Here is a 69,603-nt window from a genome sequence, read left to right as displayed (position 1 = left end):
GAGGTGGCGGGTGAGAAGGAGGAGGATTTTTCTCTGAATACCCCTAATACCTTCTGTTCCATGTGCCCATAGTATCTACGCAAAGAGCAAATTTAAATTCTTATAATAATAAGCAAATGGAATTAAATCCAGCTTGACCTGCCCCCAAGATTGGCAGGAAATCCTTAGGGGGGGCATTTTCTGTTCCTTCCCCTTCCTGTCGATGCCACAGAACCCCAAGGTTACCTGGTCCCTGCAAAATAGAGGTGGCACTGGCCTCAGCTGCGGTGGTTGGCACTACACAGCTATTGTGACTGAATTGTGTTCCCCCAAAATTCATGGGGGAATGAATTGAAGTCCTAACCCTCAGGACCTCGGAATGTGATTGCATTTGGAGATAGGCCTTTAAAGAGGTAATTAAAGTGAAAAGGAGGTCTTTAGGGGACTTCCCTGGTGGTCCAGTGGGTAAGACCCCACGCTCCCAGTGCAAAGGGCCCAGGTTCAATCCCTGGTCAGGGAACTAGATCTCTCATGCATGCTGCAACTAAGAGTCTGTATGCCACAGCTAAAGATCCACATGCCGCAATGAAGATCCCGCATGCCGCAACTAAGACCCAGGGCAGCCAAAATAAATAAATAAATAGATAGATGATAGATAAATAAACAGATAAATAAAAATAAATCTTAAAATAAAAAGAAAAGGAGGTCTTTAGGGTGGGCCCTAATCCAGTGTGACTGGTGTCCTTATAAGAAGAGGAGATTTGGACACAGACACGCACAGGCGCAGAGGAAAGGCCAGGTGAGGACACAGTGAGAAGGCAGCTGTCTACAAGACAAGAGGAGAGGTCTCAGAAGAAACCAGCTCTGCTGGCGTCTTGATCATGGACTTCTAGCCTCCAGAACTGTGAGAACATACATTTCTGCTGTTTAAGCCTCCCAGTCTGGGGTGCTTTGTTATGGCAGCCCAAGCAGACTCACTTGTGCAGGACAGTGGGTCCCTCCACAAACACCTTCAATCCCTGCCACTAGGTGTGGCCATAGAAGGACCAGCTCAGGCCTAGACATCCCCAAGCCCGGCCATCCCCATCCAAGCCCCTAACCCTCGGTTGCACCAGGCTTAAGGCCCAAGGCCTGAAGGGACCCACAGCCCCTCTGCGCCTCTAGTCCTGGAGCCGGGCCCACACCCCCACTGGACAATCTTGCTCAGCGCCTAGAGCTTCAGACAACAAGGTCTTCAGGGCAACCACCCCATGTGACAACCTCTCTGTCAGCCCTGGAGAGCAAAAGGGCTTATACTGCCTTCAAAACACAAAGGCCTGGCTAGCACCCTTCCTTCCTTCCCTCTCGGTGCATCTGCAGGGGTAGACACCATGTAAGGACGCTTCTCAGCCTTCTTGCCTGCCCTGCCGTCATCCTCCTCCCTCCCTCCCCCTCCCTTCCTTCCTGCCCTCCCACAGCCTCAGGACTCCTGCCACTGCAATGGACAGAACCTCACTTTAAACCAACTGAAGAGAATTGGTTGACTCATGAGACTGAAAAGTTTGGGGATAGAGCTGAAGAGTTAGGGTGGGCTTCAGGTCTGGCTGATTCAAGGGTCTCAACTGACATCATTAGAGCTCCATTTCTCTTTCCATCCTGTAAATAGACTGTCCTCATACAGCAAGCATGAGGCCCACAAGCAAGCAAAAGAGTGCCACAAAAATCCCCCGGGAGAATTCCACTGAGACAAAGACATATGTCCATTCCTGAGCTGTGGCTAAGGGGACGCAGGACATCCTGATTGGTCAGGTTTGAGTCACAGGCCCCTGAATGAGGAGTGGAGGATGGGAGCATTTTTCCCCATCTACAAAATAGAAATGTATTTCCACAGGAAAGAGATGGTCTGTTATTAGATAAAAGGAGAGGGAGTGTGCGAAGGTCAACTATGGTCTTTCATTCTCTCCTCCTTTCCACACACCTTAGAGTCTGCATGTCACTTCTGGCTGACGTTCCTCCCCAACTTCGCCTTTCAAAGCTGTTTTCATGTTCTCACACACAAAAAAATGGTCTTTATCTGGGTAGCTTGGAGGGATGTGGAAGAGGTATGGGGTGGGTACAGCTGTAGGGATCGTTTCATACTTCATAAGTGTATTAGGCAGCTACTACTGCAATAATGCTGCGTAACAAAGCACCCCAAAGCTCGTTACGATAACAATAGTTTATTTTTCTCTTGAATGGGTCTCTGGGCAGATCTGCTTCAGGCTGTAGGATGTGTGGGCTCAGCTCCTGGCTGTGGGTGGTATCCAGGTCTGCTCCACATGTCTCTCCTCCTTCTTGGACCAGCATTTTCCTGAGGAATGGTGTGCGAGAGGCCAGGAGTACAAGAGGCCAGACCACACCATGCATGCACATTTAATATCTCTGTCCCTGCCATGTTTTATTCCATTGGCCAAAGCGAGTCATATGACTGAGCCCCAAAATCAGCAAGACAGAGAAGTAAAGCCTTCCCTGGAAGAGAATAGTTGCTGAACAATCTTGCTCAGTCAGATGGTGGGATCCCACTGGAAGTTTCCCTCAGCGCTGAGCAGAGACAGGGAGACCAGTGGTCAGAGATCTCAGGCAGAACCTGGGCAAAAGCTCTCCGTGCAGTCCTGGAAACACTCAGAGATAAACACAGGACAGAATTCAGACCCAGAGGCAGGCCAAACTCTGCCCAGCTCTGCCGTCCACCAGCTGTGCAAGCTTCAGCACCTTCCTTAACCTCTCTGAGCCTATTTTCTCATGCAAAAGAATGGGGGATTCCTACCTCACTGGGGGTGCTTTTCAAACTAAATGAGAGAGGAATTTGAGGTGTGCAGCTCTGTGCATAGGGTTTTGTATCTAGTCCCTCACTGAACCTTCCTCTGAACCTCAGTTTCCCCATCTGTGAATTGGGAGTAACAATAAATACCTCACTGTAGGATTTGGGGGTGGGTGGTTATCTGGAGAAACACTGTGTGCAAACGACTGAAACATTAAAGACACCAGGGCAGAGCATCCTTGCTGTTCCTTCCAGCTGCTCTGGGACTCAGAAAGTTCACTCTCCCAGGCCTTCAGAGCTGAGGGTGGCCACCGGAGTCTAGAAGATTACGAGCTGCCTGGGGAAGAACCACGGGCTGCCTGCCTGGCTGGGGCCAGTACTTTTATGCCTCTTTCTGTCTGGGGAGGCTATGAGTCTTCCAGTCCCTTCCTCTCTGATGTTCGACCCTCAGGGACTCCTGCCTCCCACCCCGATCTGAGGCCCCAGGCAGTGTGATGCAGAGAGTGGAGAGTTTGGGGGGTGCACGGACCTGGGGTGGGAACTTGCCCTTCACCTTCCTAGCTGTGTGACCCTGAGGTGTTCACTGACCTCTCTGGGGCTCCCTACCCTCTTCTGGATCCTCTGCTGAGAGGTGGGGGGAGGACCTCTCTCTACAGTAGCCCAGCGCTCCCCAAAAGATGTTGTAATTGAATCACATTTTCCACAACCCAGGGGCTGACAGTTGAAAGGAACCCCGCCAAGGGCTCCCTGAGATAAGGAACGAGGAAGCTGGCATGCAAATGGACCTGGGCGCCAGCCCTTCCGGTGTGGTTTTTAAACTCTTTAAAGCTGGGGCAGGGACTTCCCTGGTGGCGCAGTGGTTAAGAATCCGCCTGCCAATGCAGGGGACACGGGTTTGAGCCCTGGCCCGGGAAGATCCCACACGCCGCGGAGCAATTAAGCCCATGTGCCACAACTACTGAGTCTGCGCTCTAGAGCCCGCGAGCCACAAATACTGAGCCGGCACGCCTAGCGCCCGTGCTCTGAAACAAGAGAAGCCACCGCAATGAGAAGCCCTCACGCCACAACGAAGAGTAGCCCCCGCTCACCGTAACTAGAGAAAGCCCGTGCGCAGCAATGAAGACCCAAAGCAGCCAAAAATAAATAAATAAATAAATTTATGGGAAAAAAAAAAAAGCTGGGGCAGTCAAACCTGCCCTTGGGGACCAGGACCCCTTCCCAGGGCCTGGGAGAATGCTGGAGAGAGTGACTGTAAACAGCACCCACCCAGGTCCTGGGATGCTGCACCGTCATCCTCTGGGCAAGGTGCAGAGAGAGAGAGAGTGGGTTTGGGAGAAAGAATTTCTAAATGTTACTATAAATTAGGAATAAACTTCTCCCTGACCCCAACCCTCCTGCCCACTTTGAGATTTCCTAGAAAGGCAAAAAGTAAAGACCTGAGGTCCCTTTGACTACTTCCTGGTTGCTAGACTGTGCTTCTTTGCATGTGTCACCAAGCCAAGACTGGACCATATGGAACACGATTGCTTTTGGGTTACATTATCATCACCCCCATTGTACAGATGAGGAAACCGAGGCTCAGAGAAGGCAAGCGTTTGCCTGCTCCCTGGTCACAGAACAAGATAAGAGCACAACAAGAGCTCAGCCTTTGGCTGCCTGGCTCCAATTTTTCGTGCTCCAAAAGGATCGTCGGAACTTGCCTTTCATATAAGTATTGGTCAAGGGAGTCTGTTTCTCTGGTGCATCTACAGTAGGATTTGGGTCACAAAGAAACAGGAGGGTTGACACACTTTGCTTAGAGTAAGAGCTACTAGGGCCTTTCCTGGCCACCTGCCACCCATGCCACCGTTTCCCTCAGCAGAGTGCTTGGGCTGCCACCAGATAAACTTTCCTATTAAACCAGAATCCTGGTTCAAGAGGTACCACCAAGCCCCAGCCCCCCAGATCTGCTGGACTGCCCTGGCACTGTCCTCCTTCTCCCCCACTGAACCCCGGAAATGAGCTGTCATCAGGAGAGGGTGGCCACCACTCCCCCACCCCGGGAACAAGAGAAGGGTGGGCAGACTGCCCAGGCTGATAAAAGAACACAGAGCCACCGATGGGTGTCTCCTTATGCACCCAACACATGCTCATGAATTGTGCACAGTTCCTCGGGCTCGCTGTCGTGCAGGCAGGCACCGTCTCTGTCGTGACTGGCTGTGCTGCTCTGGCCAAGTTGCTCGACTTCTCTGAGTTCAGCGGGAGTCACACCACCAATGCCTTAAGATGGGAAAGCGTGCTTGTAGACAGCACACTCTTGCGCAGGCATCTACTAAGGCACCTCAGCTCCTGCTGTCCCCCCCAGGCTGAGGTCGGGCGGAGAGAAGGGAGATACTCAGGGGACCATTTTCCTTCAGTGTCATCTGTTTGTTCAACGGAGGGCTGCGACAATCCCCAGGACACCCTCGAGGTGTAAATATTTACCCATCGAGAGCTGTGGGAGGCCCCGGTCCTGGGGTGAAGTGAGGTCCTGAAGAACATCCCCCAGGGTGGAGCAGAGGGAGGGAGCAGAGGTGGAAAAGGAGGTGAAAAGAGGAGAAATCACACAGAAATATTTCTGAAGGAGAACAAGCTCCACACGTGGCAGAACTATTTAACAACCGTTCTGTGTGCACAAGAGCTGGCCACGCCAGCACCAGGGTCACGGCCCGGAGAGCGGGTGACGGTGGCTCTGGAGCAGAAACACACACATAGGGCAAACCAGGAGCTGGAAAGTCGATGAAGAGCTGGGCTTCTGCTCCTGGAGGCTTCCTTGTCACTTCACATGCAACATAGAAAGTTCAGAGCAACGGTTGTCATCATGGAAGCCCAGCCCCATGCCAGGCACCTTCCCACGTGGAGGCACGTGTGATCCCTAGTCTCACTTCTCCAGGGGGCACCTGAGGCAGCCACCGGCCTCTCCTCTAGCACGCGGTCACTGCTATGGCCCCGACGCTCCTGGGCGGGAAGGGGTAGATGAGTGAGACGAAGTGTCCGTCGCGTGGACACAGACCTGATTCAGAGTGTGACACCAGCAACGGAGAAAGTGGACAAAGGGTCGTGAGCCCGGCCAGTGTGTGAGGGGCGGAGGGGAGTGAGGTGTATAGAGGGATCGTGATCTGGGCAGGGGCTCGGCAGGCGCAAAGGGCTGGAGCACCAAGCTGAGGGTATTTGGGGAATCGGGGAGCAGGACAGAGTCGCTGGGACGTCCATAGTTAAGGGGACCATGGGGGGAGCAAGGCGGGGTCATATATGCAGCCCACCGGGTAAGGCAGGCCCTGGGTTCAACCCTGATCTGAGTCCAAGCGGGTTTCACACAAGGGTGGAGGATAGGATTGGAGCAGAGGGAAGGGCAAGGGCAGAGGCCAGGGACTGAGGCTGCCAGGGCTGTGGGACCCAATCCCTCCCAAGCCAGGCCCACCCCAGCTGCCCTGCAGGACGAAGTGCCCCAAAGCGGATCCCAGTGGGGCTCAGACAGCCCCCCGAGGAGGCCAAAGGGCCTGATGGCCTCTAAGTGGCCTTGTCTATTCACAGATCGGATGGTGGCCTCTCTCCTAGTCACCCGCTGGTCTCAGTTTCTCCCTCCTTCTCCCGAGAGAGGTGCTCATTCTTTTAACCCACTCAGCAGCTGCTGCTGACAAAGCCAGGGTCACGTTCATCTGTGCTGAGAGCCCCCATCTGCTTTGCCAGGGGACAAAGGACAGACCAGTTAACAAGCGGGGGGAGGCAGTAAGACGGTGACAAAAAGCACAACCCAACACGAAGATGACCCAAAAGCCACCCCCTGGGAGCTCCGTCCACCTGGAGGCTGCCCTGTGCGAAGCCACGTGGGGCTTATCCCCTGTCGGAGGAAACCAGAGACAGCAGAGCAATCGTCTTGGCCCTTCGAGGCAGGCCTCCCTCCCCACAAATGCACAGCGTGGCATTGGCAGAACTGCCTGGCAAGGGGGCTGAGTCTGTATGACTGGCTAAGGGTGGTAATCTCCCCACACTGAAACCCAGGCGGTCCACTTAAATATTCCGGTTGCCATGGCAACCTTCTGGGCTGGCTCTTCCCCTGTCATTCTCCATCGCAAACCGTGGTAGGAAGTTTTTGCTTCAATTGGAAACTTATGGTTGCCAAGGCAACCACCTTAGAGCACCCTGAAGATGCAGGTGGGCTGCAGGTGAGGCGGGGATCTGTCTGTTGGGGGCCCGAGATGGCTGCATGATGGGCCGAGGAGGGGTCCAGGGCCATGATGGGCGGAGGTGAACACATCTGGGGTTCTGGAAAGAGAGGACGATGGGCCTCCACAAACACACTCATTCATTCACTCCCTCGCTTGTAAGTCATTCATTCATTCACTCACCTGCACACTCCCCGCTTGCCACTTGAGCATCCATTCTGTTTTCTGGCTCTTTCTTGCCTGCGGGCTGGGCGGATGGAGGAGAAACCAAGCCTCCACACGTGTACAGCCCACATGGAAAAGCGGGAACAGAAAGTGCCTGGCTTTGGAACCCGACAGCCCTGGGTTTTTGTTTAGACCCTTGACACTCTCCTCTTATAAATGGAGTGTAAGACTTAGGACCTGCTTCTGAAGATGCTGGAAGTAACAAACACCCAAGTGCCCATAACAAGGCACGGAGACAGGTCTTCTGCCCCTGAGGAGCATGTGGGCAGCAGCCGTGACGCCCACTCCGAGAGACAGGAGCCCTTCCTTCCTCCCTTGAGGTCGGTCCCAGAAGGAAGCGAGAGAGGAGTGTGACATTCCAGGAGGGCCTCCTGGCCTTCGCTTTATCCCAGCGACCCCACCAGGCAGCCTCTTTCCCCCAGTTTTGCAGATTAGGAAACTGAGCCTCAGAGAGGTGGAATAAGGTCACCCAGAAAGCAAGCAAGTCGATGCAGAATTCAACCGTGGGCTGCGCTCCTTCCAAAATCCCTCACGTAATTCTCACAACAGTCCTAGGAGGCGGATTCCATTATCCCCACTCCGTGGATGGGAAAAGCCAACCAAAGTGAGGTCACACAGCTCCCTCCCATGCCCACTCGGCCCAAACCCCCAGACCTGGGACCGGAGTAGGCCTTTCCAGCCCAGAAGTCACTGGGCAGAGGGACGGAAGGGGAACTGACATCAACCTATTATTTCTGCACCACCCTCAACCCTCACCAGCCTGGCTTCGCTGGGACCCGGGCCTGGCCTCTGGTGCCGGTGCGAGATGGGGGAGAGGGGCTTGGGCGGGGCCCGCCGAGCTCCTGCGGCCACGCGGGGGTGCACACGGGCTGGAAGCCAGGCAGGCAGCTGGGACAGGACAGCCCCATGTCCTGCTCCTTCACTGGAACTGTCAGTGCCAGATGTCCGGGCAGCGCAGAACTGATCAGAAGCCCCTTAGAAGTGTGAAGGCTGGGGGTGGGAGAAGGGGGGAAGGAAGAAGGTGAGCCGGGAGGTGCGGGAGTTGCGTCTCCTCCCTACAGAGGAGGAAAGCATAGTTCAGACACATGAAGCTATGCATCCAAGGCTCCCAACGACCAAAGGGTATGCAGATCTGAGACTCCAACCAGGCCTCTGCCTCACCTCCGGGGTCCCTCCGGCTACAGAGGGGACGCTTCTGCTTCTGCGCTCCGCTCCTCTTGCCCCCCACACGCAGCGAGGGCAGCCCCGGGCAGCAGACCTTCAACAGCGCGTCAGGCCACCAGCTCCGCCTCCTTCCTCAAACCCTCCAGGCCTCATCCTTCCCAGGAACTTGGCCCTCGCTCGCCTTCCCGCCCGGAACGTTCCTCCCCCAGGTGGCCACTCACACTCCATGCCGGACTTTGCTTACACGTCCCCTCCTCTGAGAGGCTTCCCCTGACCATCTTACCTGACACAAGCACCCCCTTTGCTTAAAATAATCAGCTTTGGGGGCGGGGGAGGGGGTGCCAGACGAATGAGGAGAGGCCGCTGTGCTGGATGATGGGTACCTCGGGGGGTCATCGATCAATTCTCTGTAACTTTCTCTATGTTTGAAATTTCCCATAATCAAAGTTTTTAAAGGGAATTCCCTGGTGGTCCAGTGGTTAGGGCTCCATGCTTTTACTGCTGTGGCCCGGGTTCAATCCCTGGTCAGGGAACTAAGATCCCACAAGCTGTGCGATGCAGCCAAAAGAAAAAAAAAAATTTAAATAACAAATACTAGGGGAGTTCCCTGGCAGTCCAGTGGTTGGGACTTCGCCTTCCGATGCAGGGGGTGCCGGTTTGGTCCCTGGTCGGAGACCTGGGATCCCACATACCTAGCGGCCAAGGGGCCGAGGCATGAAACAGAAGCAATGTTGTAGCAAATTCAGTAAAGACTTTAAAAAAGTAAAAAAATAAAATAAAATAACAAATACTAGAAATTGACATTCCTTCCCCCCACTCTCTATCCCATCACCCTGTTTTATTTTCTTCGTCGTATCTGACTCCACCTGACATCGTGTGTCTAGCTGACCATTTGTAGGCGGCTCCATGAGAGCTGGGCTTTGTCTTGTTCACATCTGAATCCCAAGGGTCTGTGCCGGACACAGAGTTGGTGCTCTGTAAATATTTTCCCAGTCAGCGAAAGAATCAGACACGGCAATGGAAGTGCGTTCTGAAGAATAGCAGCGCCGTGGTTCGGGCTTTGGGCCTGGGCCAGTTTTAACCATAGATGTAGGATTGAGAGTGGGATGAACGCATTTCCTCATTTATTCATTCCACAAATGTTTAGGAAACCCCTTCTTGCCAAGTCCTATGCTGGCACTGGATTCACCAGGCTGGGTCTCTGGGGAGTGTGCTGGAGATAGGCCAGGTGCTATGGGAACCCTTGGAAGGGAAGCCTCACCCCGTCTCAGGCATCGGGGAGGGCCTCCTAAAGGGAGTGATTTCTAAGTTTAATCTTAGGAGGAGTAGCATTTCTCCAGGGGAAGAGAAAGGGTGTTCCAGGCAGAAGACACAGCCCAGCCAAAGGCCCAGCGATAGGACGGAGCACGGGCCCTGGGAGAACTGCCTACGTCGGGGTGACTGGGGCCGAGAGCGCCAGGGAGGCGCCCAGGGGGCCAAGGTGGGGGTGTTCAGCATGGACCAGAGTGTGGAGGCCTTGATGGGCGGGCAGAGGAACATGGCCCTGTACCAAGGGTGATGAGGATGACAGAGAGGGCGCTCCTGTCCCACCTGCCTTTTTTTTTTTAATTGGGGTATAGTTGCTTTACAATGTTGTGTTAGTTTCTGCTGTACAACGAAGTGAATCAGCCCTTCGTATACACATATCCCCTCCTTCACCTGCCACTTGTCGGTGCCAACGACGCAGCAGCTCATTCTCACTCCTGGCTTTTCGTGCTTGGTGTTCCCTCCACCTGGAATGCTCTTCCCTGTCTGCACACGGGCTCTGCTCCTCCTCCGGTCTAGGCACGAGCCTGGGCTGCTCAGAGAAGCTGACCGTGACCAGCCATCAGAAGTGGCCGCCTCAGGGATTCTGTCTCAGCTCCCTCTCTGCCTCTTGCAGAGCCTGGGACAGGTTCCCTCACTGCTCCCAATTCTTCTCCCTGCACCCACCCTGTGTGTCCTGTGGCTTTGCAGGATCTCCCCACCCCAGAGGCAGGGTATCTTTTCCCAGCACACTGATGATGGACTTGATCATGAGACTTGCTTTGGCCAGTGGAATGTGGGCAGAAGTGTCCTACTTCTGAGCCTTAAGAGGCCTTCCAGGTTGCTCTCTGCCCCCTCACCCTTCTGCCATCCCCAACGGACAAACTTGTCCCAGGAAGTCAGGGACGAGAAAGACCTGTGGAGCAGCCCTGAAGCCAAGCCCCCCTGAGCCCGGGGGAGATCCACTGAGCCCCAGCAGATCCGCAGACGTGTGAGTGAGAATAAGTGATTGTTGCTTTAAGCCACTGAGTTTGGAGATTGTTTGTTAGGTGGCATTAGCATGAGAATAAGTGACTGATACACAGGACTTAACACTTTCTCATTAGTCTACCCATTTCACCATTGTCTTATCTTACACTAGACCACTGCCCTGTCTTCAGTGCCTGGCATGGGGTCTGATGCGTGGGAGAACTTCAAATACGTGTTGAATGAGTGAATAAATGAATGTGATGTCTGGAAGGGTCTTAGGCAAAGGAGAGGCATGACTGTACAGGGGGGTCAGGAAGATGATTGATTGTTATAAGAGGAGACAGACGTGGTGGGGGAGGATTTTGCAAAGGGGCCAGGGAGGAAGCTCTTGCCACGGTCCAGAAGGGGACAAAGGTGCCGGGACCCAGGAGAGAGCAGAGAAGGGTAAGCACAAAGCTAAGCCTGACTTAGCCTGTCCTGTAGGCCAGGTTCTCCCTACCTCTCACCTCGTTAAATCCTCACAACCACCCTACCAGGCAGGTACTTTGATAATCTCCATTTTCAAAAAGAGGAAACTGAGGCACAGAGAGAGTCAGAAACCTTCCTAGGCCAGGCAGAGAGTGAACGGCCGTCCAGCCCTGGCATCCTCGTGCCACCCCTCCCCACCACCACTCCAGTCTCACGGTTCAGAGCAAACGTCAGCAGACCCGAGACACTGAGGGCTTTGTTGGGGACCGAGAAATTCACCCCCAGCACACGGGGGAGGAGGGGACGGTTCACCACCGGAGGGAAACCAGGGAGAGTGTGGTTGCTTTTTGTGGTTTAATTCAACCTGCTGGGTCATGGCCCTGGATTGCTTACTGGGCACAGATGCCAGGCTCCAGAGGCCCCCGACCCCGGCTGGGCTGGAGCGAGGCAGAGAGGCGGAGGGCTCCACAGCCCATGCAGCTGCCTTTCCCTCCCTGTTTCTGTTTCATTGCCACTCCCGAAAATAGCGCTACTGACCCACATGTAGACCACCCACACCCTTCCGCAGGATTAGAGACAAAGCAGAGAAAACACTGTAGTGACGGAATCGCAGGCACCAGTGAGAGAACAGGGGAGAAAACCCAGGAGGAGAAGGGGGGTCTCTGTGCAGGTCCCCCAAATCTCATCTGGGTTAGGAACCCCAAACTGGCAGGGAGGAAGCCTGGATAGTAACACTTCCATCTGCTCTGCTCTTTGCAGTTTACAAAGCACTTTCCTACACATCCCCGCATATAAACCCCACAGGAGGCTGCCGTCTTCCCCAGGAAAGATGAGGAGACTGAAGTCCACCGACTTCTTCCGGCGCACACGACCTTGAGGGACCAGAGCTGGCTTGGGGCCCCGGTCTAACTGCCACTCCTGAGCTTGTTCTGCGCCCTGAGTCCAGTGGGTCATTTCCAGGAGGTGGAGGTGAGGAGGGTGCTGAGACCCCAGGAGGGCTCGGCAGGGGCGCAGGGGCCTGGTGACCCACCGGGCGTGTCCGGGCAGCAGGTCAGGGGAGGGGATGGGAATCTTTAGAACAAACCTCACATTCGGAGAAGACTCTCAGAAAAGACTTGGGTGATGAGATGCTCAGAGAACAGAGGGAGAGAAGGATGAAGGCGGTGAGGGTGAGGTGACATCGTGAGGAAGAGATGCTCGGGCTGGGCTTGAAGAGAAGCCAGTCTGGAAGGTTCTATGGGCGGAGTCCAGGGACGCTTCCAGTTCCCCACTTCCTCCTCCATCAGACCGGCAGCCTTTTGTTCCACGAGGAGCTTAGGATGTGACTCTGCACGCCCTCCCATATTCCTCGGCGAGATTTTGCTCGGTGGTTTCTGGGGCAGCCTCGTCTGCAGACTTTGAGTTGCTCTTGACTCATTCATTCACTCATCCATCGACTCCCAGGCTGCCTGGCACTTCCAGGAGCTGGAGATGCAACAACGGCTGGACGAGGTCTTACGTATGGGCGGGGTGGGAGCCAGCACGAGGCGCAGGAGAGAGGGCTTCTTTGGCTCCCACACCTGGGCACCTGACTTTCTCAGTGGGGAATCCAAGAGCTAGCATGTTCCAGCCAAGAACTGGTCACAGTGGCCCACTCTCTCCTCACGACAGCCTGGCATTCCCCAAGCAAGGCTTTGTTCCTCTTGCTCCAGATGTCGCTCCCTGTTAGATCTGCCCACCAAAGGAGGACACACTGGCCCCTGTCCATCAGTGACCCCTGGTGGGTCCTTGGTTTTATTTGTTCCAGGGCTTAGTACAGAGCCGGGCATGAAGGGTCACCGTGGGGTGTTTGCTGATTGGATACAGACAAATTCGTCTGTTCAGTAAATATCTAGGTGATGCCTGCTATGTGCAAGGCTCCGGGCCAGGCGTTGAGCACACAAACCAGAAACAGCATCGCAGGCCTGCAAGAACACAGGGTCTGGGGCTGGTGACAGGCACAGGTCAAAACATCGCAATACGACGTGATGAGGAACCACATCTCTGTGGTCGCTCCAAGTTTCCGAGTATCAGGCATCGCTAAGAATGTCTGCTGAACTGAATTCAGGGGCTAAACGCCCAAAACTTTCCCAAAACACAGTCAAATGCATCTAACAGCGTATTACATTTTCCTTTATGGCCCAGAAGGACCATTAGGACTGAGACACTCTTATTGCCATTTCCCAGGTGAGACAACTGAGTCTCAGGAAGGTCACACAGCTAGGACATGGCAGAGCTGGGGGGGCAAACTCAGACCAGTGTGACCAGCATCTATATTCTTTCTATGACAGTCCAGTTCCTGTTTTCCAAACAGCCTGGGCTTTCTCCTGCCTTGTCTTCCTCTACCAGTTGGAGAAGACCCATCCGCAGCAGGAAGGAAGGAGCCCAGCACAGAGACACGCAGAGCCAAGAGGTGCAGACCAAACAGGAAAACGGTAGCTTTCCCGGGGCCCTCCTAGCTGACTCCCATTTGCATCTCATTGGCCAGAGGTAGGTCACATGGTCAACCGAGCTGCAAAGGAGTCTGGGAGGTGGGTGTGTTCACAGCCCCCAACACACCTGGTCTTCTTTCGAAAGGAAGGAGGATGAACGTGGCTGGGCAACTTTGCTGTGCCTGCCTCGCTCTGGATGATGGTGATGAAGATGATCACTATGGTGATTATCATTATTATTATGGCCATTCCCTGCCTGTCCCCAGCACACCTCCCAGGCCCAAGCCAGGAAGGCACTTTCCCCATGCCAGCCCACCATACACACACACACACACAGACCTGGCAGAAGGGACTCCCAAGCCCCCATCCCAGCCACTCAAGGCATAGGTCACAGGGGATCCCTGCCAGGCTCAGGACCACCAGAGCCCAGGGCCCCAGGATGCGTCCAGACAGGGTTCCCCTGCCCCTCCCCGAGCCCCAGCCCCAGCAGGAACAGCTGTTTTGAGAGCAGCTGGCTGGCAGGTGGCACCTCGTGATGGAGCAGTTTTCACCTGAGCCAGGCGGACCCTGGCTGATGCCCTCTGCTTTCTCTGCCTCCCCCTCAGGCCACCTGGCAGCCTTCACTCCCCAGCCTCATGCCCCCTCTCTGCGTCCTCTCCCTCCCATAAAGCTCTTCCCAAACTCCTCCTCCTCTCTCTCTCTCTCTCCCTCTTTCTCTCTCTCTCTCTCACCTGCCTCCCAGTTCTATTAAATCCAGCCAAGACCCTACCTGTGATTTCGGGTCTCCTGTAGGCAGTTCTAGCCCTGGCCCATTGGTCCCCGCCCAACCCTCACACGCATGCCATGTTCCCACATCCAGGCCTCTGTACCTACCGCTTCCCTGGCCTGGGGACACCCCTGCTTCTCCTCCCCATTGAGCTTTCCCAATCTGAGAGTTTCAGTTTGAGGGCACCTGAGCCATCCCTGATGAGCCTCTAAAGCCACAGGGGCCTCAGGAACCATCTCACCCAGCCCCTCCCCTGCTCTCTCTTTTTTTTTTAATTAATTTTTTAAACTGAAGTATAGTTGATTTACAATGTTATGTTAGTTTCAGGTATACAGCAAAGTGATTCAGTTATATATATATATTCTTTTTCCCATATAGGTTATTACAAAATATTGAGTAGAGTTCCCTGTGCTATACAGTAGGTCCTTGTTCTTTATTTTATATATAGTAGCGTGTACATGTTACTCCCAATCCCTAATTTATCCCTCCCTCCTCTGCTGCTCTCTTGCACCCCTCTTCACCTCTGCTCACATGCCCCACTGCCAGGATGTTCATCACCTGGATTCAAATCCCACCCCCTCCACTTCCTAGCAGGTGACTCACCCTCTCTGCCTTGATGTCTCAGCTGTAAACTGAGGACAGTGGTAGCACCTACTTGGTAGGGCTGTTGTGAGGACGAAATAGACACGAACACACGGAGATCTGCACAGGGTCTGTGGGGCGCTGGATAGGCAGCCAGCAATGTGTGCATCTGCTGTGATGAGCCCCAAACTGAGGGCTCAGGGGTGCAGGGCCCCTTCTTGAGCTGAGCTGGGTGTAGCTGTATGCTCACTCCTCTTGAGGCAGGAGATAGATGGGCCCCAGGCTGAACAGTTTCTCCCCTGTGGACAGGAACTCCATAATAGCAGGAACCCCATAAAAGCAGGATGATGCAGGAGGCTGGGCCCTGCCCAGATAAGAGATAAAAGACCACATATGCCTCATTCTCGAAGTCAAGGAGACACCCCCCCCCGACTACACATGCGCAGAAAGGCTCCTTGGAAGTCAAAAAGGGAGGGGGTGCCACCCCATAGTAAGTGACGTCAACCACCCATAGCCCTCTTCACTAGAATCCATCTTGGCTAAGAGATTCACGCGTGCACATACGGACTCAGAACCAGGCGAAGCAAGATGATGGGCCAAAGGAAACCCGGAAGAAATGCCCCTTAAAAGTGATTCAAACAACCACGAGGGCGTGACTCTCTCTCTGAGCCCACCCATGTGTCTATCCACACGTACTCTACTCTTTTTTTTTTTTCTCCTAATAAAACATTTTATTTGTTTCACTACTTTCCATCTTTGTGGGAATTCTCTTCTGCAAAGCCGAAGGGCCAGGGCCTTGTCACTGGCCACTGGTCGAGTGGCTAGCATTTGGTGCTCTCACCGCCGTGACCCGACCTCAATCTCTGGCCGGGAACCGAAACCCTGCTTCAAGCTGCTGCAGGCCGAGGTCACCCGACATCACTCCCACTGGCCCCAGTCCTGCCCCCGGGCCACCAGGACACATCTAATCCGTCTTCCACGAGGCGTCCTGTAAATATTTGAAGGCAGTAATCAGGCGTCCCCTGAGTTTTCCTGCCTCCAGGCAAAGCTGCTCAGTCCCTCTTCCAGACCTTTCTGCACAAGCTCCTTTCCCCAGCACACTCCCAGGCAGGGCTCACCTTGGACACAAGGTCCCTTCACCACACTCTCCCCGGGCTTTGTGCTGGGTTCTGGGGGCCCTGAGGCAAGGAAGGTGCCATCCCTGCATCCAGAGCAGCTCTTGACTTCCTCGAAGCCTCTGGAAACAGGAGTCCTGCTCCAGCCTCCTGGGACAAGATTAGTTTCCAGCGTAGCTGTTTGCATTGCTGCAATTGGAATTCTATTCTTTTCTTCCTTATAATTCTTGAATTATAGTTCTTGAGCTGGATTTTGTGGCCTGGCTTTGTGGCTCCAACTGGACTGTAAGGTCCCTGAGGGCAGAGTCCATGCCTTTTCCCGTCTTATCCCCCGTAGCACCTGGTGTGCCACAAATATTCCAGTCAGTTCATGGGTCACAGAGGCCCAGAACCTCAGAGCCTCAAGGAGCCCCAGGGATCAGCTAGTTCAATGGTCCCATTTCACAGATGGGGAAGCTGAGGTCCAGTGAGGTCCTGGTGGCTGGTGCACTGCCATTTCCATCACGACTCCCCAGGGGACCCTCTGCATGCTTCTCCAGCCCCAGAAGGGCCCGTGTATCTCACTCAGGCTCTGTCTCCAGGCCAAGTCCCTGTTTCTCACGATTTTTTTTTTCACTAACATCCTTTATCACAGGGCCTTATCAAAGACTCTTTGAATATCTAAATATTGTGATATGATATTAGGGGAAGGGCTGGGACCCCAGACTGCATCTACGGTAGGATCACACCTGCATGAAAATGATGTCTGCCTGTGAATTAGGACTGGAGGGAGATGTGGGAAATTGACAGAAAGCAACCAAGGGAACCAATGGGATTCTAGGGGACTCTCCTTTCTTTCTATTTGAACATTTCCGTGTTACTCTGAGATCAGTGCATGAGGAAGGAGAGAGCAAGCAATACCTCCGTGTGCCTACACTGCTCTGGTCACCAGGCAAAGTGCGCACAGGGTTCAATTGTATTGCTGCAACAGTCCTGCAACGTTCCTCATCCCCATTTTCAAAATGAGGAAATGTGGTTCCCAATTATTTAGGAAAAGTAAGTGCCCAGTTCATGTAGGTACTAAGTGGCAGAGAGAGAACTTGAACATAGGACTTCCAGTTCCAAGTTCAGTGTTATTCCCTTCAATGGAGAGTGGGGGTGGAGAGACAAGGAAGGTAGGAAAAAGGGAGGGAATGAGAAAAGACAAAAATTACCTAAATGTGCTACATGAACTGGTTTGTCCCAAGTACACACAGTGTTTAGTACTTGTTGGATGGATGGCTGGAGGACATCAGGCAAGTAGTAGTTCCCAGGGAACTAAGAGCAGGTCATTTCTATATACCCTTCAGCTTCTGTCTGAGAAGCAGTGATGTGGTTGCCTAGGAGACAATGGTCCATGCCAGGGTCCCTCTGCCTGGGGAATCTCAAACCTTTCCCTTCTGGGCCCTCACTCCTGAGGTGGTGAATGGGAAGATAGGAGAGTAGGAAAAGGACAGGTGGGGAATTACCACTAACTTGCTGTGTGTCCTTGGGCAAATTGCTCCCTCTCTGGACCATGCCTAGGAGATAGTATAAGGCCAGGACTTCCTGTGGGTGGGCCTGGTTGGGTGGGCAGTGGCAAAGGAACAGTAAGAACACGGGGCTGCTCAGGGAAAACGGGAAGCCGTGGGTTTGGGTTCAGTGCAAACCTTCCCACCATCACTGCCCTCCCCCCAGCCTTCCATGAAGTCTGCTGCCTCACACTGGAGAGAGGGATGTTGTAGAAACTGAGGAAAGGGCTGACTTCCACATCTGGGGTGAAGTCACACGTAGTACAGGGAGCTGAGTGACGCCACGGGAAGCTCCAGAAGCTGGATTCAGTCAGAGAAAGCAGAGCCACGGGGCCCTGAGGGAGGAGGGGCGGGAGGAGGCTGCTCTCAGAATTTCTGAGGCCGGGGGCCCAGTCAACACCTGGATCACACAGCGCTAGACATTTTCCTTCTGTCTGGGGAAGCCCAGCCAAAACATCATTTCCTTTTCACTCTCAAGGAGACAGAGGCCCCAGAGGTCACGGGCAGGCCCGCAGCAGAAGCAGGCCTAGAACCCGGGCCTCAGCCTCCAGTAGAGGCTGGAGAGGCCTAGTCGAGAGGCTGACGGGAGGGAGCAGGGAGGGCTGAGGCAGAAGCCCGGAGGAGCTCCCCTTTCCTCCACCTGCCCCTCCTGGCCCAGGCATCAGGGGACAGGCCCATGGGACACAGGCTGCAGCAGGAGGGCCCGGGAACATCGCCACCACTGTGTGGACCAAGTTCTAAAATAAGCCCCACTCGCCGAGAGTGTAGTCACCATGGCAACAGGAAAGCTGTTCCACAGAAGGAATCAATCACCGTCAGTGTCACGGGGAAGAGCCTGCTATGGCCAGGCCCGGGGGTAGGCACTTTCACACACATGCTGTCCCACTGAAGCCATCGTCATCCTCACTCTGCAGATGAGGGCACCTGGGCTGAGACAGAGGCCCCGGCCAGAGTCATCCCGCAATGGACAGGAATCGGGAGGCCCGGATCCAAACTCCCATCTCCTTCCCTGTCTCCTTGCCTCCCAGGCACCCCATTTCTTCTGAGCCTCAGTTTCCCCCTCCCCACCCAAAGCACTGTCAGGGGTAAAGATGGGGGTATTTCTGCATCCCTCCAGGGTGGCAGGGTGGGGGGAGCAGGCATGATTGCCCATAAGCAGGGACTCTGGGACTCCTGTAATAATCTCCTGCCCTCTGGGCTTACTTACAGCAATGGCCCTCGTGGGATTCACTAATAGTGCTTCCCTTTGGCAGGTAGTGTCAAACAGACTTGTTAATTAACACTTTATGAGTGCCCAAGCTTTCTCATCCCCTTCTTCTGGGAACCAGCCCTGTCCCCTGGCCACAATGGCAGGAAATGAGCCAGGTCTGACCAATCAGTCATTGACCGCATCTCTCTGACAACTGTGATTGGTCTAAGAGAGAAGGACTGGCCCAGCAGAGCCAATCAGAGAGCTCCCCTGGGACTGATATGTGGATACCAAGAAAAGGAAGCTCTTGCTTTCCCAGAAGGTGGGGGAGGTTGTTGACTTGGGACTTCCAGTGACCTTGTCCCATACACTGGAGAAGATGTGACTATTTCCCAGGCTTCAGTGACAACAGATTTTATTCTAGCTAGTCTAATCAAAAAGAGATTTTGTTTTAAAGCATATTAAGTGGCCAAGCATCCAGGAACAACTGCCCAAAACACACTGCAGAACTGGGCCACCAAGGCGGCTGCAGTCCCTGCTTCCATCAGGAAGCTGTGGGAGTCACCACTTGGCTGCCAGCTCCAGAACCATGCCTGCTCGACTTCGATCCATGCAGGGAAACAGGTGCTTTGTGCTCTCTTTCCACACAAAACTCAGTTCCAAATTCTAGTCCATGCAAGTGTTCTTTATGGCAGGATTTATGTTACAGCTGGATCACTACCTGCAGGAGAGCCTGGAAAATGTAGTTGTGGAGTTTTGCAGCTTCTGCAGCACAGAAGGCATGCTACGTGGAGGGTGTGGCCAGTGTGGCACATGTCACAGGCAAAGGCTGACTCTCACCATCATCACTGTCATCCGAGGAAATGCTGTCACCACTTCCCACACTGCCCTGAGCTGGAGTCAGGGACTTCGCCTGGGCTCTGCTGTTTCCTCACTGTGTGTCCTCCAGCAAACCATCTCTCACCGTGGGGCTCAGCCTGTTCTTCTGTCATTTGGGGATGTGGAGACTTGTCCCAAATACATCTCCAAGCAGTTATGAAGGTCAAGGTGAGAGAGTATGTGGGAAAGGCCCTGTCCACTGCACAGACCTGAGCACCTGGGGAAGTTATTACTAGTCAGTAAATGGCTTTAACCAAGAGGAAAATAAACCCAGAGAGGGCGAAATGACTTTCCCAAGGTCAGGTCAAAGTCAGGCAATAAAATGTGGAGGACTAGAACTTGAGACTGTGAACTCTCCCTTAGGTCTCAGGGGAGTGGGAGGGAGCGAGGAGGACCAGGGGGAAAGGGTGGGGTGGCTCCAAGAGGTGGTGGTGATGGGTTGTATTAAGTTGTCCATGACTGTATAGCAAATTTCCCCAAAACTTAGTAGCGTAAAACAACACACATTTATTATAGTTTCTAGGATCAGAAATCTGGACACAGCTCAACTGGGGTCTCTGGCTCAGAGTCTCCCATGAGGTTGCAGTCAGGGTGTCAGCCAGGGCTATGGTCTCATCTGAAGGCTCGTCAGGGGAGGGGTCACTTGCAAGCTCACTCCCACAGCTGTTGGTCAGCCTCAGGTGCTGGCTGGCTGTTGGCACTACCAGGCAGCTCATGACATGGCAGCTGGCTGCCAGCAAGTGAGAGAGAAAGGGAGAGAGGGAGGGGGCACTCCCGACACAAGCCACCGTCTTTAGTAACAAAATCTCAGAAGTGATATCCGTACTGTAAGTCCCCTACATACGAACAAGTTCCATTCCGACAGCACGTTCATTAAGTCCAACAAAGTTAGCCTAGGTACACAACTAATACAATCGGCTATATAGTCCTGTACTGTAATAGGTTTATAATATTTTCACACAAATAATACAGAGAAAACAAACAAAAAATAAAGAAAACATTTTTAATCTTACAGTACAGTCCCTTGAAAAGTACAGTAGTACAGTACAACAGCTGGCATACGGGGGCTGGCATCGAGTGAACAGGCAAGAAGAGTGACCGGCTGGAGGAGGGAGGGGAGGTGGGAGATGGTAGAGCTGAAGGATCGTCAGCAATGGGAGACGGAGGGCAAGCTGCAATTTCACTGACGCCTGACGTTGATGGCACAGGTTCTAGTTCCTTGCTGGATTCAATTCTATCCACCCTCTTGAAAAAACAATCCAGGGATGTCTGGGTAGTACTGTACTGTGCCAGCTACATCACTGCTGCTTTTACGCTTGCTTCCAGACATTCTGGGCTTGAAGTAAAGATACTGTACTATGTACTCTATATAGTACTGTAAAGTACACAGAAGCACAGGTTCTTGTAGAGGATGCACGCACGTGACAATGTATGCCGGACACGTGAACTAAACGTGATTGGACATGCAAACGCATGTTCGCATCTTTGAAAGATCGCAACTTGAAGGTTAGTGTGTAGGGGACTTACTCATTCCATTTTCAGACTCAAGTCTCTAGATCAGCCCACACTCAAGGGGGGAGGATGACACAAGAGTGCATGTACCAGGAGGTGGGGTCACCCAGGCCATCTGAGAGGGCGCCCACCACAGAGCTTGAGGGAGAAGCCCCACCACAGGTCCCTGCCCCCCAGGCCCAGCCTGCCTCTGAGAAGGTGGGTCAGTGGGGTAAGGGAGGCTGCTCCCAGCTCCTCTGCACCAGCCCTGGGCCCTGCGGGTGGAAAAGCTGAACTGGATCTGCATTTGCTCGTGCCCCTTCCCCTGAGGGGAGACGACGGAGGAGGGAGAACAGGACGGAGTGCAGGGTTACACACATCAGCAACGGCAGCAACATAACCCCCCTCAGATTAGGGTTTTCCAATAAAACAGGAGGCCCCGAGGCCCCAAAAGGCGGCGTGGTATCATGGGAGGAGCCCTGGACTAAGAGTCGAGAGGTCTGGGTTCTCACTCTGGGTAAGCCCCTAACTGGCTGTGTGTCTGTGAGGAAGTTACACACCCTCTCTGGGCCTCAGTCTCTCCAGCTGTAACACAGGGGTGGTGATCTGATATTGCCCAGGTGCTCTTGGGCCCCAACGGTCAGAGTTCCCCTCCGCGCAAAGGGGATCACGATCGGATGGAGGCAACCTAGGGGTTTGGCCTGGGCTTCCACCACCTGCCCCCAAGGCACCCGCCCCCGGCAGCCCTTACCTTCTTCCCCTCCATCCTCTCTCCCTCTGCCTCTCTCCTCAGTGCTGGTTCCCTGGCCTTCCTTCCTGACCCACCATCTCTGTGTTCACACAGCCCAGCCTGCTCCCAACCTCCTTCCCTCTCCTCCAGCCCCCCGCCCACCCCCACTACCCCTGAGTCAGGTGAGGCCAGACTGGGCTTGAGGAAAGGGCAGAGCAGGTGGCTTGGGCAGGGACCACACCGTGGCCGGAAGCTGTTCAGCTGCTGCCAGGGGTTGGCTCTGGAGGCTGGCCTCTTGTCTTCCTCCCCCAGGAAGGTGGGGGGAGACGCTTGCAGACTTGAAGCCGCTGCTCTGTGAGGTTCCTCCTCGCCCCTCCCCACCCCAGCCCTGCTCGCGCTGAGGAGCAAGGTGCATGTGGGGGCTGTGAATGGACCCGGCAGAGCAGCGCTCTGGCTCCCGGGCTGGGCGCTTATGTTAAGTGCTGCCGGCCACCCCCGGCCCCAGCCAGCCCCCTCGGCTCCATCTCAAAGCACGAGGCCACCCCAGTGCCCACACGCCAGGCCTACACGGAGTCCCTTCCTATTGGAAGATCCCCTAGCGCTCTGTGCTTGCTCACATACTCGGCACCCTTACACTGGCACCAACCTTCTTTTCTGGGCCTTACTCCCCCAAGGCAGGAAGGAACAAGCTTTGTTCTCTCTAGTCCCAGGAAACACAGTGGATGCTCAGTAAATTTTATTGAATGAACTAGAAAAGATTGATAATAATAATGGAAACATTTGTAGAGTATTCACCATGTGCCAACCACTCTCCTAAGAACCTTATACACATTAATGCATTTAATCCTCATCACAATCTTATATTGGAGGTACTATTAATATCTCCACAGCACAAATGCATGAATGAGTGAATGCCATATTGTTTCAATGGGAAGGCACTAACCCACGAGAGATCAGACACATCACCAGGCATAAAGCATGAGAGGGTGTGAGGCTGAGTGATAAGATAATAATCTATTCCCTGTTACATACATCTTTTTTGATTATCACAACTCTCCAGGGAGGTATAAAGGGCAAAAATAAACAAGGTCCTACTGTATAGCACAGGGAACTATATTCAATATCCTGTAATAAATGATAATGGAAAAGAATATGAAAAAGAATATGTGTGTGTGTGTATGTGTGTGTATAACTGAATCACTTTGCTGTACAGCAGAAATTAACACAACATTGTAAATCAACTATACCTCAATAAAATAATTTTTTTTAAAATACTGTCATAATCCCCATTCGCCCGATGTGTATCAGTCAGGACAGGTAAGATAAAACCATGTAACAAACAGCCTCCAAATCTCAGTGACTTAAAACAACCAAGGTTTATTTCTCACTTGTGCAACATATCCAGTAGGAGGGTGGGGACAGGGACCTCTGCCCCCTGCTGTCCTCGCTGAGGAGCTCACCTGGAATTTCCCATCACTGCTCAGGGGGAGGGGAGCAGGAAGAACTATGCACTAGTTCTGAAAGGTCTCCACCCAGAAGTGACATGTTACTTTGGCTGCGATTTCATCGGCCAGAGCATGTCACAAAGCAAACTCAAGGGGCTGGGATGTGTAATCTTCTGTGGGCCCAGAAGAAGTGGGAACTGTGGGTCTGGGTGGAAAGTATTGGGTTAACTGAGTCATTTATGGAGCGTCTGCTCTGTGCTAAGCAATGGAAAGAAACACGAAATTTGGCAGGGCTCTGTCCTCCCAGAGCACACCTTCTAATGCGGAAACAGATAAACAGAAGAAAATCACAATCCAGTGAGACCAGAGCTCTGACAGAGGAGAGGGATGTTCAGAGGGGTCCCTGACCTGGCCCCGGGGAGCAGGAGGGCTTCTGAAAGAGGAGATCACGGAGCTGAGTAAGGCCAGCCTTCCAACCCAGATCCCAGGTGGAGAGAAAGGACACGGCAAGGCCTGCCCTGGGTGGACCCACCACCCTAAGCCCCCATCTTGCAGGGAACCCCGTGGGGACAGGGGTCTAGCCTCAGTGCCCAATGCCTACCATGTGACTCTGGGCACTTCCGCTCTTCCCTCCACAGGGGGCAAATAGAAAATGGGTCCACACCAGGAACAGGTGGGCCTTTCTGAGATGAGGACCCCTGGAGGAGGAGGGGCAGAGAGAGAATGCAGGACCAATCTCCTTTGTACTGGTGGGGACACTCTTCTAAGTGCCACTGCCCCTTCTAAAGGGATGGGTGGACTTGAAGCTGGGTGTCAGGGGGGATTCCAGGAGCCAAGAAAGACCCTTTAGCTCACCTGGGCTGTGACAGAGACACCAGTGGGAGCCTGAGGGCAGGGGGCTAAAAGCAGCTGGGGCCTGGGAGACCAGGTCACCCAGAAATCCACCTAATTCTAACATCTGGGAAGAGACCCAAGAAACTGTAACAGTGGTCACCTCCAGGCAGGAGAAGTGGAAGGCTGGGGACAGCCTGCAGAGAAGGGGGACTGAGTCTTCCTTTTGTTTTTTCAACCAGGTATTACCTAAGTGGAAAAAAATTTAAACAAGTATATATTTGACTTGAATAAAAATTTCTATGGGTCTAGGCTTTACAAGCCTCTAAGATTGTAAGATCCTTCTAAGACTAGGATTGTCAGAGGCAGCTGGCGAAGACATGGGGCTGAGATGCCCCTGGGTTTGAACCCTGGCTGCACCCATTGCTGTGACTTAATCTCAAGGTGCCTCCGTTTCCTGGTCTGGAATCGGAAACAAGGATACCTTCTTCCCCTGGAACATTTTAAGATTAAATGAGATAAAGTATGTCAGGTGTCCCCCCAGGGTCTGGGACACCACGAAGCCTTTGTCTAAACAAAGCAGTGGTGAATACCCAGAGCCTAGAGGATTCTCCAGGCTGAGTCCCAGCCAGGGCGTTTCCTGATTCCCAGGGAGGGACAGGAGGTCCCTGGGAAGCCGCTGGTGACAGCAGGCGGGTAGGGAGGGAGGGAAACAGACACTGCTGCTGTGGCTGGTGCTCTGGCGCCCCCTCCTGGGCACTGTCCTCCTTACACCCCTGCGAGAACGGGAGGCTTCGCTTTTATCAAAAAATCTCCCTTTGCTTGGGGTTATTTTTTTAAAAAGGACCAATGCTAGGGACAAGGTAAGAGACCCACTGGCTGCTTTGGGGCCCCAGCCCAATATACAGCACTTGGCAAAAGTTCCGCAGCTCTTGTCAATGACTTAGTAACCACATTATTAACCACAGGCACCACCTGCTGAGCCAAAGGCGATGCCCGCACTCTCGAATGAAGTGCTCTGCCTGCCTTGTTTCACTTCATCCTCCTCACACTCGCTCAGTCTGCATGACTATTAACCTCTTTTAAAATCTGGGGAAACGGAGGCCCAGGGAGATAAACTAAACTCAGGGCACACAGCCAGGTTGTGGCAGCATTAGGATCCAGGCTCGGGCCTTTCGGCCTCCACCTCGCACTCAGGAAGGATCAGTACCTGCATCTCCCATTGATAGAGCACTGGCCCTGTGACGGGTACCGAGCTGAGTGCTTTCACACATGCCGTTCAACTCTGATTACAACTCTTCGAGGTAGGTTTTTATTTTCCCCATTGCAGGGTGACCAACTGTCCTGGTTTGCCCAGGATGGAGGGAGTTCAGGGATATAGGACTTTTGGTGCTAACACCAGAAATGCCCTACCCACGTTACAGACAAGGAAACTGAGATCCAGAGAAGGTGATATACTACAAGCAACTATATGTCAATAAAATGGACAACCTAGAAGAAATGGACAAATTCTCAGAGACGGTGATAGACAGCACCGCTATCAGGCGTGGAGCCTGAAGTCTGGCTCCAGAATGAGGCAGGTCAAGTAGCTGAGAAACACAGGCTGAGGGACCTCCCTCGTGGCACAGTGGTTAAGACTCCGCACTCCCAAAGCAGGGGGCCCAGGTTCAATCCCTGGTCGGGGAATTAGATCCCACATTCATGCCTCCACTAAGGAGCTGGCAAGCTGCAACTGAAGGAGCCCACCTGTCGCAACTAAGGAGCCCACGTGCCACAACTAAGACCCGGTGCAACCAAATAAATAAATAGATACTTGAAAAATCTTTAAAAAAAAAAAAAAGAAACACAGGCTGAGGGGACTTCCCTGGTGGTCCAGTGGTTAAGACTCCATGCTCCCACTGCAGGGGGCCTGGGTTCGATCCCTGGTCAGGGAGCTAGATCCTGCATGCCGCAGCTAAGACCCTGGCACAGCCAAATAAATAAATAAATAAATATTTTTTTTTTAAAAACCCACAGGCTGAGCTGGTTCCATAAGGAAGAACAAAGTGAGAGAGTGGGAGGGGGTGAGAAGAAACGGTGGGAGAGACAAGAAGCCCTTGAAGGCACTAATAATGTCCCCTAATAAGACCACCCTAGGCTGGTAACCTGGACCCTCCACTTACGGGCTGAGACATTCTTTTCCGTAAAACCTGAGCCTCGATTTCCCATCTGGAAATTGAGGGTAATAACCTTGCAGTGCTGCTCATTCGTACAGCCGGTATTTACTGAGTCCCCATGGCAAAGCCGGCGTGCAAGAGAACGTAAACACAGCAACGCGTAATTAATGCGTGTGAGTCCCTGGCACATAGTAAGTGCTGATTAGTCACCAGGGAGAATTCAAGACCCCCAGACCTGGAAGACCAAGCCCTGCAATGGGTGCTTGACTGCCTAGAGACAGGGAGTTTACTATCCCACAACACAGCCAATCTTTTAGCATGTGCCAATGCATGTCGGTTCCTGTATGTCTATGAACACTTTCTTTTTTTTTAAATAAATAAATAAATAAATAAATAAATTTATTTTTGGCTGCGTTGGGTCTTCATTGCTGCACGCAGGCTTTCTCTAGTTGCGGACAGCGGAGGCTACTCTTCGTTGCGGTGCGCGGGCTTCTCATTGCGGTGGCTTCTCTTGTTGTGGAGCACGGGCTCTAGGCATGTGGGCTCAGTAGTTGTGGTGCACGGGCTCCAGAGCGTGGGCTCAGTAGTTGTGGCGCACGGGCTTAGTTGCTCCGCGGCATGTGGGATCTTCCCGGACCAGGGCTCAAACCCGTGTCCCCTGCACTGGCCGGCGGATTCTTAACCACTGCGCCACCAGGGAAGTCCTGTCTATGAACGTTTAATAGGCTTTTTTTCTTTTTTTGGCCGCGGCTTGCGGGATCTTAACTCCCCAACAAGGGATCGAACCCATGCCCCCTGCAGCAGAAGCGCAGAGTCCTAACCACTGGACCGCCAGCGAATTCCCACGTTTAATAAGCTTTTACTCTGTGCCAGGAGCTTCTAAGTGTTTTGCATGTTTTAACCCATTTAATCCCCACGGTAGCCCTCAGTATCTGGGCAGGGTTTGGGCTGGAGCAGTCTGTGCCAGCAGAGAAGGAAAAAGCTTTCCGACCAATTTGAGATGTGGACTCCTCCTCACTCTCTCTGCCTCTGCCAGGGTTCTGCCTGAGTTGAGGTTCACCTTCCTGATATCACCTGACCCCCCTGATTACTGATCTGCTTCCTCAGGCAAAGATTTCACTGGCAACCTGGCCCAGCCCCGGCAGGACCTCCCTGCCCCCAGGGCTCTCTGGGAGGGGGGGTCTGGCTGTGAGCACCCTCCCCCCTGCAGCGGTGGCGGCATCACCACCCCCCGCCCACCCACCCCGCTCCCCGCACTGACCCAGGAAGGCGTTAACCTGGAGAGCAAGCTGAGCATTTGGGCCTTCCAGCAAGCAGCAGCTCCGGCCCTTCCAGCTTCCGAGGTCCATCCTAGCCCCAGGCCTCCCACCCCATCTGTGCCGCAGAACAAGGCTGAAAGTCACATAAAGTCCTCTCTGGAGCTGCAGGGGACTGTTTGAGAAGAGACCCTGGCAAAGTCTCAAGGCTCTTCCGACACTATGGACAGCAAAACATCAGACTTGTCTTTGTCTGATACATGTATCAGGCAGCTCATCTGTACATGAGAGTCCTCAGTGTGATGCCACTGCTACCACTCTTCAGCTGTGTGACCTTGGGGGACTTGCTTAACGCCTCTGTGCTCGGTGTCCTCATCTATAATAAGAGGGTAATAAACCACGAATTCACGGGGTCTCAGGGAGGATCAGATCCTAGAATGTACCAGGAGTGCCTAGCACACAGCGGTGCTCGAGAAGTGTGGGTCGCTGCATTCGTTCACTCATTCAACGAGCACTGTGCTGGGGAACTAGACTTAACCTACACACGAACTGCCAGGGAGCAGCCCAGGGTAAAGGAAAGCACCAGAAGACCCTGGTCCCCAGGTGAAGCCTGCTCCCAGTAACCCCTCCGGCCTAGACGGACCACGAGAGGCAACGGCAGGAAGGCAGACACACGCAAGCCACGGAGAGGGGCCTCGGAAGAAACCAAACTCTCCAACCCCTGGACCTTGGACTTCCGGCTCCAGAACTGTGAGAAAATCAATGTCTGTTGTTTACGGCGCCCAGTCTGTGGTATTCTGTTATGGCAGCCCTAGCAAACCGCTCCACCCCCACCCCCGCCCCCAAATCCAAAGGACAAGTTACAGGCTCGCCAGAACTGGCCTTTTGCTGAGTTTGGGTGGAAGGTGCTGGTTACCAGTCGACTGCTCCCAGCCAATTCCACTTCCCACTAAAATAGCTCTCGAGACTCAGAACATGGGGGTGGGAATCATAAATTGCCTCTTGCGAAGTTTCCAAATGATAACTTGCTTATTCAGCATTGTGCTCGAATGTTCTAAATGCTCAGTTGAGGTGGCCGATCCACTGTCCCCAGGGCCTGCCACATTCTCCAGCTTTTGGGTTTTTTTTGATTCGCAAACAGTAACATGTGCCATGAACTTGGAACCCACTTTGAAATGTTTATGCTTTTTATAAGTTTAATATTAGCACATGCGCAGAACACTTCCTGTGTACCAGGCACAGTCCAGTGTGCTTTATAAACACTAACCTATGGAATCCTCACATCTCTCCTGAGGAGACAGTATCATCCCCATTTGACAGGTGGGGAAATCAAGGCTCAGAGAAGTGTACTTAAGTGGCCCAAGGTCATGAGCTAGAAAGCAGCAGAGCTGTAATCTGAGCCCAGGTCACCTGGCTCCAGGTCCATGCTCTTAACCACTATGCCTCATTGCCTCATAGTGTTAAGTGAAAAATTGTTCTTTTTGATCTATATCCTATCAAAAGTTGTATTAGAAATCCTTTTAATGTACTCTCTGGCCAGACCATAATGATTAAAACAAACGTCAGGACTTCCCTGGCGGTCCAGTGGTTAAGACTCCGCACATCCCAATGCAGGGGGCACGGGTTCAATCCCTGGTTGGGGAACTAAGATCCCAGATGCTGCATGGCACGGCCAAAAAAAAAAAAAAGTCTACTTTGGCTCATCCAGACATGAAGGTTCCATTTACATCATTTATTGTCAAATACAAAACTGACATACATACTTTTATGTTTAAATACATATATAAAAGTTGTTATGGCATCCCAACATATAAAAACTCCTTTCATGAGCTGATAGGTGGAATGCTTGTCTCTAGCATTTTTTTAAAATCCAATATTTTTTGTGGTTTTATTTCTTAAAGAGTAGAGAATGCGTTAGGCTGCTACTCACAAGCACTTCTCCAAAATCACACATTTCAACTGGGGACTATGTTTATTTCCAATGAAAAAAAAGCCAAACTCACATAATCTTCACTGCACTTTCCTTTATAATACGGGTCTTGAGCACATCTGCACCATAAGACGTCGGATCCAGTGCGTGTGAACTAACAGGGGAAGATCACGTTGAGGAGCTCCTGCTGTGGGTATAAACTAAGCCGTATCTAAGGACAACCGCAGCGGTGTAAGTTTCCAAACCACGGGCAGAGGGCCTAAGTCACAGACCCTCACCAGCTCTCTCCTCACTCATGCTCTTTCTCCTGAATTGTGGACTGGAGACGGGGTACAGGGTGGTTCTCTTAGTGGAAACAGAAGTTCAAAGACCCACAGAAACCAGGGATGGGTGGGGGACAAGGGCGCCAGGAGAGGCGCTGAGCCATCTGGGTAGGAAAAGGTGGAGACAGAATGCAGAAGCCAGAGGCAGAGAAAACCACCGATGCCCAGCCCTTCCTGCGATCCCCTCCTCTGTACCAGGCACAGGCCTGATGGGATATCGGTCACCTCATGAGTCCTCATAGCCACCCCAGGAGGGAAAGACTACTTGTCACCTCCTTCTTACAGATTAGAAAAGGGAGGTGAGAGATTACGGGACTTGCCCAGTGGAGGAGTCTGCAGGAGAGCTTTCCTTGGGCGAGGGGAGGGAGAGATCTGACAGCAGCGAGGTCTCAGGAGAGGGAGCTGCCCAGGATGGAACCCAAGCTGGGCTAGGACCCTTCCGCTCAGATTTCACCAAGACCCCGGGCCCAGTCCCGCATTGCTCCCACTCTGGATGCACCCACACAGCCTTCCTGCTCTCCCCTCCAGTGTCTGGGGAGGCTCCGTCGGCTTCCCCAAATGCCCAAGTAGTACACCTTCACAGCCCCTCTGCCTGGAAGGCTCGGGGCTCGCCGACCTGTAGCTGTCCAAGTTCTCAGCATGAGCCCCTCTCCCGCCCCTACCAGCCACAGCCGAGCTAGTCGCACCCCATCTGGGCCCTCAGCCCTCCGCCTGCCACAGTCGGGCCACCTGCCCCAGGGTACAGTGACCATGCCCGGGAGGGCTTCCCCCGGACCGGCACCTCCGCCAGGCTGTGGTCCGGGAGGCTGCGTGGTGCGCAGGTTCAGAGCACAGCCGGGTCTGAATCCTGACCCCGCCCTCACTCACTGTGACCCATCCTCTCTGAGCCTCAGTTTCCCCATCTGTAACAGTAACAGCAGCCATGACTGCTGGGGGGACGAGTGCATCCCAGCTTACAAATGTGGGGTGATGGAGCTGGAAAATCACTGCTTTGCAGTCTCCATGGGTTTGGGCACCAACCCTCACTGGCTGAGACCTCCGGTGAGCATATTTTCCTGGGAGAAAGTTCCCTCTCCATCCCCAAGAAATGCAAACCCAACCCGGCTGCAGGGTTAAGGCTCCAACACTCCTCAAACAAAGGAACAGAAGGATGGGTCCTGCAATGAATGCAGCAAACACAAGTGTCTCTGGCTGCACAAGATGAAAGGTAAAGAGGAACCGGAAATGCTCTGATGCTCTCAGGAGGTCAGCATCCAGACAAGACAACAAAGCACAGTGTGAAAGATTCTCCTCCAATTATCAAAGCAGAAATGGGCTTTGAACACGAGTGAGTCAGAGGAAAGCTGATTTAGCCCTTCTCATCTCTCCATTTCCTGGAACAGTGCCGTCGGAAAGAGCTTTAAGCAGCTGGAAATTGTGGCACAAAAATACACTTGTGATTCAGCAATGACCACACTGGGGCATCAAGTCTTCCTGTTCAAGTTTTTAGGAAAATCAAATCGTCTTACTCTGGGTTTCTCGTGATTGTCTTCCTTTTTACATGGTAGTTATTTTTAAACACTTTAATAATTTATTAGAATAAGATGTTTAACATATATTGGTATATTCGTGCTTTGCTTGAGGTTTTCTATTTCCAAATGTATTTTAAACATCAAATATTTTATTTCACTGGTATGTTTTTAATTATGTGAATTCTACCTTTTTAAAAACAAAATATACTCATATTGGTATTTCAGTATTAGGCAAAATAATGACAAAAAAACTGGCACTGGGCTTCCCTGGTGGCTCAGTGGTTAAGAATCTGCCTGCCAATGCAGGGGACACGGGTTGGAGCCCTGGTCCGGGAAGATCCCACATGCCGTGGAGCAACTAAGCCCGTGCGCCACAACTACTGAGCCCGCGTGCCACAACTACTGACCCTGTGCTCTAGAGCCCACGTGCCACAACTACTGAAGCCCGCACGCCTAGAGCCTGTGCTCCGCAACAAGAGAAGCCACCTCAATGAGAAGCCCGCACACCGCAACGAAGAGTAGCCCCCCGCTCGCAGCAACTAGAGAAAGCCTGCACGCAGCAATGAAGACCCAACGCAGCCAAAAATAAATAAATAGATAAATAAGTGTTTGAAAAAATGGGTAGATCTGAATAGATGTTTTTCCAATAAGACATACAGATGGCCAACAGGTCCATGAAAAGATGCTCAACATCACTAATCATCAGGGAAAAGGAAATCAGAACCATAAGGAGGTTATCACCTCACACCTGTTAGAATGGCTACTAGCAAAAAGACAACAAATAAGTGTTGGTGAGGGTGTGGAGAAAAGGGAACCCTTGTGCACTGTTGGTATGAAGGTAAATTGGTACAGGCACTAGGGAAGAGTATGGAGGTTCCTCAGAGAATTAAAAATAGAACTACTGTATGATCCAGCAATCTACTTTTGGATATTTATCTGAAGAAAACACACACTAACTCAAAAACGTATCTGCACTCCCATATTCATTGCAGCACTATCTACAATAGCCAAGGTACGGAAACCTAAGTGTCCATCAGTAAATGGAAAGATAAAATGTGGTACATATACACAACAGAATATTATCCAGCCTTTAAAAAAAAAAAAAGGAAATCCTGCCATTTGTGCCATGGATGGACCTTGAGGGCACTGTATTAGGCACACTAAGCAAGACGCAGAAAGAGCAGTACTGCACGATCTCACTTATAATATGGAATCTAAAACAACAACAACAAAAACCAAGCTCAGAGATAGAGAACAGATTGATGGTTGCCAGAAGCGGGAAGAGGAGGGGGCCGGAAGGGACAACACACAAGTGAAGGGGGTTAAAAGGTACAAACTTGCAGGTATAAAATGTGCCATGTAGATGTAATGTACAGCACGGTGACTATGCTAATAATATATACTGGGTATTTGAAAGTTGCCAAGAGAATAGATCTTAAAAGTTCTCACGACAACAACAACAAAAAAGCGTGTAACTATGTATGGTGGCGGACGCTAACTAGACCAAAAAAAGAAAGAAATGGCAAAATAAATTATGGCATATCAAAAAAACCAAACAAACCTGGGAGTTCCCTGTTGGCCTAGTGGTTAGGATTCCAGGCTTTCGCTGCTGTGGCCCGGGTTCAATCTCTGGTCAGGGAACTGAGATCCTGCAAGCCACGTGGCTAGCCAAAAAACAAAAAACCAAACTCAGGCCCAGAGAAGTCAGGAGCCTCACCCAAGGCCACACAGCTTGCAGGTGGCCCGCCAGGAGAGATCCAGCCTACTGAATTCCAGCACCCCTCTCTTACCTACTTTGCTCTAAGTCTCAGTGAGAATCCACCTCCCGGAATCCAAATGCCATCAGTCTCCCCACACTGCCTGGTCCTTCCTGGACATTCACTGCCAGTAGCTCTCTTCTCCTAAACTCAACCCTGTGTCACCCCCATTTACAGATTAGGAAACTGAGGCGTGGCAAGTTTTGGTGAATCCAGCCAGTCTGATGTAAACCCACGGCTGTTGCCCACACATTAGCTGCTAGGGAACAGCTACGGACTTTCCCAAGCACCTCCACACACTGGATCTTGTTGACTTCTCACCAGTGCTGGCAAGAAGTGGGCTGGACCCTCCCCACCGAGCAGCTGCAGAACCTGAGCACAGAGGTGAATGCCCTGCCCAGGAGCCCAAGGGGCAGATGCAGGTCAGAAACCCAGGTCTGTCAGATTCCAAAGCCTGTCCTTGCCCCGCATGAGGGCAGGATGGGGGTGACAGGCCACCCAGTACAGAAGCCCACAGATATCCAAACATACCACGGCTTTATTATTTCAATAAACTCCAAAAGCACATTTCCTGGATCTGCACGCTGAGGCAGAAGCCAGAGGCAGCGAGGCAGGGCAGCTGGGGTCCCTCCGTCCAGAGCGCGTGGGAGGCTCAAGGAGGTGGAGGTGGGGTGACAACGGCATTCCTGCGGCGGGAGGCGCAGCTCACTTGAGGCGGTAGAGGACCTTACGCTGCATGCGATGCTGGATCTCGCCCCGCCGCAGCATGAGCTGCAGGACCTTGTGGATGGCGTGCTCCGGGTATTTCTGTAGGACACGGGGTCGGATGAGGGGCGTGCCTCCCACGGAACCCCAGACACCCCTCCTTCCGGAAGCCCAGGTGCCCCGTGCTCATGGGGAACTCTCCAGCCTTCACATCCTACCTCTTTGCATCCTAAGACAGGCTCACACTTCCTGAGCGCCTACCACGTGCCAGGCCCTGTTCTAAGTCTTCACATACTTGAACTCGTTCTATTCCATAACATCCCTACGCAGCTGGTACTGTGATCATCACCTTTCTACAGAGGAGGAAACTGAGGCACGGAGAAGCTAAGTCACTCACTCCAAGTCACACAGCAATTAAGTAGTAGAGCTGAGACCTCAGTTGAGCCCATCTGACTCTAGAACCCAAGCTCCTGACACCCCTAAACCCCTCTAAGTGTCCGTCTGCTAATCTCTCAAACGGGTGTGGTACCACCTACTGCGTAAAACTGCTCTAAGGATCAAGAGGAGATGACGTACATGAAAGGGAGCTGAGCCCAGAAACTGGGATTGTCCCTATGATTTCAAAGACGGTGACAAGTTCCGCATAGCTTCTAGAAGGCCCATCCCTTCTGTATGGGGTCAAGAGCACTGTCCCCGGCGAGCTGGGTGGCTCACCCTCCTGGCTCTGCCCCTCCCTTCCCCCCACACAAAGGCCAGGCGATGCGGGGAAGGGAGAGATGGAGGGCTGGGGAAGCCTGGGAGACTCCAGCAGGACCTCAGCCGCCTCTCCCCTCCCCTAATGTGACAGAGAAAGTCACAAGGGGAGGCACACTGGGGACAGGCCCGGGCCGAGGCACAGCTGCCCCTTCCCCATCCTGGGCCTGTCTGCTGAGCAACAGGACGCGGTGTTAGGTGGGTGGGAACCAGGCCACAGGGAGCCCGCAGGACTCCCACCGGGCCCCCGGGAAGGCCCACCTGCTTGGTGAAGTCCTGGATGATGCTGTGCTCCGACACCTGCGATCCAATGGCGAAGCGGCGCTTGAGCTGCTTCTCGATGCGGCTCAGCAGCTCCTGGTCCTCCTGGCTGGTGAAGCCCTCCACCCCTGTGGGTGTGAGGAGGGAGACGGGTGGGTGGGGACCTCAGTCTGCCCACAGCGGGTAAGGGGGAGCCAGGCCCGGAAGAGAAAATGAGAGGAAGAGCGTGCCCGGGGACAACCAGGGCCTGACCGAGGAGATGACCAACAGAGACCCAGAGTCAGGGACGGGGCAGACGTGTGAGGAAGGATGCTGCAGGCAGGGGGCACAGCAGGTGCAAAGGCCCGGAGGTGGGAAATATGCCCACCTCGATCAAAACCCGGTCAGGGGGCCAGGGACATGGCCAGAGTGGGGGCAGGTCCTGTGGGCCCTGGAGGCCACGGCACAGGTTTTTCTTTGATTCTGGTGAGCGGAGCGGCCACTAGAGGGCTCTGAGGAGGGCCACGAGCTGACGACAGCACCTGGCCCCCAGGCAGCTGCACAGGCAGCAGAGAGACTTCCTGGAGGAATCTACCTCAGACGGAGAGCTGGAGGGGACCCTGCAGTGACCCAGAAGGGCGCACAGTCTGCCCCGGAGGCCACATCTGTGAGGCGCCCCGAGCAGCCCAGGCAAGCAGGCTCGTAATTTCCAACTATTGCCCCAGGATGGATCTCCCCTGCTGACCCAGGCCTGCAGAGAGGGTGGGACCGTGGTGGGGGAGCCACTGAGAGGGACATCAAGGCTCCAAGTTGAAATGAGTCTGCAAGGCAAACTCTTACCCAGCCTGCAAAGCCCAGCTCCAGTTTCACTGCCAGGAAAGCCCTCCAGGGCAGAGACTGAGTCATCTTCACCAAGGGGACGGCGGGGCGCTCAGACCCCACCCACCTCCCTGGCTCCAGCCACACTGGCCCTTGAACACGCCGAGCCTGCTGTCCTTGGGGTCTTGCCACTCAGCCCTCGCTCTACGTGTGGTGCCCAACCCCACACTCCGGGGAGCCATGTGTCCTCACTCACGCCAGTCCCTGCTTCCTGCCACCTCCTCAGAGCCCATCCTGGACCACCCGAGGGGCAGGGCATCCCTCCCCAACATTCCTGACCTGCTGGACTTCTCCCCTCCGCGCTCTTTACCCCCTGAGCTTGATTTGTTTGCCTCTTTGCAGTGTCTCCCCCGTGGAGAAAGGGGGCCTCACAAGGCGCGGACTTAAGAGATCTGCTCACTCCTAGACTCCCAGCACCTAGAACAGCCCGGCAAATTCTAAGCACTAAGTTCCTGCTGGGGAAGGAATGAATTCGTCCCAGGGGAGCCTGGCACAGAATCGGTGCTCCAGAAGGTGCTCAGAGGCTGAGCCCGAAGCAGGCAGCAGGACTCGCGGCAGCCTGAACCCCGCTGGCCTCGGGGTCAAGAGACCTGCATTCTAGCTGGGCGAACGGTGACCTTGGGCACTGTGAAAAGGCCTCTTTGGGTGTCAGTTTTCCCATCTCTAGGAGGTGAAGGGCTAAGTGCCCAGCCTGGCTTCTGGGGGTTTTGAGGGCAGCTGTAAGTGAAACGGAGGAAGAGCTCTGGAAGCACTCAAATGGTTACGGCTCAAAAACAGGGGTGCAAGCAGACTTCCTTGGAGGTCCAGTGGTTAAGTCTCCATGTTTCCACTGCAGGGGGTGCAGGTTCGACCCCTGGTCAGGGAAATTCCACATGCTGCATGGTACAGCCAAAAAAAAAAAAAAACGGGTGCCAACTACCATTCTTAACAGATGATAAAATTGTGAATTATAATAATGAACTGGGTCAAAAGAATTGTGCTCCAGAGTCTGGAGAGAGGCTGTTCTTCCCATCTTGGGGGAAAATGGCTGGTGGGGGCTGGGGACAGGAGAGGGGCTTATTCCCAGGAGGAAGCGCGGAGAAGCAAATGCAGAGACGCAACAAGCACAGCAGGTGTCCAGCATGAGCCCTGCCTACGGAGCCCACAGGCCACCCGAGTCTGTGTCCCTGCATCTGCTCACCTGACAGGGTGCCGGACAAGGCGGCGTCCAGCGTGGACACCTGGAAGAGCCTCAGAGCCTCCTCCACGTCCGCCTCCGTGGCGAAGGGCTGCAGCTTCATCTTGCTGAGGGCCTCAGCAATGCGCACGATGGCCTCCAGCTGCCTGTGTGGGAGCGACGGGATGCCAGGGCGGACTCAGCCCATCTTCTCTCCCCATCCCACCCTGACCTCCAGGAGGTGCCTGCCCCAGGCAGTAAGACTACAGGGGAGACTGCTGGCCGTCCCCGTGATCCATCTCTCTCAGTAACAGAATCCCGACTTCTATTCTAGCACGTGGCGCACACCTAAAAGACATTTCCCAGACTCTCTTGCGTCTAGGTGTGTCTGTGTGACTAAGATGTGGCCAGTAAGCTGTAAGTCCAAATATTTTACGGGAACTTCAGGAAGTGTCCTTAAAAGATGGACCTTTCTTTTTCTTCCTCTCCAGCCACCTGGAATGTGGAGGTGATGGCTGGAGTTCCAGCAGCCACCTTGGACGATGAGGATAAAGGTGAATCTGAAGGAGCCCAGGTTGCTGATGACTGAGAAGCCATCACATAGATAGGGCTACCTACCCTCAAATGTTTTTACAGAAGAGGGAAATAAACTCCCAATTTACTTAAGCTATTTCATGTGGGTTTTCTATTACATACAGCCAAATCCACTTCTAACTAGTCAGTGCTGGAAGCAAGATTCAAACGAGATAGGTTCAAGCTCTTAGTCACTCTACTGTATAAACCCACAAGAGTGACAAGAGCTAACAGCTGAGAAAACTGAGGTCCAGAAAAGGAAAGCAATTTCCCTGCAGTCACACAGTGGGCTGGAGGATAGGACCAGGTCTCCTGACTCCCAGCCTGGACCCTCCTTCACCCTCAGGCTTCCTGGCGATGGGGGAAGCTAGACCGAATTCAGAAGAAAGGATTCCAGACTTTCTCAACAGTAAACAAACCAAGAGATACAGGTAATCAGGGAGGCCACTGTTTTCACTCCCAAAGGAGTGCTCCCTGCCCAGCAGCCCTGACCATGGCCTGCACCACGCAGTCAGCAACAGCCCCGGCCCCAGACTTGCTGGGCACATCGTGCCTTGTAAACCGAGGCCATCTGCCCAGCCCGGCACTGGTCCGCCCGCCTGCTCACCGCACGGTGATGGGGATGCTCGAGCGGCGGTCACTGTCCCTTTCGTGCTGACGGGCCCCGCTCCGCATGATGATGTACCGGTTCTTCAGCTTCTCTGCAGCCCCTGCCGACAGCCGAGGGCCACACTTCCTGCAGGATGGGGAGTGGCTGCCATGAGGCCAGGAAGAAATCTTGGGGTACCCACCCCATCCCCGGCCCTCTGCTGGCTTGCAAACATACGCTTTCCGGGCCCACCAGACAGTGGCCTCACAGCGGTCCTCCCCCCAACACACTGAGGGGCAAGATGCACAATGACACCCACAAGAGGCTCACAGAGACCGCTGTCCAGGGCAGGGAGCACGCCAGACTGGGGGTGGGGGAGGGTAGCAGCAGGGGTGTCTGCTCAGGATCTACCCCCACCCTATCCCCACCAGCCCGCGGCCCCGCCCCAGCCAACTGAACTGTCACTGATTTAAGGGAAGCCTTAGATCACCTAATCCAATCCTCATTCTGAGGATGAGGTGAGCAAGGCCAGAGGGAGGGAGGAAACTCCCCATAAGCCACGTGGGACCTGGCATCGAGGGAGGACTAGAATCTGGGGCTCTCAGACTCACACCCAAGGGCCCAAGCCTCTGAGGACAGGGCCATGAAGAGCTCAGGCATGACAAAGACCCAGGTACCAGTGGGCACCGCACCACCCATCACCCAGGAGGAAGCGGTGAGTAGGGACCCACCTGAATGCAGCACTTCACCTCCCATTAGAAAGGCACTCAAAGATCCCTCCACCCTTGGGTTTTAGTTCCAATAAGAGACAGCTCAGGTGTGTGTCCAGAATCTTGGTACAGGGGCTAAAAGCACAGCCTTTGGAGCCAGGTACCTGGGTTCAAGTCCTGGCTCCACTACCTCCTGTCTGTGACCCTGGACAAGTTAACCTTTCTTTGCCTCGGCTTCCCCATCTGTAAAATGGAATAATAATATACCAACCTCATAGGTCTGGGGAGAGGGATGGTGTTCACCTATACATAAAACTCTCAGGATAACATCTGGCACAGAATAATTACTATGTGTATGACTATTGTCATTGGCCATCTATGAGAATAACAATATTTAAGGTTGCAGCTGCCATTTACCGAGTGTTTACCTGGTGCAGGGCTGTGCCACTCACTCATCATTTTGTGTGATCCTTACAAAAACCCTAGGACACGACCACCCAGGGAAAGCGAGGCTCAACTGACTTGCCCAAGGTTACACAGTGGGGGCAGGAATTACCCAGAACCCATGTCCACACTGCCTCCCTGCACGCCAGAGTCAAGGGGGTCTTCGAGACCATCTAAATTCTTTTTATTTTTTTGGCCTCGCCGTGCAGCATGCAGGATCTTAGTTCCCCGACCAGGGATTGAACCCAAGGCCCCTGCATTGGGAGCGTGGAGTCTTAACCGTTAGACCGCCAGAGAAGTACAGAGACCATCTAAATTCTCCACCTTTGCCTCGGAGATGGAGAAACTGAGGCCAAGAGCCACTGAGCGACTGTGCGGGGTCAGGAAGGAGCAGAGCTAAAGTCCTCAGGGCCTGATCTCAGGCCTCCTGAATGGGGCTCTCTCCCACCCCAGGGGAGCCGGGCAGCCCCGCCCCCGTGGGGCCTGCACCCAGGACTCACGCGCGGCAGTAGGCGATGAACTTCTTTAGCTTGGTCAGGTCGACCTCGCCCTCCACGGCCTGGGTCTGTGTCAGCGCGCTCACGTGCAGAGTGATGACGTGTTTGGCCAGCATCTGGGAGGCGGAGGGGACACGGGGTCAGCCCGCAAGGCTTCCCAAGCCAGGTCCCAGCACAGAGGTGGAGCAGGCAGGGAGGGAAGAGCTGCCAGGGCTAGAACTGGTGGAGAGGAGGAGGCCCTCTCTTTTCCTGAGGGTTGTCAGCTGGTAAGACAACATCCCAGAGCTGCCAGGCCCTTCTCTGCCACCACGAGGGGCGCAGCTGCCTGAGAACAAGCCTCCAATAAGGGAGGCCAGGCCGAGCAGCAGAGACAGCGGCGCCCAGACGACCCAGAGCCCTGACCCAGCCGAGCCTCACACCTCCAGGCTTGTCCATTACGTAAGCGCTGGAGTTCCCTTCAGAAGCTGACTGACCAGAACTGGGGTTCTAGTACTTGCATCCAAAGGTCAACCCCTCATTTCACACAGAAGGGACCGACACCCAGGGAATGACTGACCCCCAATCTCACGGCACATCGAGCACAGGAGAGGCAGGACCCGGGACGCCCAGTGCAGCGCTCTTGGAATCCACAACCACACCTCCTTGGTGGCCCATGAGTGGGCCCATCTGGTGGCCAGGACTTCGGGTCAAGCCCCTTGGCTGCCCACCCTCGCCCCCCGACCCCCAGAACCGCGGGCCTGGCTGGAGTCCGGCGCCCCACGCACCATATCCCTCTCCTCGTTGTGCTCGTCCTTAACGATGAAGATCATGTCGAAACGGGACAGGATGGTGGGCATGAAGTCGATGTTGTCCTCCCCCTTCGTCTCGTCCCAGCGGCCAAACACCGAGTTGGCAGCAGCCAGGACGGAGCAGCGGGAGTTGAGGGTGGTGGTGATGCCGGCCTGACAAGAAAGCGTGGGGGGCAGCAGAGGACAGGGAGATGAGAACGCGGGGTCACGGCCCTCTCAGGTGTGCACATCCATGCCTACACGCACGCACGCACGCACGCACGCACACACAGAATTCCAGGACCACTGCTGCGGAGGCCGGGCCGCTCAGGGCAGCCTGAGGACGCGCCCGGAACAGCTCTGCCAGGCTGGACCAGGGACGATGCTCACCTTGGCGATGGAGATGGTCTGCTGCTCCATGGCCTCGTGGATGGCCACGCGGTCGTCTTCGCGCATCTGTGTAGGACAGAGAAACGTCCACCAGACCCAGGTGAGGGGCCGGGGCACGGTGGCAGCAGGAAACCCTACAGGAGCTACCATTCCCAAGTCCCGACCCTGTGCCAGGCCGATGGCAGGAACCGGGTCACCTCTAGTCACGGGGACAGTGTGTGGGCTTGGCTCTCCTCTCCCCACTCTCAGGTGCAGAGACTGAGGCTCAGAGAGGTTTAGCTACTTCCCGATAATAACGGGAGGTCTCCACGTCAAAGGTGGTTTCTGCCGTCCGAGCACAGAAGGCCACACCCCCAGCCCACGGCCAGCAGGCGTCACCACCTCACCCTGCCAGGCTCACCTTGTCAAACTCATCGATACAGACGACCCCACCATCAGCCAGGACCATGGCCCCGCCCTCCATGATGAAGTTCCGGGACGAGGGGTCCCTCATCACCGAGGCTGTCAGGCCGGCCGCGCTGCTGCCTTTCCCAGACGTGTACACCTGGGGGAGGGAGGCGGGAGGGTCAGGGCCCATCATGGCTCCACGCTGACCCAGTAAGTCAAGGGGCCCCGGGAGCTAGGGCTCAACCAAGGTCACACATCACAGCTGGCTGCAGAGCACAGACAATCTCAGTGTTCCTCCTGATGGGGGGGCCACCCCAGCCCCGGCCTGGCGGTTCTCCCACAGGGGAGCGTTCACATCCATCGCTCACCTGAACCCCACGACTGTCCCATGAAGCAGCCCCCAGGGGCCCGGCTCACGGAGGAGCAAACTGAGGCCGAGAGGAGAGCAGTGACACCGTTCCAGGGGGCCTCAGGGCTGCGTCGACTCCTGACTCCCAGGAACGGCATCCCCACCCTCAGTCCCTTGTCATCTATTGCTATCGATGTCAAGACTTAGCGGATGGATAAACTGAGACTCAGAGAGATTGGGTGACTTGCTCAAGGCCCACAGCTAATTACCAGCCAGGCTGAGACCAAACAAACCCCATCCAGTCCAGCACTCCACCCGCTGCCCCAAACCTACACACGCGTCGGTCCCCTTCCTCCTCTATCCTCTGCGGCCCCGCCCGCAGCCTTCCTCTCCACGGCGCAGCTAAGGCGGACAGAGGTCACCCTGGGCACTCACCCCGATGGGAGAGCACTTCTCCACAAACTTCAGCAGCTGGGACTTGGCCGTCCCCGGGTCCCCCAGCATCAGCAGGTTGATGTCTCCTCGGCGAGTGAGGCCGTCGGGGAGCCTGGGGGAGGACGGGCAGGCGGGCCAGGGGAGCAAGGCGAGAAACCCAGGGCTGGTTGGTCACAGCGGTCTGGCTGTCGGCCCCGCGGCCTGTCATGAGCCTCAGAGCAGGGGGGGAGGCGGCGGCTCTGGCCTGAGAGCCACGTTCATGGCCAGCTGTGTCCCCTAGCCTCATCCGTGGTGACTTGCCTCCGAGGGAGGGGAGGGTCAGAGGAAATGGCACTTAGAGCTGGGCTCGGGCACACACAGTCGGCATCGGATGAACACCCCCCCCCAGCTGGAAGGGAGAGAGAGGGAGCCACCAGCGGGCTGCACGCGGTACTGGGGAGCGGACACCGCGAGGGCAGGCTCCGGGCCCCAGCGCGTGTGCCTGTGAGCAAGTCCCTTTAGCTCTCTATGCCTCAACTTCCTCATCTATGAAATGGGTTCGATTGTAGCTTTCTCACAGGGCTAATCTGGGGACTGACTGGGTTGGAAACACATAAAAGCACTCAGAAGAACGTCTGGCACGTGGTAAGAACTCGGTAACTGGCAGCTGCTGATAATATTATTACTTTCTCTACCTCTACTATTTTATTTTAAAAGGACGCGACGTCCCGAGTATGAGGCTTTCACCCGTCTTATTCATGTGGAGACATGGGTTCAGAGAGGTGGTGTCTCTTGCCCAAGGTCGCAAGGTAAATAAGCAGCTATCAGAGATGTCACCCGGGACTCAGACTCCAAGCCCAGAACTCTCCCCTGCATTGGCCAGGCTCCTCACACCAGCCAAGTCCCCAGCCTAGTCAGGGCCGGGCAACTGCTCCGGAGGAAGGGTGTGGGCCAGCCCCCAGCCGGCTAGCAGCGAGCCTGGGAGGCAGGGAGGGTGCCTGAGAGGACCAGACGGGGCTGAGGGTCCTGGGCAAATGAAAAGAGCATTCAAGTCCTGACCATCCGGCAGCTGCCCTCCTGCGGGCAAGTCACTCGTTCGCCTCCCCGGACCTGGGGGGCCTGGACACCCACCTCTTTCGGGAACCCCCGAAGAGCAGGCAGGCAATGGCCTTCTTCATGTCTGTGCCCCCGAAGATAGAGGGGGCGATGCTCTTGGAGATGACCTCGTAGACGTTGGGGAGGGCGGCCAGGCGCCGGAACTCCTCCTCCTCCTGCGGGGTCACGGCCCCAGCAAAGCTGCGGCCTGGGCGGGCAGAGCAGAGGGGTGCGTGAGCGCCCTGAGGGAGAACTTGCTGCCTGTGGCCCACCACCCTGGGCCGGCCCAGGGCCTCCCAGAGGGCAGGGCCCTCAGAGCCGGGCAGCACAAGCGTCAGTCTGAGCAAAGACAGAACCCCAGGTCTCCGCACCAGGCGTGCGCCTGTGTGTTCCAGGGTCCAGTGAGCAAGCAGAAGAGTGTGGAGGGCGGGGGGATGATCTGGGGAGGGCCAGGTGACAGGGGCCCTCAGGGACACCTTCCATCTTGCCGACGGGGGTGACATGGTGTCTCTGGTTAGAACGGCACCGGTCACCCGGCTGCCGTGCGGGACAGAGCACAGGGGCAAAGGTGGAGACAGGGAGACCGGGACGAGGCCCACCAACAGCCCAGGGGAGGGACGACCGGGGTTCGGCCCAAAGCACACTCACTGGAGCCATCTGTGTCCACCTGGATGCCCAGGACCCGGATGTAGGCGCTCCGGATGCCCACGCCCACCCTGTCGCGGCCCCTGCTGGCGGTCAGGCCAAACTTCTTGATGGAGTAGATGCCCATGATGGTGACCCTGTTCCCAGGGACGACCTTGTCACACAGGTACCTGAGAGGAGGATGGGGAGGAAGAAGGTGAGAGGCTGGTGGGGGCAGGGAGCCCCCGGCTCCCCCGACCCCATCACGCTCGCCGTCCGTCCACCTCGGCATCTCTACACGAGGCCCCATGGGCTGGCTCCAGCCCCCGCACCCCCCAGGGCCCCCTCCCTCTCACCACAACCCAGCCCATGCTTGGACGGCCCAGCTGCTGGGAGGAGGACAGGCCTCGGTCATGGGGGTGGCCTGACCCCTCCACGGGCCTCAAGAGCTCGTCCGTTATGCTGGCTGGAGTTGGGGGGCGCCCACCCCAGCCCCTCAGGTGCCCCGCCTCCATCTCATCTGCTGTCAGACGCGTTGCAGGGTCCCCCTTGGCCATCTCGGGGGAAGCCTTCCTCCTCACGCCCTCCCAGCCTCCCTGCAAGGGCCACGCCCCGCTTCTGCCTCTTTCACGGCTCCACGAGCTCAGTCAAGTCATTTTGCCTCTGGATTTTAATTTCCTCTTTAAAAAAAAAAAAGATGTTGAGGGACATCCCTGGTGGTCCGGTGGTTAAGAATCCGCCTTCCAACACAGGGGACACGGGTTCGATCCCTGGTCGGGGAGCTAAGATCCCACATGCCGCGGGGCAACTAAGCCCGCATGCCACAACGACTGAGCTCGCACGCCACAACCAGACAGAAGCCTGAGAGCCGCAACAAAAGATCCCGCACGGCGCAACAAAGATCCTGTGTTGCCGCAACTAAGACCCAGCACAGCTAAATAAATAAATATTAAAAAAATATATATATATATATATATATATATGTATATATAGAGAGAGAAACAGGGAAGTCTCTGAGCCCCTCCAGCCTGTGCAGCACAGAAAGGACACTGCGGCATGTATCCGTACTCTGCTGCTTAGAAGCTGTGTGACCTCTCTGAGCCTGGGAGGGGATGATAAAGTGATCTGACCTGCTGGGTTACTGTGGGATCAAGTGAGCTACGAGACCCAAAAGTGCTTTATCCACCAGAGAGTCACATCCCCCAAAGGACCCTCACTGTCGTTGTTAACGTTCTATGGCTCCCCTCTTCCCAGACCCCACTTCCTCAGCTTTGAATAATCTAATCACAGACCATCTGAATAATCTAATAAATACCGAATATTGAATCTGTGTTAAGGAATTGTGCTAGAGACACAGTGTAGAGGACAAATGTATGGACACCAAGTGGGGGAAAAGGGGGGTGGGATGAACTGGGAGATTGGGATTGACATATACACACTAATATGTATGAAATAGATAACTAACGAGAACCTGCTGTATAGCCCAGAGAACTCCACTTCTCTATACAGTAGAAACTAACACAACATTGTAAAACAACTATATCTCAACTAAAAAAAAAAAAAAAAAAGAAAAAGGAACTGTGCTACACACTCAACATGCATTTTCCAATTTAAACCTCCCAGCAGCCTGATGAGATTAAGGCCTGTCACGTCCCCATTCTCCTGGTAAGGAGACTGAGGCTCAGAGAGCCCATGTAACTTGCTCAAGAGCCTGACCTCTACACCTTCCACAGCCACTAAGGAAGCTACTGACCTACGGACGCCCTCCTCCGGGAAACGTGCAGCACAGACCATCTGCACGCGACGTCGGGGTGCGGGAGCCCAGGTGGAGAAGCCCAGTCCACACCTCCACACCTTCCTCCCAGGTCACCAGGAGGGCACCGGGCTGGCCCAGCACCCTCTCCCCCTTTCCAATCACCCAGCAACGTCCAAGGAAGAATCTTAACAGAAAGCCTGGGGTGGGCGTCAGGCTGGAAAGAGGCTCCCCCAGCTACTGGCTGTCCAGCTCTGGGCCTCCCAGTTCTAAGAGGGCTGCGGAGACCCTGCAGGAAGAACGCAGGCTGGCAGCCCAGCGCCTCCACTCACTGAGCCGGTCACACATCCTCGTCTGCAAAGAGGGGTGGACCCGCCCCTGCAGATTATGGGGAGACGAGATGAGAGGAAGCACGGGGGCAGCACCAGGCACGGAGCAAGTGTGCTGTAACCAGCCATCCTCCCCCGCACCCCGCCGCGCTCAGCCGGCCACTCGCGACACCCGACTCAGGGGCACGGCCAGGGAGCCGGCTCACCTGTCGCAGTAGAGCTGCATGTGTCTGGGCATCTCGCCATGGGGCACCGCATCCGGCAGCTCCTGCAGCTTCAGGGTCTGGAAGTCCACGCACTTGCACTTGTCCGGCATGATGAAGTACGGATCCAGCGGGCACTTGGGGCGCCCGGCCTGATCCCTGTCGGTGGGGAGGGGAAGGGTCACCAGAGCTGCCCCCAGAGCCCCAAGACCAGGAGTCGGCGACAGGACTGGCCAGCAACAAGCCAGGGGTCTCCATGACCCCGGGAGAAGGCCCTGAAGGAGGGCAGCTCAGCGGGGGATACCCACAGGGCTAGGAGTGGGGAGACCTTCTCTGAGCCTGGCTCCCCCATTAACCTGCTGCGAGGCAGACATGTCACACTCCCAGCCCTCCCGAGGGGGTCTCAGTGTCCCCGCAGGTGAAGAGGGGCCAAATCGCCAGTGACCTTTCCAGCCCCACTCAGATCCCAGGCTCTGCCAGTGAGGGTCTGGGCGCCTCGAGACCCCACTCAGGGTTCCAGGCGTCCACGCACCTCGACATAATGCAACCACTATCCCACTGTTACAGCAGCGTTACTGCAAAGCACTGACTTTGTGCCGGGCACTATTCGATGCACCGGGGACACAGCCGTGAACAAAAAGTCCCTGCTCTTCTGGAGCTCAAGTTCTGGTCATGGGAGGCCAAGAACGCCAACCGGCAGATAACCACACACCAGGACAACAGAGGTACCATCAAGGAGATGGGTCTGCAAGAGGGACACGCGCCCCAAGCCTAAGGGGGAGGGGCGGGGAGGCACCCCTGTGAGGTGACATTGGAGGAGAAAGCTGAAGGAAGCAGGGAGGTCACAGACTTTGGAGGTCAGAGGAAAGAAAGTTCCGGGCGGAGGAGTAGCAAGTCCAAAGGCCCCGCGACAGGAGCGCGCTCAGCATGTTCCAGGAACGGCAGGGAGGCAGGGAGGCTGGGCCGAGAGAGGAGGGAGGACAGGAGGCCACAGGGAGCCAGGAGCAGACCGAGGAGGGCCATGCAGGCTGAGATGGGACTTGTCTTTGGGAGAGGCGGAAACGGCTGAATCGCCTGCAGTGTAAAGGGTCACCTGGCTGCCAGGGGGTGGAGAGACTGGGGGACGAGGGTGGGCGGGCGCAGGGGGCACCAGGGCACCACGCCGGGTGAGGGATGACAACAGCGTGGAGCAAGGAGACGTGCCAAAGGGGGCGAGAGAAGACCTGATTCTCCACGTACAAACTTAAGGGCAGAGCAGAAGGGCTTCCTGATTGTTTGGATACAAGATAGGAAAAAACACCACGAGACCAAGGATTTGGACCCGAACACCTGAAAAGATGGCCTTCTCATTTGGGGTAGGGGTCGTGCTGCAGGAGGGCAGATCTTGGGATGGGATGGAATCTGCCACACAGGGTGTGAGGCTTGTGCAAATCTGCGATGCCCAGTAGACACCCACGCGAGAGTGTCCAGCGGGCAGCTGCATGTGAGGCTGGGGTTCAGTGGAAACACACATTTGCGTGTCCTCTGCACACAGATGGTATTCAAAGCCCGAGACAGGCAAGGGGATTAAGTATAGAGAAAAGAAGGGTGGCTGAGGCCTGAGGTCAGGAAGCTGAGGGGAACCAGCAGCCAGAGAGGGTAGGGGCCCTTGAGATCAGGGGTCAGCAATGGTTTTCTGTAAGGAGCCAGAGACAAATATTTTCAGTTTTGTGGGCCATGAGGCCACACATTCTGCCTCTGAAGCGCAAATGCAGCCATAGGCAATGTGTAAACGAAGGAGCCTGGCATGTTCCTGGGCCTTCCCTCCAGACCTGCCCCAGCGAGCCAAGGTTTGCTGTAGAAGACTCCAGGTGGGCTCCCAACCCTGGCTCCTGGCACAGGTTGTCTGGGCGCCCTGGAGGGACAGAACTCACCACTGCAGAGGGACGCCACCGCCCCAGGGCATCAGGTCTGCCCCAGGCCCATAGGGCACACCGCTGCCCCAGCCCCTCCCTGCTGCAGGTGGTGCAGGCCGGGTCCTCCTCCTTCACATCTCCGCTCAGATGTCACCCTGTCACCCCCACCGTGCCGCAGGGCCATGCAGAGCCCACTCACGTGTTGCACTTCCTGGGCAGGGCGTAGCCCTCCAGGCCGGGGCGCATGGCGACGTTGGTGAGGGTGTTGCGGCAGCTGCGGCACTGGACGGAGATGCGGGTGGCCTTAGCACGGACCCCAGAGGCGGAGATGATGATGCCGGGGATCTTCACCAGGTGCGACATCGTGTCCGACTGCAACAGAGCCACGGGGAGGGCGGCTGGTTAAAGGGAGCCAGGAACACCTGAGATCACGTAGGAGAATCTTTTTCTAACGTGTACTGAAGTATTCAGGGATACAGGACCATGTCTGTAACTTACTTTAAAATACTTTAGCAGGGGGCTTCCCTAGTGGCGTAGTGCTTAGGAATCTGCCTGCCAATGCAGGGGACATGGGTTCGAGCCCTGGTCCAGGAAGATCCCACATGCCGCAGAGCAACTAAGCCCCGTGGCACCACAACTACTGAAGCCCACGCGCCTAGAGCCCGTGCTCCGCAACAAGGGAAGCCACCACGATGGGAAGCCCGTGCACCGCAACGAAGAGTAGCCCCCACTCGCCGCACGTAGAGAAAGCCTGCACAGCAACGAAGACCCAACGCAGCCAAAAATAAATAAATACATAAATAAATTTATTTTAAAAATAAAATAAAATACTTTGGCAGAAAAAAGAAGAAGGCAAATAAGGCAAAATGTTAACAGCCATTAAATCCAGGCAGAGGTAGATGAGGTTCATTACACTATTCTCACTACTTTTGTGTGTGTGATTTTTTTTAATAATAAAAAGCAAAAAACAAGAAAAGTTCCTTTCATCATCATCTCTTCTTCCCTCTCCCAGGAGCTTTTCTGGGACACACAGGCAGACTACAGGTTCGTGCTGAGGCCCCCTCAAAGCCCAGAAGGTGGGGAGGAGAGCAGAAGGGGAAAGGTTCGGGAAGGAGGCTGCCCCCCCAATAAGTGAGACCAGAGGCACGTGTTCCTGCCACGGCCCAGGGGATCCCAGAACTGCTGAAACCGCGCCCCCAGAGCTTGTCTTCTGGAAAACTATCTACAAGCTGCAGGAAGCCTAGCCCTCCACGGTTGGAAAGGACTGAGGCTGCCTCAGCCCGTAAGCCACCCCGACAAGCGATCCTTCTAGAGGGGACCCCTCCTCTACCACAGGACACCCGTCACCCGAGGCAGGCCGGTCACTGGGTTTTCCAGTGGGTCTGAGAATAGGAAGCTTGTCCCACGTGGGGCTGAGCTTTGCTTCTCTGAGGAAACAGCTGCCCCGCAAAACAAGTCCAATGCCGCCTCCGCAGACAGGCAAATGCGTGATGCTCGGGTGAGTTCCACACACGGTCCCAGGTCCCCTCCCCGGTGCTGGGCACAGAGACGAAGCCGACACGCTCCACAGCCTCCAGAGCCCACAGCCCAGCCCTGCTTCTGGAACAGAACTGCCATTGTGCTAATCAAGGAGGATTTGGCAGGGACCCCAGCCCAGCTGCAGGACACGGGGATTCCAGCAAAGACCAGGGCGTGGCCTTCTGGTGAGTAACACGGAGGAGGTGACACTATCTGGGCCCACAGTTCAAAGGCACAGCCACACGCATCCTTTCATTTGCTTCTCACAACAGCCTTGTGACAGAAGAACCAACGTCAGGCCCCCACTTCCTCCTCAGGAAGCTCTCCTGTCCCACCCCTGCCTGTGGTATAAATTCTCCTTTCACACGGCAGCCCAAGGGAAACTTTAAAGATAGAATCGGCCCATCCTCCTACCTAACCTTCAATTCAAGCTGCATTCCACAGCAGCCAAGGACCTGGCCATCTGGCCTCTCTACCCGCTCCCTCCCTGCCTCTCCCCCCACCCTCACTCCCTGAGGTCCAGCCACACTGGCTTCTTTCTGTCCCTTGAAACCTGTCCCTGTCCCCACCCCAGTGCCTTTGCACCTGCTTCTCCAGGAGCCTGGAACGCTCCTCCCTCAGGCTGTCACAGGGCTGCGTATCCCTCAGGTTTTCGCACCAACATCACTTCCTCAGAGGGCCTTCTCTGACCACCTCCCGGACCCCCGGCCACTGTCACATTGCCTGTTTCCTTTGCTTCATGACTCGTATCACAGGACCTGAAATCCGCTCACTGCTCCTTGTCTGTTTCTCCCACTGTAAGCTCCATGGAACCAGGTCCTGTCTGTCTACAGTGAGGGTCCCCCAGCACCCGGCGAGGGGCAGTCACTCGATAAGTGCTCGTTGAATAAAACCAATAAAGACTGGATGGCAGACTGGCTCTGCCAAACTCTCCCTCGGCCTCATCGCTCTCCAGCCGTGCTGGCTGTCCTTCCCTCGGCCCGGCACATACCCTGCCCCACTCGCCTCGCAGGCTTTGTACCAGCCGTGCCCTCCCTGCCCCCCCGAACATTCTCTCCCAGCTGTGTGCATGCTGCCTGTTCTCACCCTCAGATCCCCACTCAGACGTGCCCTCCTCAAAGCAGCCTTCTCGATGTTTTCCAGAGGGGCCCCCGCGTTTTCTCATCACCCTCTTGGTTTCTCCCATTGCTCTTACGGTCACCTACAGTTATCATGGGTGATGTTCACCAGCTTATCCAGTCTCCCCGGGGACAGCAGCTTGTCCTGAGTTCACCACTGTTTCTCCAGGACCCAACTCATGCCTTGCCCACAGGAGGAACTCGGCAAACATTTGTCCAACGAGCTAAGTTTTCAGGGGCGCAAACAGGCTCAGAAAGGTCGAGTGAGTTGATCAGGGTCACACAGCTGGCACCCAGGTCTCTCTCCAAAGCCCCTCCTCACATGCAGCCGCCACCGCCACCCTTCAACTGGCCTGAGTGGACCCACCTTCAGGCTACGGATGCTGGACGGGCTGGCATCCGACTTGAGCATGACTTGGATGTCCTGGAGCACCTCGTCACCGGCAGGCCGGGGCCGGGTCACCTCATCGGCCACCTCCTTGGCAGCTTCCTCCAGCTGGAGAGGAGGAGGGGGACAGGCTGTGAGTGAGCAGAGCGGGGCCAGCCCTGGGGGTTTGTGGGGGGCGGGGAGGTCCCACTCACCAGCTGCAAATGCTCAGCCGGCTGCTTGTACAAGTAGTCAGCCAGGTCCTCGTCGAAGCTGGCAAGGTCCTCCATCTCCACCTCGATCCAGTACTCCCCCAGGTTATAATGCCGCTTGAGTTCATCCCTGGGGTGGGGGTGGGGGTGCGGAAGGGTGCGGAGAAGAGGAGACAACGCTGGCTGAGGTGCGCCCGCACCCTGAGTCTCCCACACCACTGCCCCGCCACCCCGCTTCCCAAACACATCTAGTTCCAGGTGGTTCTGTTATTTAACCCTGCAGAGGCACCCCCCCCAACTGCTGAAAGGCATCCTCCAAAGAAAGCTCCGCGGAAGGGGTCCAAGCAGTAATCAAAGGACAGTTCAACGCTCACAGACAGGGTTCTGTGCACAGGTGTCTGGAAGACTCTCACTGCAAACCAGTCCTTTCACTGGACTCCTTGGAGCCTTTAACCCTCTCTCAGATGCTAACAAGGCACCCGGCTAGAACCTGGAGATTGAAGGCAGCAGAGACCATGCCTGTCTTGTCAACCACCAGACTCTTTCTACAGAGCATCCTGTGGGACTATTATCCCAAAAACACATTCAGGGGCCACTGACCTCCTCGGCCTCATCCCTGTCTGCCTTATGTCCGGAGCCACATACAACAGCCAGCCTGGCCCCGAGAGCCCCTTGCTGTAACACGCCACCCCATACCCTGCCCAGGCATGCAACTGCTCCTATCCGAAATGCCTTCCATGCTTGACGCTCTCCCCTCAGCTCAAGGTCACCTCGGCTCCCCTGGAAGCCTCCCTAACTCCCCTTGTACATTCCTCCTTTGAGGTAATTATCACTTTGTAACTTATTTGTAGGTCCCTATGTCTCATTCCCACTGATTTAGAAGCTCCTTGAGAGCAAGTAGTATGAATCTTTTCATCTTTGCATCTCAGAGTCCAGCACATAGATGGTCAATGTCGGCTGGTGCGTGAATAAATGGAGGCCGGAGTGGCTGTGCCGTTTTACTGATGAAGAAACTGAGGCCCAGAGAGACTGTCACTTGGAAGTCACTAAGCTAATAATCAATCAGGCCCAAGCCTGGACCTGCAAACTCACGTTCTCTGCATTTTAACGGCCTATGAGGATCTGGTGCGATGGCACCAATGTACAATCACTAGGAACAGGGGCCCTGCCCAGCTCATTCAGTGCTGCAGCCCAGCACCTGGAACAGTGCCTGTCATGCAGCAGGTGCTCAGTCAATTGGAGTTGATTGAGTGGAATGAAGAATGAATAAATGAGTGAAATAAAACATAACTACCATCTTCACCTTTTGCACCGAGAACTTGATTTCAAGGTATCGCAGACATTACATGGAAGGACGGTAAAAAATACATGAATAGGAACAAATCCTGGACGAAGAACCCAGGTGACTCACTCAATCGTTAACTTCAGATGTGAAACATACAAAGCCATAGCCACGGGGGTGCGGGGCCCCAGTGAGTGGACGAAGCACCGCTGGGACCGCACCTTCCCTCCTGCACCCCTCCGGCCCGCACCTGTACTTGAAGGTGAAGCCCGTGCGGTCCGTGCCCACTCGGTACTGCCGCAGGAACTCCTTGAAGCGCCTCTGCAGCTGCGACTTGCGGGCCTGCCCCTCATCGGCCGCGTTGTCGCCCCCGAAGCTGTCGCTGTAGAAAATGCCGGGGTCGTCGAAGCCCGACATGACTGCACCTGACGTGGGGACAAGTAGCTGGAGCAGATTCGGGGGAGGGGGTGATAGGGGCGCGCGGCGTCCCCTCCCATACCTGGGTCCTCGGCTCCGAATGCGGGGCGGGCGTGAGCCCGGTTCCGCCTCCCGGACCCCTACCCCAGTTCTCCCAGGAGAAACCCCTGCCCAGACCTACTGCGCCCCAAATGCAGATGCCTGCCGACCCCAGGGCCCGGCTCCGCGGTGCCCACTCCCCAGCCCCGCTGGCCTCACCTGTCCCTTCCCGCGCTCCCTGGAACCAAAGAGACAAGAGGCCCCACGGTCCGCCGCCGCCTTTCGCGGGAAAAACCAGACGCAGCGTTTGGACGCCGCGGCCGCTGCGCCCTCATTGGTTCGCCGGGACCCCGCGGCCAGTGATTGGACCATGCTGCGCCTGCGAGTCCCGCCCCCCACGAGCGGGCCGCCGAAGAGGATTGGCGGCAGGGCGCATGACGTCAAGCCTCCTGGCCTCCTTCCGGGCTCCATTTTGCGTGCTGGACAATTTGGCGCGAAACTGACCCGGAGGTAGCGGCGGGGCGGGGCGCAAAGATGGCGGAGGGGCGGGCCGAGGGCCGGCGCGGGCGTGCGAGGGCTCTTCTGTGTACTCTTTAAGCCTTTTTCAAAGTCTCAGGAGGAAACGACCCCTTTCAGAGCCACAGGGCGGAAGAAGCTATAGGTCCCTGAGAAGGACGCCGTTGCCGGGTGTGAGCCTGCTTCCCCCTAGCGGCTGGAGGGGGCGCTGCCTGCCTGCGCTCCCAGCTCTCACCCTAAACACGCTTCCAAAAGTCGGGGATTAATCAGAAAGAAGCCACCTCTGGTCTCGTTAACGCCTCTAGGACCAAACTCAAACTTGGGACTCGAGGGGTGTTTTCTTAGACCCAATTGGTGATTTTTTTTTCTTTTTTTAGTTGTATAAGAATTTTCATTATTTGGCAATGCTTAAAATTTGTGAAAATTCATGACAAGATTCCCAGCCTAACTTGAAAAACGGGAAGATCTGGCAAAACTTGACGGATTCTCAAGCGGCAATAAGGACTGCATAATCTCCCCTCCCTTCTTTTCCATTCTCACTGGCAACATGAACTGTTTTTTCTGTTTATTATTTATTTGGTTGCGCTGGGTCTTAGTTGCGGCAGGCTGGCTCCTTAGCTGCAGCACGTGGGCTCCTTAGTTGTGGCATGCAAACTCAGTTGCTGCATACATGTGGGATCTAGTTCACTGACGAGGGATTTGAATCCGGGCCCCCTGCATTGGGAGCGCAGAGTCTTTACCACTGTGCCACCAGGAAGTCCCGCAACATGAACTATTGGAAAGAACTTTTTATTCCATAGGCTACACTGGCACATACTTACGGCGAGTGTTTAAAATATGAGTCTGTTTATAGGGTTTCAAAATTAGATCAAATGAATCTGAACCTTCAGGGAGGTCCCTCTGCATGGAGACATAGCTTTAACTCATTCTATTTAACAGTTCTTTAATTTTCCACCGTGTGAATAGAATACAAATTATTCAGCCATTTTCCTGTTAGTAGAATTTAAGATGTTTCTCTCTCCTCTCCCTCTCTTCCTTCGTCACTACAAACGGTATCAATGCCCTTGTCACAAAAAACTGGAAACAGGGCCCAGGGTGGGAAGAGCTAAGTCGCTATTTTGAATGCCTACCCTTGGCATACATATCTCATGAACAGTGGCTTATGGACCTGGTTGCACCTTGGGATCTCCCAGGAAGCTTTTTTTAAAAAAATAAATTTATTTATTTTTGGCTGCGTTGGGCCTTCGGTGCTGTACATGGGCTTTCTCTAGTTACGGCGAGCGGGGGCTACTCTTCGTTGCGGTGGACAGGCTTCTCATTGTGGTGGCTTCTCTTGTTGCGGAGCACGGGCTCTAGGCACGCGGGCTTCAGCAGTTGTGGCTCATGGGCTCTAGAGCGCAGGCTCAGTAGTTGTGGCGCACAGGCTTAGTTGCTCCACGGCATGCGGGATCTTCCCCGACCAGGGCTCGAACCCGTGTCCCCTGCATTGGCAGGCAGATTCTTAACCACTGCGCCAAAACTTTCCATAAACAGTGATTCCGGAGTCCTGTCCTAGATCTCCAGAATCAGAACCTCTCCAGGTGGGGCCCAGGATACGCAGGTGTTCTGATGCCACCATCCACAGACTGGGGTTTGGAGGCCACTGGACCCTCCTACCAGCTGTAGGAGGCAGGTGTATTGTTAGTTTCAAGGAGACTTGAAGTGACTTAACCAAGGTTCCAGACTTGTTGACAAAGCCAGAACTAGGGAGAGGTCTCCTGGCGCCCAGTCCTCACGCACAAAGGAGTCATGTAAGGAAAAGCCTCGTCCCCTGCTTTGCTAAGTACATCTCCAGCCAAGGGCTTTCACTCTCCCAGATTGGAAGGCTGCATTTCTACCATTTCAGTGGCTTTCGGGACTTCGGAGAGTGGAAAAGACTTGGGTTTAGAACTGGCCAGACCTGGTTTAAATCCTTCCTGACCCTCAGAGAGCGTTAACACTCCTCACAGCTTTTCTCTGAGGATCAAATGAGATGATATCATGGGTGAGATGATTTGTACAGCACGAGAGTCACTTAGCAAGAATCACAAACACTGATCTCCCTTGTTTCATAATAGTGTTGTACACTGTTGGCATTTTACATGCATCTCATTTGCTACTCAAAACAGATGAGCTGGGTCTCACTGTATTCATGCTAAAGGTGACAGAACTGAGCCCCAAAAAGGTTAATAACCCCAAAGGCAGAGCTACAAAATGGAGTGGCAGGGATTTGAACCAGGGCTGATACTCCAGTCCCTAGGATTCACTGTATAGGACACAAATTTTATCCCAGAATCTGCTCATTTCAGCCTAACAGGGAATCCCATCCTCAGTAAAGCTGAGTCTTGCATCAAGCAGGGTTCACCACAAAGATCTGCCCACCGACTGCTTAAAGGTCACCCCCCCCCGTCCTCAGAACAGAGCACAACATCCCAAACCAGCTCCTGCCATCCCCACCTTCACCCCTTCTCCCCACCAGGCTTTCAAGAAACAAGTGAGGAAAAATCAGCTCCCCAAAGGTAACAGAGCCCAAGAAAAACACTTCAAGTTACTATTAAGCCATGTAGTTTATTATTTCACATAAAAGTTAGCGACCAAGGCCACAGTGCTGTTAAACCCCTCCCTCCCACCCCAACCCTGTTATAAAAACAAAACAGAACACAACAAAATACCGCAGTTCAGGCCGAGTCAGGAACGAAAAGTGGCTCCAACAAAAACAAGACGGAAACACGAGACACAACATCTTTGCATATTTATACAAAAATTGCCATGGCCCAGGGGGCAGGCGGTCACAGCATGTCAACAAGGAGACCGAGGACCCAGGGCATTTGGAGGTTCACGACAGCGGTCGCTTCTGGCTACATCTTTTGGGCTCTGCTGCAGGAACGGGGTGGGGAGGGTGCCCTCGGGGCTGGGCAGGACCCCTCGTCCCACTCTGAAGTTCAGGTCATTGGCTGGATGTGCTTTTGGTTGGGGGAGATGCCGCAGACTCCTTTCTTCCAGAGAGAGAGGGACGCAGGGAGACGGCAGGGACCCCAACAGCTGCTCCCACTCCCCATGCCCAAGGGAAGGAAGCCGGCCAAGAGGCTGTCCCTCTCCAAAAAGAGTTCACGGCCAGGAGCCAGCATGCTTACACTCACATGGTGTAAAGCCCCACGGCGACCGTTGCCACCAGAAAGCTGAACATGAGGACCCATCGCATGAGCGGCACCTGGGAGAGGATGCTGAGCTGGGGCTTCCCCCTGGACGCCTCCGTGGGAGCAGAGTCTGAAAGAGAAAGGGGACAGTGTCAACACCAGGAGGACAGAGGTGGGCCCGTCTGACATCACAGAAAGACAAAGCAGAGGGGCCTCAGCACGGTCTAGTACAGTCCCGCTCAATGCAAACCAGTAGCCCTCTGGCCACTGCTTACATACCTCCGAAGACAGGGAGCTTACTACTTCTCCAAGCTCTCCAGTCTTCCATTTTCGGCCACATTGTGAGGAAGTACCCTCCAGGGATACCCAGGGGACCACCCTTTGAGAACTAGTGCGTTAGGGCCAAGTCCCCTCACCCCCACCAGGGAGCCAATCCCACCAGGACTGGCCACATTGCAACGTTCCTGGGCTCAATCCCGCCAGCAGAGGGGTCGACGTGGGCCTAGCACACATGAGAAAGCCGCGGGGCAGGCGGGCGAGGGCGGCCCCAGGAGCGAAGGCCTGAGGTGACCCGCCAAGCAGGTGGCTGAGCCTCACGCCTCCCCTCTCCCAACTCCCAAAGCCACACTGCCACCCACAGGGGTGTCAGGGGACATCTGGTGGAGCACTTTGGTGCTTTTGGAAGTTTCCCAGATGTTCTCTCAGCACAGCCACCCCGTCGAGAGCTGTCTGAGAAGTGTGAGGGAGGGACTAACACGAGACACGACCCCGAGGTTACATGTCTTCCCTGCGTCCATGGCGGGGGAAGAGCTAGCAGCTGTCCTGGGCTCCCTGCCCCATGTCAGGGCGTCTCTGCGTGGGAGCCATTAAAAGGCCCCCAAAGGAACCTCAGTTAAGAGGGGAGAGAGCTTTGCCACGACTTCTGAGGGTCCTTGGTGTGCAAGTCTTCCTTTCGAGCCAGTGACCTAGAACCAGCCCAACCTCCCTGATTCTAGAACTGGGGAGACTGAGGCGTGGAGGGGTCACCCACGTGGCTGGGGTCACCCGCTGAAGGCTGGCCCCACGCCCTCTGCCCACGCCCGACTTCTCATTTAAAACATTGAGGAGACAGAAGAGTCAACAGGTGCTGGAGCCAGAGAGCTGTGCCATGCGCCCTCCAAATGCCGCCCCCTGGAAGCCCTCACCTTGCGCCCTGCTGCCAGCCCGCCTGCGAAGGTCTGGTGCCCGCGAGGGGCTCTGGTCCTTGGCGTCCTGAGTCAGCAGCCCCTGCAACTCCTCAAACAGCTGCAAGACAGAAGACACAAGTCTCTGTGAGAGGTGGGGACCGGCCAGCTGACGGGAGGTTTGAGGTTTGGTTGTGAAACATCAGGACATACCAAAATCACAGGAAAATATACTGAACATCCATGGACCTTTCAGCCAGCTTAAGAGATAAGACATCACAAGTCCATCTGACCCGCCTGCCTGCTCCTCCCCAAATGCTCCCCAGTAACAGCCATCCTGAATTCAGGGTTCACCGTGGCCACTCATGCCCTTATGCTGCATCCCTCTGCAACTTATGTCACGAGTGGTACCCCAGCATGCACTCAATTCTCTTGGTGAGGTTCACCCCTGGTAAGTGTGCTCCATGGTATTCATTAGCCAGGGTTTACAGATGAGAAAACTGCAGCTCCCAGAGATTCAGTGCCTGGGGCCGAGGGTAACCCAGAGGTCAGGCAGCACGAGCCAACCCTCCCACGGGGTTCTAGCTCCAAACTTCCCGTTCTTTCTACACCACCTCTCTGAAAGACAGACTTTCTTGGAGGACTGACCAGGTTTTGTGGGTGATGATGTTTTTTAGGGGAATGCAAGGGAGAGGGGGCATTGCTCCATAAGGAGTGCTCGGACCAGGCTCTTCTGGGGTCCCAGGCTGGGAATAAAGAGGCAGGGAGAGCATAAGCTGGGAGCCTCAGTCCCCATGGGGCCTCCAGGTGGGGGGAGAGCGATGAGATTCTACAACATCCGGATTAGAAGAAACCTCACCCGCCCTGGGAACACACCCACCCCCAGCGCTGCCCAAGAAGTCATCCTTCAAGGCGAGGCCTTGCTTGAAGCTCACCTTCCCCTAGATTTGAGGCACCTATAGAAAGACGCATCCCGCCTCCCTGGCTGGGCTGAGAGGCCCAGAAGGCGGAGGCCATGTCTGCAGCACCCGTAACCCCTGCAGTGCCAACCTGGCTACACACAAATGCACAGGCAACTTGTATGTTGTCACAGAGGATTGTCACAGAGTGCCACAATGGCGACGCTCACACCCCACAATAACTCTAGCTAATATTAGACAGCTGATGCCATGCCAGGCCGTGCTATTAGGACCTGATTGATTTAAATTCACTTAAACCTCACAACTCTTACGAGGTAATGTCATTTCCCCATTTTACAGATGGGGAAACTGAAGTACAAAGCGATTAAGGGATTTGCCCAACATCACCCAGCCAATAAGTGGCAGAACTGGAACCCTGGCCCCCGAGCCCCTGCCCCTAACCGTGACCCTTGGCACCCCCTCCCCTGCTCTGCGTGAAATGTCCCTGGAGGAGAAGCTGGGGGACGCGGCGGCCACGCAGGGCGGCCAGACTCTCACCTGGATGTTGAGCAGGAAGGCAGTCTTGGCCTCATCGAGGACCCTCTTCCTGACCTCGGGGGTCATCTCCAGAGTGTTCATACGGGAGCGGTACAGCTGCTTGAACTTGGTGGCACTGCCGACGTTGGAGAAAGTGAAGAAGGCCAGGCCCTCTCCGGAGCTGGGCAGGTCCAGGGCCTTCTGAGCGATCTTCTTGAGGACCTGGCCCCCAGACAGGTCACCCAGGTAGCGGGTGTAGGTGTGGGCCACCAGCAGCTCGGGCTCGGCGCGCCCCACCTCTTGGAGTCGCTGCACGTAGCGCCTGGTGGCCTGCGTGTAGGGGATGGCCTCCTGCCAGCGGGACCCGTACCAGAAGGCCATGTCCTGCTCGAGGGCCCCCCTTCGGTGCAGCTCTTCCGGGAAGTAGAGGGGAGCATAGACCGCGTTCTCCTTGTTGTGTTCGATCTCCTCCTCCAGGGCCACATAGATGTGGTACAGAGATGCCATTATCAGCTGAAACCAGAGCGAGCAGGTCGGTATAAGAACTCCCCATTCAGCGCCTTCGCACTACTGCCTTCAGAGGGACCCTCGTCACCTCCCCGGGCTGGGCCCCCACCTCCTGCCGGCCCCTCCGATCCCCTCCACACAGCAGCCAGAGGGAGTGTCACAAGAGAGAAATTCGATCATGCGCTGTCTGGGCCTAAAACCCTTTTATCACACTGGATAAAAGACGCAGCCTCACTTCATCCTTGGAAAAATCCAACAAAGGCACAGCTATGCCCATTTTACAGAAAAGGAAACTAAGGCTCAGAGAGAGTATGCGACATGGAGGTCACACAGCTAGTAAGAAATGGAAATGGAGCCAAGCCCAGGCATGGCTGGGGGGGCCATCCTGGCTCTGGAAAACGTATATGAATGAAAGTACTTATAGGAGATGCCAGGCACCTCCGGCCTTTGACCTCTGGGTGACCATTTACAGGGCATGGTTCTCCTCCCCAAAGGACCCCTCTGGAAGCTGAGCTGGGGGACAGGGCCAGTACTCCTTGGTTCAGGGAACTCCCGTTACACATTAATTCTCTAGTTTGAGTTTGAAGGAGGACAAAGGTTAAATGTTCCGGTTGAGGTTTCCAGATGATTTCTGAGCCATAAACGTTCACGGCAGCGCCATTTCTCACCGGGGCAGAAAGCCAGGCAGCCTGGTACAGAACAGCCTGGGCTTTCGACTATGACCGACCTGGTTCTAACTTGGCTCAGCCAGTCCTCAGCTGTGTGACCATGGATAAGCCACTCGCCCTCTCTGGGCGATGTGAGGTCTGAGTGGCTCTGCACAAGTCAAGCCTCAGTTCCCTTCCTTGCAAAGAGGGATAATCCAACCACACAGTAATGGGGCTGGTGTGCAGGTCCAGCAGGATGACACAGGTAAAGCAATAGGTGCAGCCTGGCACTTAGCACACGAGTCAAAAGCCATGGTGATAAAAAATGCTACCTCCATCACCATAATCCGAGCGAGCACTGGGTCCTCTCGTGGCTCTTTGTGCTGCCTTTGAACTCGGTGGCTGAGAAGAAAGACCCAAAGTCTACAGTGGCTGGGGATGGGATACTCCAGCAGCCACGTCCCCACTGCCTCTGCCCCAGCCTCATTTCAGCAACTGTATGTCAGCTTTCTTTGGGGGGAAACGGGGGAGAACGAGGGAGCAAGGGATAGCCCAGGGCCCCCAACCCCTTAGAGCTGCACCTTAAATCTCCCTTCACTGAAGCACCTCTCATGTTGGAAGTGGGAGAGGCTTCCGAAAGCAAAAGGAAGGGGTGTCAGGAGTGGAGGGCTACAGCTCCCCAGCCCCACAGCTCAACCCGAACGAGCCTTTCCTCACACCCAGCACCTGCTTGGTTCTTTGCCACACGCTTTCCTTCTATTTGTATGAATTTCACAGTTGTACTGGAAAATAGCAAAACCTGTGCCTCACGTACAACGGGCACTAAAGAAAACCCTGCAGGGAATTCCCTGGCAATCCAGCGGTTAGGACTCTGCGCTTCCACTGCAGGGGGCACTGGTTCGATCCCTGGTCAGGGAACTAAGATCCCGCATGCCATGCAGCACAAACAAAAAAAAAAAAAAGAAAAGAAAACCCTGCTGTTGAAAAATATCATTTCATGAATGAGAAAAAGGTACCTTAGGGATGATAGATGAGGTGTCCATAGTCTTACTATTAGGAAATGGATGCGCTTAGGCTCGAACCCACGTCCCCCCTTGCCTTCAGAGGCAGATGAGAACTAGGTCAGAAGCATAAGCTCTGAAATAAAACCAGCCTTGGTTCCATTTTGGCCTTTCCCATTTACCTACTGGCTGTGTGACCTTCTGGTAATTACTTAAGCTCTCTGAGCCTTCCCTTCCTCATCTTCCTTATTAAGACTGAGGCACTAATTAGAAATTAAGTAAAATGCCAAGCAGAGCCTAGGTGGTCAGCTGATGGTAGTACTGCCCCAGCCCCTCCACACCACCACATAGCAGGCTGTGAATCTGCTGTGTGACTTTGGGTAAGTCACCTCCCCTCTCTGAACCTCAATGTCACGATCTGTAAAAAGATTCCCTTGAACGTGCCCATCTGGCCCCTCAGCATCCCTGGTCCCCATCCCCACTTAAACCACTGCCCTGAGCCTTGGGAGCACCCACACCCAACATACCCTCTGCCAGGGCTGGTACCACCAAGCCACATACCTTAAAACCTTCTCGGGTCACCTCGCCCTTCTGAAAGTTCTTCATGAACTCGGCGTTCTCCGCCAGGGTGTGCACCTCCTTGGTGGCCTCCTTCAGGGCCTCTGACAAATCCTGGGGCATGCTACAGAGAAAGGGAGGGAGGTGAACAAGGGGGTGGCTCTGAGCAGAGTTCTTCCCAACGTTGAGCTTCTGAGGGTACCCCCGCCTGTCGGCAAGACTTAAAGAGATTCCAGCTTTTATCAGGCTTCTCTGCAGAAATCCAGCCTCCCACCTAATAGAACAGCCATGTTCCCAACTGCCTTAACGTGCAGCCCCATCCACGCTTTCCAGTCATTAAGATACTATGTAACACGGTCCCCCCCCCCCAAACCAAGAGGGAAGTCGTGGTACCAGTTATTCTCAATGGAGGAGAGAAGGGAGCAACACAACCCAGGGAGAAGCAGCGGTGGGCAGGACGCACATTCACATTCAACTTTGTAAGCGCTCTGATTGGCTTTTAGACTCAAGATTTAATTCATTAACTTTGTTGAGCTCAGATACAAATCTCATGACCCCTTATAATACTTCGCTCATCACAGAAGTGTTTGAGTGAAAAAGGCTACGTAAACTCAGCTTTACTCAAAGAAAAAGTCCCTTTCGTAGAGTATTTCTGCCGTATGTCTGTATCCGCCTCCCAGAAAAGGGTCATTTCTCCTTTCTCTCCCACACCTCTTCCAGAAACATCATCCCCTCTTCTATACGTGCTGATCAAATTCTTGGGAGAAGGGAAGGAGCCAGACTTGGAGGCGGACAGACCAAGGTTGACATCTCAGCTAGCCAGGGAACCTTGGCCTTGCTGCCTCCCCCAGTTGTGCCCTCCTCATCGCTAAACGCGGACACAGTAGCCACAGTGATGTCCTGCTCCTGCGTTCAACAGGTAGTAAGAGGTGGATGCGGCCAAGAGGCGGCTCGAGTAAAAAAAAGCAGGCACTCACCCAGCCTTGGACAGCCCCCAGGATCTCGGATTCAGCACACACCCACCTCCAAGCACACACAAGTCCAAAGCCAAAAACAAAGTTGGAGCCCACGGCAACACTCCCATCGGGTCACCCACCCGGAGCCAGGGAGCCAGACATGTAAATCATCTTTCATCCCTCCGACTACCCCACCGGGCGGGACTGGAACCCCGCTCCTCATTATACCAAAGCCCAGCAGACCGGCCGCCCAGCGAGGTCGCTTCCTGCTTCCCGGCTGAGTCTCGGCAGCTCGGCGAGAGGGCAGGGGCAGGGGCTGCCCCTCCCGGGAGAGGCCGGTCCCTCGCCCCGCACTTGCCTGTCGGGCTGCGGGCGCTCCATCCTGCGGCGGCGCTGGTGCGGGATCCGGTGCTGGCTCCGACGGCTCGGGACGGGCTCCAGGAGGCGGGAGGGCGACTGTGCAGAACCCGGACCGCGCCGTCTATTTATCCCCGGGGCGGGTCACGTGGCCGCCGCCAGAAGCCGACCCACACTTACTGGCCCGACATTGCAACACCCGCGGAGGCCCGCGCCCCACCCGCCCCTGGCCTGCGGGGGTGGAGGAGGAGCGGTCATATGACCCTTGGAAAACAAAGCTATTTAAAACAGGACGTGAAAAGAAAAAAAAAACAAACAAAAAAACCAACAACTGCTGGAAATCTGAGCAGCTGTGTGATCTTGCCACTTCCAGAGCCTCCCACCCAGTGATGGGACTTGAACGCTCCAGGGATCTGAATGGTTCCAGAGAGCTGGGAGGCAGCGCTTCTCAGAGCAGGAGGTGGGGGGGGGGGGGGGCAACGTCAGGGACTCACCGACCCCAGACCCTGCCTGCAGTTCCCCCCTTCCCCATCCCCAGCCTGCTCCCTAAATATCACCTCCTCCCGGGTCCCTCAGCTGACAGCCTGCCTCCTCATACTCCCTTTAAATGTCCATTTAGGGCCTTTTTTTTTTTTTCCTTGAGAACCTGCTAAGTGCTAGAGACTGCACTGTGTTCATGGTTCATCCCTACAGTTACCCTGTGGGGTAGATCACTACCATTTTACAGACAGCGAAACTGAGGCTGGGGAAGGAAGTGGCATGCCCAAGGTCACACATGAAGCAGGAAGACGGGACCCAAGCCCCAGGGTGAGTCCAGGTCGCTGCCTGCCTCCTCCAGGCCTTCTTAGCACTTGGTACCCAACTGGACCCAATGCTGGTCACCCAGACCACCTCCCTGCTTACCTGCGTAGGGCGCTCTTCCAGGACTCACCAGGTCTGTTCTTCTCACCCTCAGTGCTCGCACCAGGCCTGGAACAGAGCTGGCCCTCTGATGAACTGTGGAATCAATTATGCAGGAGACTGATCCCTTAGGACCGGGGATAAGTAGGTCACTGGGTGAGCCCAGATGACAAAACAAACAGCGAGGATGATTCCTAAAGCCCCTTCGCAATGCTGCAGTACTGGATTCTAGATTAAACAAAACAACACAAACAAAAAAGGTAATTTTGGCTCCTTATAAGGATGTTGTTTGTAAACAGGGTAGCAAGTGCCCCACTTCTGAAGGAATGTGAGTACAGGCTTGAGGACCGCCCGTCAAGCACAGATTCCCCGACTGGGGGACTACGGTGGCTGAGGCAGTCCTTCCCAGCTGTACCCCTATAGGAGTCTCCAGTGTTTGGAGACAGTCTGGAAGAACCAGGCGGGTACGGGAGGTCAGTGTGTCCATCCAGTCCAAGGTCAGAGCTCTGGCCCACGATCCACACTCTTCCAGGGTCACTGACCTGAATTTCAGTCACCAGATCAATCCAGCGACCTGGGGGTTGCTGAGCCTCCTAGATAGAAGGGCTATATGCCAAGGAGTTCAGCTCTTGGTATAAATTATATACCCACCTTCTGCTTCAATGAACAGTGAGAGCACTGCTAACAGCTGATATTCACTGAGCACTTACTGTGTGCCAGACGCTACACTGAACACGTATTAACTGATTAAATCCTCATAACAACTCCGTAAGTTTGGTACTGTTATTGTCTCCATTTTACAAATGAGGAAGCTGAGGCAGAGAGGTTAAGGGTTTGAACCCAAGCAGTCTGGCACCAAGATTTCAAAATTTAAGGTGCAGTGTCATTTCCCAGAATACAGTGGAGGGGAAGACGACCCGAAGGAACATGGTTATCCCACTACAGCCCAGAAGTCATCTCCAAGGTTGTCCTTGAAAGGCTCATTCTACAAAGGGTGGCATTTACTGGTTCACAAGATTCACAGAGGTCAGACCTAGAACCGGAGCTGCTAAAAGATTTCGAAAAAGAGTTGCCAAGAACTTTCTAGAGAGAACGACTATTAGAAACAGATGTCCCCATTAGAATGTAAGCTCCAGGAGGGCAGGGGCTTTGCTTTGTTTTGTGAAATCTCCAGAGACTGGAACCATGCCTGGCAAGTAGCAGACAACATTGAATGAATGAATGAATAAATAGTTGCCACAAGATCTCTTTCTGGTAAACATGATAATATTGCTAGGCTGCCAGAAAGGGCTGGAATCAAGCTACAATTACAAATTGCGATCTGAGCCAAACTTTATTGAACACTTACTATGTGCAGAACCTTTATGTGCAAGATTGCATTTAATCCTGGCAACAGCTCTGTCATTTTCATCTGCGTTTTGTCCACGTAAATATTAAGGCACAGAGAGATTAAGTAGTTTTCCCAAGTCACACAGCTAGTGATAACAGAGCCAGGATTCAAAACCATGGCACTTTGAAGCCACACAGCCCATAATCCTGACCCCCACACCACATGCCTTCTTACAGGGGGGCTAGTCTGTCCTCTAGGAGTTTAGAGGATAAGAGTGTGAAGGTCTGAATGCTTCCCATCAGCCTGTCCGTTCAGAAACCCCAGAAGGTAAAGCTCGTGTGATCTGACGTCTTCGTACTTAACGTGGGGGAGCAGAGGGCCCAAGAGGGGAGTGACTTCCCCAGGGCTGTGCCCCATAGGACACAGAGCCTTCAGTGACCCAGAGTTCCTGGCTCCAGTCCAGGTTTGCTACTCATTCCATCTTCTTCCCTGGGAGCCCCTGACTTGGTAAGAAGAGACCACCCCTCCGTCCCAGACAACCCCAGGGCAAAGGAGGCCGGGTCAGAGTTGATCTAGTGTCTCGTCTGTCCCAGTGTTGAGCTTGTGGCCCTTCTCCGTGCTGATTCAGCTTCCTGACTTCCCCCCCCCTTCCCTGTCCTCAAGCAACTGGAATGATTTGAATAGTATTCTTTCTCCTCCTGTGGCAGGCTGATGTCCACATCCTAATCCCCAGAACCTCTGCATATGTTACTTTACATGGCAAAACGTTTTTTGCAGATGGGATTAAATTAAGGATCTTAAAATGGAGAGATTACCCTATATTATCCTCATGGGCCTAATGTGATCAGAAAAGTCCTTGTAAGAGGGAGGCTGGAGGGTTACAGTTACGGAAGGTGATGTGATAAGGGAAGCAGGACACAGAGAGATTGGAAGATGCTGTGCTGCTAACTTTGAAGATGGAGTTAGGGGCCACGAGCCAAGGAAAGCAGGCACCCTCCAAAAGCTAGAAAAGGCGAGGAAGTAGATTCTCCTCTAGAACTCCAGAAGGAATGCAGCCCTGCCCACCCATTTCAAGACTTCTGACCTCCGGAACTCCAGAGAATAAATCTGTGTTGTTTCAAACCACTGTGTTTGTGCTATCTGCCATGACAGCTTTGGGAAGCAGGACAGGGACGGATAGAGAGACCCTTCCTGCCATTTCCCAGCGTTACAGCTTTATTGCATCAGAGGACCCACCACCCTCTCTCTGGGATTTCCTTTCAGAGTCAAATGCTTGAGCAGCTGAAACGGGCCAGTTTTGTATGTGTGCTGGAGGTATGAAGCTGAAGAGGCTAGAAGCCCACCTTGACAGAATGTGGGTGCTCAGGGTCCTAATGAAGTCTGGGCCTGGGGAAATGATCCAGAAAGGGGGCAGGGGGCACCAGAGACAAATGTGAGTGGAAATCGGAAAGAAACACTGGGGTCTGCTCTGAGCCAAGCATTCTCCCAAGCATGGTCACGTTTCATCCTCCTCAAACCCAGGAGGTGGGTGTTTATCTGTGGTGGGCAGAATCATGGTCCCACGAAGATGTCCTTGCCTAATCCCTGCAACCTGTGAATATGTTCTATTACCATCGAAGAAGGTCATACTTTGCAGATGTAATTAAGGTTACCGACCTCAAAGTAGGGAGATCACCCTCGAGTCTCTGGGTGGGCCCAGTCTAGTCACAGGAGCCCTTAAAAGTAGAGAACTTTGCCAGGCTGGAGGCAGAAGAGACCTGGCAGGAGAAGTCAGAGACACATGAAGTGTGAGAAAGACTCAGCAATCGTAATGCTAAATCAGAGTCAGGTCAGGGTGGGCCATACAGGCTGGGAGATGTCGGGGGGTGGGACGTTGTTTTGGGGCCGCAGGGAAAAGGCACAGCCGAGGCCCCAGGTGGCACAGACCCGGCAGGAACAGGCAGCAGCATGGAGGCCAGTGTGGCTGCAGCAGAGAGTGGGAGGGGACAGGGCAGAAGATGGGAGCAGAAGAGATGTGAACAGAGCCTGTAGGGCCTGCAGGCCGTTGCAAGGATCTTCTGCGAGTAGGGGAGACTGCAGGGCTTGGAGGGGAGGAGTGCTGGGGTCTCACTTGGGGTTTCCTGGGATCAATCACTGGTTGCTATGGGTGACACAGGACATGGGCAGAAGGCTACCTACTGCACAAATCCAGGGAGAGATGATGGTGGCTTGGAAAGGACGGGGAGAGAAGTGGCCTACGACATTCATATTTTAAAGGCAGCGCTACCAAGACTGTCCCGAGAACAAGAAATGGGATGTGAGAAAGCGGAGCAGTCAAGGGTAACTCCAAAGATTTTGGTTCAGCCAAGTGGGAGGATGGAATTGTCAGTTTACTGCAGTGGGGGGACCTCAGCAGCTCAGTCTTGGACAAATCCATTTTGAGATGTATGGGACAGGGCTTTGCCAACGCTGTGCAAACACTTGAGTGGGAAGCTTCTACCCTTTTCTAGAAGTTTCACTTCCTCCTGCCAGCTGTGAAAGCTGCTCTTCCCCAAGCACCCCGTTGGAGGCTGAGGAAGCAACTGGTGACTCAGCAAAATCTGCCTTTCCTGTCTCCGCCAGTCCCCCCTCCCAACCATGACACAGCAGAAACGCAGCGGCGCGAGGGGAACGTGGAAACGGAGACTCAGCATTCCGAAGGCGCCGCCCGCACGCCTGCCTGGAAAACAGAAGTGGTTTGGGCTGCAGGGAGGGGCCAGGGCTGCAGCTCCCGAGGTTCCAAAGTGAAAAACAGAGGCGAGGCCCCCGCTGAGGCTGGGGGAACACGGGGTTGGGGGGTGGGCGGCCTCTAGCTTCGGCTGGACCGGTATTCCAGGAGAATCGGTGGACCCCCGCCTGGGTGTCCTCAAGCAGGGGGCGTCCCAGGTAAACAGGGTCACTCAGGGTGTCCTGACAGCACCCATGCCCCACACAGACCTTGACCCAGCGGGGGTGGGGTGGGGGGGTGGCATGGGGAGCGCAGCGGTGATGTGCAGCCGCAATGGAGCACAGCCTTCCTCTCCGCAGGGCTGACGAGCCCAAGCCCTGAAGACCATCCTCAGTCTGGACTGCAAAACACTGAATCTTTCAGAGTTGTGAGAGACCTCATAAAGAAGGTTGAAACCCCACCAGGAGAATGGGAGAAAAACGTTTGCTCCACGTGTAACAGACAAAAGATGAACATTCCTAATAAAAGAGCTCCCCATATTATATATGTATAACTGAATCACTTTGTCCACTTGAAACTAACACAACGTTGTTAATTAACTGTACCTTAATACAAATAAAAATAAAGTAAAAAAGAGAGAGAGGAAAAAGAAAAAGAGCTCTCCAAAGCAGTAAGACGGTCACGAGGAAATGTTAGCATTTAACAGGGGTTGCTTATCATGACCTTCCTGGGAGGACTGGGTGCCCTCACCCACAAAAAAGCAGGAGAAGAGGGGGGGCCCTGGCCCTGATGGAACACCTTTTCATTCCTTATCTCCTCTACTCCTTCTCCTGCCCCTGATTTTGCTGATAAGGCAACTGAAGTGCTGGCACCACTCCTCTGGTCAACATGCACGGCTAGCTCTACATGGCCCTTGGGATAAAGTGCAAACTCTTTAGCCTGGCACTCCCAGCCCTCGGCCACGTCTCCAGTGGGAGGGATCTCACCCTTCTTGCTCCCTCACACCCTGTGTGCCAGTCTCAGGAATCCCTACCTCCCCCTGAGCTACCGAGGCTCCCATGCCTCTGGTCCCTCTTGCCTAGAATGCTCTCTCCTGTCCCTTTGCTGGGCTGGTCACCTTTCAAGACTCAGCCCAGAAACAGATTATAGGCCTCCATGAAATAGCTAAACCTATAAAACATATAGAATAAATCATAAAGGAAAATCTTACTGACCTTAGATTTGGCAAAGATTTCTCAAATACAACCAAAAAACCCCCCAAAAAAAGCACAAAATATTAAAGAAAAAAACAACCAATGGGACTTCATAAAAAGTTAAGACTTTTGCTCCTTCAAAGACACTGTGACCAAGAAAAGACGCGTCAGAGACTAGAAGAAAATATTTGCAAAAATATATCCAGGGCTTCCCTGGTGGCGCAGTGGTTGAGAATCTGCCTGCCAGTGCAGGGGACACAGGTTCGAGCCCTGGTCTGGGAAGATCCCACATGCCGCGGAGCAACTAGGCCCGTGAGCCACAACTACTGAGCCTGCGCGTCTGGAGCCTGTGCTCCCAACAAGAGAGGCCGCGACAGTGAGAGGCCCGCGCACCGCGATGAAGAGTGGCCCCCGCTCGCCGCAACTGGAGAAAGCCCTCGCACAGAAACGAAGACCCAACACAGCCATAAATAAATAATAAAGGAGTTCCTTTAAAAAAAA

General features: G+C 54.5%; 2 protein-coding genes across 3 annotated transcripts; both read right to left on the bottom strand.

The window, feature by feature from the left end:
• Nucleotides 1–33,512: 33,512 nt before the first annotated feature.
• Nucleotides 33,513–53,265, bottom strand: MCM5 (minichromosome maintenance complex component 5). Its single transcript, XM_036865835.1, has 17 exons — nucleotides 52,917–53,265; nucleotides 52,492–52,666; nucleotides 50,963–51,089; nucleotides 50,748–50,876; nucleotides 47,944–48,116; nucleotides 45,853–46,008; nucleotides 43,589–43,755; nucleotides 42,977–43,148; nucleotides 41,867–41,978; nucleotides 41,096–41,239; nucleotides 40,696–40,761; nucleotides 40,303–40,479; nucleotides 39,542–39,654; nucleotides 37,906–38,034; nucleotides 36,750–36,892; nucleotides 34,712–34,839; nucleotides 33,513–33,799 (listed from the first exon to the last, which is right to left on the bottom strand). Exons 2-17 carry the CDS (start codon nucleotides 52,656–52,658, stop codon nucleotides 33,698–33,700), a joined length of 2,205 nt encoding a protein of 734 aa, XP_036721730.1. The 5' UTR covers nucleotides 52,659–52,666; nucleotides 52,917–53,265; the 3' UTR covers nucleotides 33,513–33,697.
• A 2,516-nt stretch (nucleotides 53,266–55,781) lies between these two features.
• HMOX1 (heme oxygenase 1) lies at nucleotides 55,782–63,147 on the bottom strand. Of its 2 annotated transcripts, none has more exons than XM_036865836.1 (5): nucleotides 62,995–63,147; nucleotides 61,684–61,804; nucleotides 58,989–59,480; nucleotides 57,553–57,652; nucleotides 55,782–56,498 (listed from the first exon to the last, which is right to left on the bottom strand). In XM_036865836.1, exons 1-5 carry the CDS (start codon nucleotides 63,015–63,017, stop codon nucleotides 56,368–56,370), a joined length of 867 nt encoding a protein of 288 aa, XP_036721731.1. In that variant the 5' UTR covers nucleotides 63,018–63,147; the 3' UTR covers nucleotides 55,782–56,367. The 2 variants fall into 2 exon arrangements, with proteins under 2 accessions (XP_036721731.1, XP_036721732.1); XM_036865837.1 differs by lacking the exon at nucleotides 62,995–63,147 and adding an exon at nucleotides 62,865–62,989 and having other exon boundaries at nucleotides 55,845–56,498.
• Nucleotides 63,148–69,603: the final 6,456 nt, after the last annotated feature.

This window comes from Balaenoptera musculus, chromosome 10 (genome assembly GCF_009873245.2).
Source record: "Balaenoptera musculus isolate JJ_BM4_2016_0621 chromosome 10, mBalMus1.pri.v3, whole genome shotgun sequence".
Taxonomy (NCBI): domain Eukaryota; kingdom Metazoa; phylum Chordata; class Mammalia; order Artiodactyla; family Balaenopteridae; genus Balaenoptera; species Balaenoptera musculus.
Note: the sequence above shows the minus strand (reverse complement) of the source record. Positions and strands in the feature narration are given on the sequence as shown.

Bases quoted from the DNA above. Each gene is read 5' to 3' on its own strand.
- MCM5 (XM_036865835.1), bottom strand. From the start codon at position 52,658: ATGTCGGGCTTCGACGACCCCGGCATTTTCTACAGCGACAGCTTCGGG. The intron at 41,240-41,866 runs GTGAGTGCCCAG...TCCCTCCCCCAG, and splicing joins AGAAGTGCTCTCCCATCGGG to GTGTACACGTCTGGGAAAGG. The intron at 38,035-39,541 runs GTGAGTCCTGGG...CCCATCCTGCAG, and splicing joins TTCATCGCCTACTGCCGCGC to GAAGTGTGGCCCTCGGCTGT.
- HMOX1 (XM_036865836.1), bottom strand. From the start codon at position 63,017: ATGGAGCGCCCGCAGCCCGACAG. The intron at 57,653-58,988 runs GTGAGAGTCTGG...TCTGTCTTGCAG, and splicing joins CCTTCCTGCTCAACATCCAG to CTGTTTGAGGAGTTGCAGGG. The intron at 56,499-57,552 runs GTGAGGGCTTCC...TTTCTCTTTCAG, and splicing joins GGCTGGCAGCAGGGCGCAAG to ACTCTGCTCCCACGGAGGCG.